Here is a 58,685-nt window from a genome sequence, read left to right as displayed (position 1 = left end):
CTCATATTTCCACACAGGTAGGTGATGTTGATACATTATGATTGTTTTTAAAAGCCAGCTGTCCTTTTTTGAAATGTTGGGAGCAGAGATGCAAATAAAAGTCCAGGTAGGAAACCAATGGTACAATCCAAAACATTAGTATACTATTCTAAGCCTACTGAAATCAAAGAAGATGTCACTTTAACAGGGCATTCCTGACTTCTGAGGATGAAAGTCCTCAAGAGGCCAGGAAGGGGCTGCACCAGCATTGGGGCCCTCCATGCCAGCTTCCAGGCTACTTATGCCGCTGTAAATGGCCCCAATGCCAGCAGGGAGGCCCGGAAGTCCCACCGGCATAAAAGTCCACGCCAGCATTCCTGGGGGTGTCCCGGCATCCCAGGGGGCGTTCCGGGGCGGGGCTGCCTGTAGGGAGCCTCCTGTCCCTTTTTGTTCCAGGTACGCCGGCGGGGAGAAGAGTGAGGCTGCACTTTCTTTTTAGCAGGCACAGCCTCGCTATTATCAATGGGGCAAAAAGCCCCATTTTAAAAGAAAAAAGCCGCAAAAAGGCTTTTCTTTAAGGTTTCGGTGGGCAGGGAACGGTTTAGGAGGCGCTCAGGAATGCACTATAACAGGATCATCTTAAGCAAAGTTACATCCTTCTAAGCCAGCATGATGTAGTGGTTAAGATGTCAGACTAGGATCTGAGAAACCCAGGTTCAAATGCCCACTCATGCCATGGAAGCTCGCTGGGTGACCAGTCACACACTCTCAGCCCTGACCCTGGCTAGTATTTGGATGGGATACCTCCAAGGAATACCAGGGTTGTAAAGCAGAAGCTGGCAATGGCAAACTACCTCCAATGTCTCTTGCCTTGAAAACCCTAGGGAGTTGCCATAAATCAGCTGTAACTTGAAGGCCAAAAACAAAGCCTATTGACTTCAATTGACTTAGAAGAGTATACGTCTCCAGGAAGCATACTTTCTGAAACCCAAGAGAGGTATGTTTTGATAATGGAAACACAGATTTTGTTCCAGATCTGGACATGTCCAATATCCAATAATAAGGTTGGCACAAGTATATCCTATGCTGCTTTGCTATGCCTGAAGTGGTGGATAACAAGTTAATAGATAGCTGGGATACTCTGGAAAATAGAATGTTTACAGACAGAAAAAAGATGTAATATTTTGGTATGCATGGACCAGAAAATGTTCCATGATGTCTTAACATGTTACAGTTGCTGATTGTTCATGAGATTGGAACAAGTACATATTTAGTTTTGCAGCTTCTATGCAGAAAGGACAGATCCTGATGAGCAGAGTTGCTTGAAACGTACTATCATATTTTGCAAACAGAGATCCAGGTAGAAGATTCTGCCATGTAGCAATTTCTCACAAACTATTCCTTCTCTACTGTTGCAATGTTAAGAGCCAGCGTGGTATAGTGGCCGTGGACTCTAATCTGAGGAACCAGGTTCTATTCCCCACATGAAGCCTGCAGGGTGACCATGGGCCAGCCACAGTTCTCTCAAAAGTCTCCCAGCCCACGCAGAGGTAGGCAATGGCAAACCACCTCTGAACGCCTCTTGCCTTGAAAACCCTACTTGATGGCATTTTCTACCACCACTGTTGCTATCCCTGGTCTAGGAAATGAGGGTCTTCAAGCAGGAAATCCTGACAAGTAGTATTTCATAAAAAGCAGCCATCATGGTGTTATGAGTTTTTCTTGTCTTGATTATTTGAATTGATTGAGCACTATGGTTTTGCCTAAATTGTTACCTGACAGAAATCAGAAACTCGATGAAAGAATGCCAGTACTTCTTAATTAGCATGGATGTTTTCCTTAATGGCTTGGAATCCAGTCTTCAAAGCTAGAAGGAAGGGCATGGAGACAGCCACAGGGAGTTTTGCATTTTGAATTAGAAGAGACAAACAGAGATGAAGAAAGAGTTGTACATTGACAGAAGCCAAAGCATCCTTAGGGTGCCGCTCTAGGGATTTGCAGCCTGATGGAAGAGTGCCTATTTGCTTCTACTATTATAAAGGCACCGTACATTTCCAGTATTAAGAGTAACATTGTAGTGTTGCCTCTTGGAACTGGGGGGCACATAACTAATATTTTGCTGCCCCAAGATCAGAGATGAAATCAGTGTTCTAGGGAAAAATACTGCCTGACCAAAAGCTATGAAAGCCCCTGAAATGGGCACGGGACCTGCCTAACTTGCTCTATTTAATTTTGAACTTGGACACAAGCCCATCCATTTGTTTAATTTTTAAAATTATTCGAATCGATTATTAAATGTAAAATGTTTGGGGTGAATACTGCTTTGAACAGTAGGGGCCAACTTCCTGGTGGCAAGGAAATTTAACTTGCAGTGGCCCAAATGTTATTTTAGAATGCAATTTTTTTTAAAGTTAATTATTTGTATAAGATTTTCTAGTGTATGAGTTGGAGTGCTTTGCGGCAAACAAAATTTTGGCCTGGCACACTGCAAGGGCAGCTCACAGATGAGCGTCCTAGTAACATAGATGTTTGATCGAAAACTTATGCCGGGTGCAGAACTGTTAAAATCCTTGTCCCATCTGCATACGCTACTGGGTTGAACGAAGAGCCATCTTCAACCCGCTGGAGACGAAGGGCGAAAACGCACGGTCGCTTGAGCCTCCTTTCTTCCCTGTTCCAGCCAGGATTCAGCCAGGATCGTTCGTGCGTTCGATCCTGGCTGAATCCTGGCTGGAACAGGGAAGAAAGGAGGCTCAAGCGCCCGTGCGTTTTCGCCCCTAGCTTGACTAGTGCAAGATGGGTGCGGTGAGAGCAAGCGAGAGCGAAAACGAGCCAGGCGGCTGTATTGAGTATGGGGAAAAGAACTGAAACAACCCTGGAGTCACAAGTGACAGGAAACGGCAGCTGGCATTTCAGATGCGCCAGACCTGAAGGTTACAAAGGCTTGATTTAAGCCGCCCGGTCACTGGGTTCATAAAACGGAGAATAAAACGCTGGACTGTTTTTCTTTCGAGCCTGTCAAGAAGGCCCACAACTCCTGGCAAACCTTTCCCTTTCCAGCAGAGCGTGGAGGGCGTGGGCCTTTGGTTTTCAACGCCCACCTAAGGAGGCTGAACTCCAAAAGAACTGCCTGCCCGGGGTCCCGGGGGCGCGTCGGCCGCTCCCCCGGTGGGGACAGTGGAGGGAAATGACACCCCTTCTCCGGCCTGGGCCTGAACGCACGAGCCGTCCAGGGAGGCTGAAGGGCAGAGCTGGCCCTCAAACGAGGAGCTGGCCCTCAGACGAAAAGGTCCCGCCTGGGAGTGAAGGGGCCGGGCGCGCTCCGGGCTGCGCTGCGCCAGCGGCCCGGCCCGGCCCTCTCTTGGCAGGGGCAACGGCCCGCCGCCGCCTCTGCTTCCCTCCTCCTTGACTCCTCCCCGCTCTCCCTGGGACGCGTCCTTCGGGCGCCCCCCTTCGTTGCGCGGAAGGGACGGGACAAGAGGCAGCGCCGCCTTCCAGCCCAGAGGGGTGCGGGAGGCGGAGGGTCGGAGCCGAGGAGCGCCCCGGCATGGGAGAGGGAGTCGCCCCGGCGGCGGGTAGGTGCTGCGCGCTGCCGCCCCCGGCCGCCTGAGGCGCTGTTTGCTCCCCCTTGCCCGCGAGGCGCTGGCGCGAAGGAGGAGGCGGAGGCGGCCCCCTCCCCCTTTCCCCCCTCTCCCCCCCGGCCCTTCTCGCGGGCTGATTGGGACCACGCTGCGTCTTGGGCTCGGGCGGGGGGCGGAGAGACACGGGGGGGGGGAGAGGGGAGCGGCCGGGGTCGAAACGACGGGCGCCTCAAGAACGTTGGCCTCCTTCGGGGGGACTTGGGCGAGTCAGCCGTCCCCACTGAGGCGGCAGCCGAGGCGCAGGAAGGGAAAGAGTGCGTCTTTTGGGAAGGAGGGACGCGGGGGGGGAGGGGCGGGGAGGAGGGGGATTCGTTCCTCGGGCTGCGTATTTCTGGGTTCAGCCACCCAGGATGACCGTTGCCCGCAACTTCACCTCAGCGCTGCGCGGCGTTACGAGCAGTTGCTGAAATCAAGATGCGTTCAAACACACCGTCTCTCTCTCTCTCTTCCCCCCCCCCGCCGCCACCACGGGTGCCACCCTCCCGAGCCGCTCGCAGCACTTCACTCCTCGTTGCGTGGCGCTGCTTTAATGAGGCGGTGGCAACTTTTTGAACGCGTTGATTGGAATAAGCCATTCAGACCCTGCCGTCGTCCAGGCCGACCCTCTTGCTGGGGTGGTTCTTCTGGTTGCCTTGGTTTTCAGGCCTCGGGTAATGGGTACTGACAAAATGCGGCTGATAGGAGGGAAGGATGCTCGGCGCTGTACAACGCGCAGGATTCTGGAAGGCTTCTCCTCCTATATTGGATTAGCTAGCTAAATTGGTCACGTCATGAGACGACAGAGTCACTGGAAAAGACCGTCATGATAGGAAAAGTTGAGGGCAGCAGGAAAAGAGGAAGACCCAACAAGAGATGGATTGACTCAATAAAGGAAGCCACAGCCTTCAATTTGCAAGATCTGAGCAAGGCTGTCAAAGATAGGACATTTTGGAGGACTTTCATTCATACGGTCGCCATGAGTCGGAAGCGACTTGACGGCACTTAACACACACACAGCTAAAATGGAGTAGAAAGGTGACTGATAAAAAAAAGAGTTAGGACCCTGACCTTGATGGCCCAGGCTAGCCTGATCTCGTCAGATCTCAGAAGCGAAGCAAGGTCCGGCCCTGGTTAGTATTTGGATGGGAGACCACCAAGGAAGTCCAGGGTTGCTGTGCAGAGTAAGGCACTGGCAGACCACCTCTGTCTAGTCTCTTGCCATGAAAACCCCAAAAGGGGGTCGCCATAAGTCGGCTGCGACTTGAAGGCACTTTACACACACAGGACAAGGGTCCCCAGCCTGGTGTCCATAGGTGCCATGGTGCCCACCAACACCTTTTCTGGCACCCCCCAAGTGTTTTAGGAAGTGGGTTGGGCCAAGTAGGGCTTTTGGCCAGCAAGGCTTCTGATTGACTATTGGAGATTTGATTGGCTGTGCCAATTTTTGAAAATGTTGCTTTGGCAGCAGCTGCTACCACAAGGCTTTGCGCTGTGTTACTGAGGTTAATTGTGGTGATCATTTTGTGGCGGGGTCTACCTCCTGTGGCAGCCATTTTGTTGCTGTGCCCACCCTGCCATGTTGGAATTCCGAATGTGCCTGCAGGCTCAAAAAGGTTGGGGACCTGAGTTTGGAGGTGTATACAGCAAACTCAAGTAGAGGCACTAAAGTCTAGATCTAGCTCAGGATCCAAAGTTGAGTGTCTTCCATGAAGTTATTCTTAGGCCTTGGACAAGTAACTATTTGTCAGGTTCTACTTCCCATCTGTAAAACAGGAATAATGATAACCCACCTGTTATGAGGCATTATGATACAAATTATAAATTATAGATTACAAGTGAAACACAGTCTATTAATAAGTATTAGTAGCAAAAAGTAATATCAATAATTCTGGTGCTAGAGACATTTATCTACTTGGTAAGGAGTTGGTGCAGCACATATGTTTGCAGTCAGAGTGTTCCAAAAGTGGGAAGTATTAATCCACCACGCATTTCAAATTAAAGCATCAGTTCACAAGATACGTTTCATTTTAAGGTCTCCCGTGCAGTTGCCAACTGCATTTCTTTTGGCAATGGCTTTTGTCAAAACAGTGACCATCTTACTAAACTTTAGAGTGGGTCAGATAATACTAGTAGACAAACACAGCTGACTGGCAATTTAAGTCCTACCACTTAGTATTTTATTCTGTGAAATGTTTGTTTTTGGATGTAGACTGAAATATGGCTGGAATTCTAGGGTAGAAAACAGGTAGCTTTGCCAGCTTCATGCAAGTATTATATGAGTGTAGGTTTATAAAGCCTGTAATGTGTTTTGCACCAATTAATTATTGATTTCAAAATATTTAATTAAATCGATGCAGTTCTGTAGAGGGAGTGAAACGTGATGGTTTTTCTTCTAAGTTAACATTAATAAAATGTGAAACCCAGTATGGCATTTCAAAAATTGTAATTTGAGATTCTAGGAAGAACAGTATGGTAGCATCACAGAAGTGAAAATATCCTGGGCAGGTGTATAACAGCTGTTTCCAGTCCTGACAGCCTTTTATGAATGCTTAGGTGAAGTTGAAGGGAGTGGACTTAAATTAACCTGATTCAGAATGTTTACATCAATTTTAAAAACATTTGGTTAAGCTGATAAGACTTTTATTTATTATATTTACAGCCTGCTGTATCTCATGGGCTATTTTGTGAAGAATGTTGTGGAATTACATGCAGTGAAAACAGTTCTCAGCCTAGCGCCCTCTTCATAAACTTGAGAGCATGTAGTAGAAATAAGTGGTGTGCTTTTCAGGACTAATAAAATGTTGGTTGAGACGCATACATTTTATAAAAGAACTCTTATTTTGTTACAGTATAGATAAAATAAGGAAGGAATGGCATTTCTGAAAGCATGTATTTCTCCCGTACACTGCAGCAAGCCCTCTGCAGACACAGCGTTCCTGATCTTAGGAAGGAGCCTATGTGTGTACATTTGTACATGCATAGGGGCTTGTTGCAGATGTTCGGCTTAACATGTTGGCCAGTGGGTGTGAATCTACTCCATTCAACGCATGTTCGGTAAAAAGCAGATGAATCTCTGAAAAGGGTATACAGTGGTGGAATTATGGTGAAGAAGCATGGTCATCAAAATGTCCAAACCCTACAAAATGAATCCTTCATACTATTGCTAGCATATTGTGCCTTTATTTGCAACTGTCACATCCCACAAAATACATCTGATCATTTGGAAAGTAGTACAGGAACAGAATATTGTTTATAGATTCCAGAATTTGAAATAAGTTATAAAAATCTACAAGAAAATGTAACACGGGGTCCCTAACCTTTTTGAGCCTGCGGGCACCTTTGGAATTCTGACACAGGATGGTGGGCACAGCCACATAATGGCTGCTGCAGAAGGCAGAGCCAAGCACAAAAGGTCAGGCAGTGAGACTGTATAACTCGTTTAGTAACTTCAACATTAGAAACAGTCTGTTGAACAGGATGCCTTTTAATCTGTACAGCCAGTCAGAAACCCTGCTGGGCACAAGCCCTATCTGCCCCTGCCCACTTTCTAAAAATACTTGGTGGGTACCAGAAAAAGTATTGGCAGGCACCATAGAGGCTGCGGGCAGCATGTTGTGGTCCCCTAAGGCAACATCTCTCAAAATGAAAGTAATAGCAGTGGCCCTCTTGTATGAAGCCAGCTAGCATTTGGGGGGCATTCACATTTCCCCTCCCTTGTGCACTCCAATTCAGTTAGTTACTTCCTGTTTAGCACAAACTGTAGTTTGCTGCTTCATCTGAACCAGCAAACCATGCTTGATTCTTGCTCTCCAAATTAGGATTGCAAATCAGTTTAAACCATGTTTTGCAATCCAGGGTTGGAGGGCAAGTATAAACCATAATTTTCCAGTTGAGATGTAATCCTAAATAAGATGTTATTGAAGGAGAGTGCACAGAGGGAGAAGGATTGACGGAGACAACTGAGTGATTGTACCAGAGTGCCATTATTTGCCATTCCACTATGGCTGATTTTTATTGGTTTTTATCCTGCTTGTTTTTAAAAAACTGCACTCAGTTGAATAGCTTTGTGCCATGGTATGTATTTGATCAGTAGATTTGTATATTTCTGGTTTACTTATTTCCTTTATGAATACCCTGATGCTATGTACAGATGTATTCTTCTTTGTAACTTCTTATGACTGTCCTTTTGTTGAAAGTAACAAAAGATGAAACTAAAAAGCCAACTGAGCAGGGAGCTTCTTTCTACACATAATTTTCCATATCTGTTAAGGCATAGTTTTGTATCCCATAATTTCTGCTTACAAGCTCAATGTAAGTAATGTAGGAATTTAAGTAATGTAGGAAATAAAGTGTTGGAGTTTCAGAAAATACTAAAATTAAAGCTGCCCATAAATCTTTAATTCTGGTTTCTTATCCTAGTGAAGTTTTAGAATTGCTTTCTTTTTCTCTTGAAGTTGTGCCTCAGCTAATTGTAATTTAAGAAAGCAGGAAGAGTGATGTTAGGGAGTTCATTAAAGGTTTTGCATTTGATCTAGCAGCTCTCTCTCAAGAATTTGTACTTTGTTTCGTTCAGAAACTGGAAGATATGAAACAAATTCAAGAGGTGTAGTAAAAGAAAAGATGATGTCTGGGTTCAGGTCAAGAAGAATAAGTCATTTGTTTTGAGTCTGGAAAGAAGTGCCTGAGTCAGGCTAGGAAACTAGTCGTATCACAGCTAGGAAACAAGCCAAGGATCCACAGTGGTTTTAAAACTGTACTTCTAGAATCTCTAGGGGGGTTTAGAAGCTTTTTGGGTTCCTTGACAAGAAGATTGTGGACAGCAGACAAGTAACACAAAAGATAGTTTTATTGCCTTCCCCCCTGAATTGTTGCACAGGCATTTATGGCACACTGTAAAAAATGTTAAAGTGTAATACACATCGACACATTAAACTGCTTTATACTGAATCAGACCCTTGGTCCATTGCCATCAGTATTGTTTACTGAGGCGAGCAGCAGCTCTCCAAGGTCTCAGGTACAAGCCTTTGACATCACCTACTAAGGAGGGGCCATGGCTCAGTGGAAGAGCATCTGCTTGGCATGCAGAAAGTCCAAGGTTCAATTTCCAGCCTGTCCAGTTAAAAGGATAAAATAAAAGGTGATGTGAAAGACCTGTGCTTGAGACCTTGGTAAACCGCTGCCAGTCTGAGTAGACAGTACTAACCTTGATGGACCAATGGTCTGATTCAGTATAAGGCAGTTTATCGTGTACTACTTCATCCTTTTAAACTGGAGATGCCAGGGATTGAACCTGGGACCTTCTGCATGCCAAGCATATGTTCTACCAATGAGCCATGGTCACTAATAGCTAGGCAAAGTGTGTATATCCTAGAATACACCCCTGAATCTTTTCCAAGGTCTAGGGATTCTGTGGCAAAAAAACAGATGTGGAACTAATTTCCTAAAGATTGGAAGGTTGACATTTACTCACAGAGAAGATAGAATCATTCAGCTACCACAGTGAGCCAACTCTTGCTTATGAAGCTTGCAATGACCAATAGAATAAGTGTGGTGCCCCTGCTATAGCTAGTGCTTATATGCCCATTTATGTACTCCATAATAACCTCCATAATAACTCCATAATATTGCTTTGACAATATGGAAAAGCAATTTGCAGTAAGTTTGTGGTACTTCTGAATGAAGGTTGCTCTTCAGATTACTTGCCGTGGAAGTCAAATATGCCTTATTCCTTTAAAAAAGAAGAAGAAGAAGTGTTAAAGACCCAGGAATATCCTTTGTGGTCATTTGGTGGAAGTCTAGAAGTAAGACTGCCCTGGTGTACTTAGTAGTGCCATAAATTCATTTCAGACCATTAAATACAGTGGTGAGGGGAATAGTTGCCAATCCAGCAGAACAATAGTTAGTCAAATGGGGAAAAACCTAATGATTAAATCAGGAAGGTTCTTCTATAGACACTCCCCTCCCTTTCAAGAACAGTTACGGCAAGAACAGCAGTTAATGTTGGCCGTGAATTTAATGCAGTCATTTGTTAGGGTACTTCTGATAGTTATAGCAGCTTGTGGAAATTTATCTCCCAGGTAGATCAAATGATCTATATATCCTAAAATATAAACTTGCAGTCCTGCCTAGGACTTTAGGATGGGGTTTAGTAAACACTACCAACTAAATATCATGAAAATGAAGAGTTCATGTCAGTTTACATCTATCTTTCTGGGCAAGGGATAGCAATGCCACTTCTTCTTCCTAGTCAGTTTGCCCAGGGGGGGAAATCGCTTATCTGAAGCTGCCTAAAGCAAAAAGGAGATCGTTACATACTAATGGCTATATTGAGGGGTAGATAGGCTTAATGGGTAATCTAGGTTGACAGGACAATCACTATAGACTTAGTGTATCCAGTCTCAGAATTTGCACATCGCATACAACGATGTAACACTGTGTGTTTCCATCTCAGTTTCCCTTTCTTTGGCCCTTTTCTGTGGTTCATATTTAACTTGGCAAAAAGTGTCGTGAATTAAGAAATGGTGGAAGAGGCATCATGCTCTCCAGAACCACTGCCAAAGAGGCATCACATTGAACTTCTAACAAAGATATGTAATATGTCCCTTCAATCAGCCTCTGTACCAGAGGACTGGAGAATGGCCAATGTAACACCCATTTATAAAACAGGTTCCAGGGGGGACCCAAGAAATTACAGGCCAGTTAGCTTAATGTTTGTTCCGGGTAAATTAGTGGAAAGCATTATTAAAGATAGAATTGTCAAGCATATAGAAGGGCAAGGTCTGCTGGGCAAAACCCAACATGGCTTCTGTAAGGGTAGGTCCTGTTTCACTAACCTATTAGAGTTTTTTGAAAGCGTCAATAAGCATGTGGACAGGAATGAGCCTGTGGATATTGTGTATTTGGATTTCCAAAAAGCTTTTGACAAAGTCCCCCACCAAAGACTGCTCAGCAAACTTCATAGTCACAGGATAAGAGGACAAGTCCTCTTATGGATTGAGAGCTGGCTGAAGCAGAGAGTAGGAATCAATGGTCAGTTCTCACAATGGCGGGATGTGAGCAGTGGGGTGCCTCAGGGATCTGTGTTGGGACTGGTGCTTTTCAACCTGTTCATCAATGACCTGGAGTTGGGGTTAAACAGTGAAGTAGCCAAGTTTGCAGATGACACCAAATTATTTAGGGTGGTTAAAACAAAACCAGACTGTGAAGAGCTCCAGAAGGATCTCTGCGTACTGGAAGAATGGGCATTAAAATGGCAAATGAGATTCAGTGTGAGCAAGTGTAAAGTGATGCATATTGGGGCAAAAAATCCCAACTTCACATATACACTGATGGGATCTGTGCTGGTAGTGACAGACCAAGAAAGAGATCTTGGGGTGGTAGTGGATAGCTCAATGAAGATGTCAACCCAGTGTGCGGCTGCTGTAAAAAAGGAAAATTCCATGCTGGCCATAATTAGACGAGGAACAGAGAATAAAACTGCTGATATCATACTGCCCTTGTACAAATCTATGGTGAGACCACACTTGGAATACTGTGTACAGTTCTGGTCACCACACCTAAAAAAGGATATTACAGAGCTTGAGAAGGTGCAGAAAAGAACAACCAAAATGATTAAGGGACTAGAGCAACTGCCCTATGGGGAGTGGTTAGGACGCTTAGGGCTGTTTAGCTTGGAAAGAAGGTGGCTAAGGGGAGACATGATAGAGGTCTGTAAAATTATGCATGGTTTGGAGAGAGTGGACAGGGAGAAGTTTTTCTCCCTCTCCCAAAATACTAGAACACGGGGTCATCTGCTAAAGCTGGAGAGCGAGAGATTCAAAACAGATAAAAGGAAATATTTTTTCACACAACGCATAGTTAAATTGTGGAACTCCCTGCCCCAGGATGTGGTGATGGCGGCCAGGTTGGAGGGCTTTAAGAGGGGAGTGGACATATTCATGGAGGAGAGGGGTATTCATGGCTATTAGTTAGAATGGATGCTGGTCATGCTGCATACCTATTCTCACTAGTATCAGAGGAGCATGCCTATTATTTTGGGTGCGGTGGAATACGGGCAGGATGGTGCTGCTGCAGTCATCTTGTTTGTGGCTTCCTAAAGGCACCTGGTTGGCCACTATGTGAACAGACTGCTGGACTTGATGGGCCTTGGTCTGATCCAGCAGGGCCTTTCTTACGTTCTTATGTTCTTAATGCCTGTGTGGCCTGGACTGGGAGGGGTTCCTCCTTCCTGCCTATGATCACCATTCCAAAATGTTCCTCCTCATTTTTATCCCATCACTACCACTTGCATCTAACCTAACTTTGTTCCTTCTCTATCACTCTATCTACAGCCCTTGCTTTCACCCTTTTTTCTTTGCCATCAGGGTCTATATTATTTATTATTAGTAGTATTATTCCTACGTAAACCAATTTATATACATAAAATCAAGTTCCAGATATAACAAAATGCAACAATTAGTGAGTCCTTTTTATATTATTGGGAAAACAAAGTTCCTGTCCAATTTAAGAAAATCTGTTTGCATATTCCAGTAATTTATAAATAGAGTCCATTTCTGAATGTAAGAGTCCCATATACTTCTTCCCAATCTTGTATTAGTCTCATCAGGGCCTATTTTGTTACCTTCTTCAATGTCCAATATAAGGGTTGCCAACATTAGATGGGGCCTGGGGATCTCCCAGAATTACAACTGATCTCCAGAATGTAGAGATCGGTTCCGCTGGAGAAAATGTCAGCTGAAGGGTGATGGTATTATACACTGATGAAGTCCCCCCCCCCAAACCCTGCCCACCCAGGCTGCATTCAGAAATCTCCAGGAATTACCCAAACCACAGTTGGCCACTCTAATTAAAATGCATATCCTTTGTATCTGGCATTGCTGCTTCATCTAATTACCAGCCATTTTGCTGAGTGGGGATTGCAATATGAGGAGAATATGCATGTGGAGAGGGTAAGACCAGATCTTAGCCTAGGCATTCCTATGTACTGTAGAAAAAGTTTGGAACAATCGATGTAGGCAGCCACAAGCCAAAGAGGTATTTCCCACAAAACCCTGTGAAACTGCTCCATTCATTCCATGGGGCTACACCACCATTTTTGATGGTGTAACTTGACACCGGAAAAAATGAGCATTCCCCAGGGTGAAATGGCTTAGGGAGCTGACTAAAGTCAGCCCCGCCCCTGGGAACGCCCCTTTTGGTGCCAGCACAAGTCCTTGTGCCGAAGAAATGCTGCTGCCGAGGCTGCGCCTTGTGCTGTCACATGGCTCCCTGGCACCGGCATAAGTAGCCCTGCAGCAGCATTGGTTCCCATTTGGAAAATGCAAGTGGCACCCACACTGCCTTCAAACCCCTTTCGGCTTCCACCCTCCAGGATTACACTGTTAGTCTATTTTTTTAATCCCAGAATAGTTACAATATACTTTTATTAGGAGCAGTTAAAAATCACAAACCAATGAGTAAAATGTTGACTTTAACTGATTTTCACTGATCTTTTGCTCAGGGTAGATGTTAGGCAAAAAAAGGGGGAAGTGAGGAGACCAAAAAATGGCATTACCCCAGTTATGTTACATAGATGGTGATTTGGGGAAGCTCTTTATAGATTTGAGGGGTAGATAGGCTTTGATTCTGCCTAGTACAAACTTTCAGAGGTTATTTGTGACTGAAACAAAGAAGTAATGGCTTCTGAAATAGATATTTTACAAATTCAGTGGGTGGGTCAGCCCTACTTCCAGAAGCGGGCCTCCCTCTTTCTCTTATGGAGAAACACACTAGGTAGGACCCTGAAATGACATGTTGGTGAGAGAGAGAGAAAATATGTACTGGACTTGGAAGAAATGTTAAATTTTTGACATGGTAGCAGCTGGCTGGAGATTGATTACTTTGCTTGTGTTCTGTTTCATATTATATTCCAATAGCCTCTGCATCCCTTTTCACAACCAACCAGTATTCAGGTGGATACTACATTTAAACAGTGGCCAGCAACCCTGTAGCACCACTGCAGCTTTCTTATCTCGGGGAGCAGGATTTTGAGAGTAGCACACAGATCCTCCTTAGTGGCTTAATTTTAAAAGCATTCTTTGCATTTATTTGGTACACATGAGATATAAGCAAACTAAATTGAGGCTGATGTCTTTTACACAAACAGCCTGAATCAGTAATGTTTCAGTTACCTGTGAACTACAGTAATTAAGTGTACGGAACTCTTGCATCCTTTGAAGACAACTATCCACATAATTATGTTCTGGAACTGTTTTCTTCCTTCAAATATGATTCATATTTTATGACAAATGGAAAAGATGGGATGTATTATACAAGTTCACAAAAGAACCCTGTTCATTTGCTGTTCATTCTGTGAAACCAATTCCCTGCCCTTAAGGTTGGAACTAGTTGCATGGCAGCAGTTAAAACAAAGTCCATATAAAGTTACTTACAATCGTTCATGCTTCCGCAAGCCCAACTGAAAAACAACTGCAGGCTTAAAGGAATAAAAGATGTTTTCTTCTTACCAGTCTTTTATTTCTGGTCGGAATTGATGACCCTCAAACATTTATTTTCATGAAAAGCCTATTCAAGCATAATTTGAATTAGGTTGCCATATCTAATGAAACAGGAATATCTGCTGCATTTGGAACATACATTTAACATTATTTTAGGGGTGTTTTTTTTGGTGGAAGGGGGTAGTGTATCTAGCACTGTCTAATGTAAAGTTTTGAGAAATAGAAGCCCAGTGCTTCTATTTCAGTGCAGATATACTGTCCTGCCCAGTAAAAAAGACTCAAAGATATGACATATAAGACTGGGTCCTGCATGAATTAATGTGCCCTGTACCATCTTACCACCCACTGATGACCATACTGGCTAACTGCTCTCAGATCACACAGTCTGGCCTTATATCATGCACAACTGGACAGAGTCAATCTGAACTGATAATGGGGCTGGTGGTGAAAAGTATGCTTCTGCCTTTATCGTTTGTAATAGTCTCCATTTAAAGATTTCATTACTTTTGATGTAGACAAAATATAAATCCAGGGAGGTAGCTGGGTTAATCTGTTGCTGCAGAATAAACAAAACTCCTGTTTTACTGAAGGGTGCAGTCACTTAGCAACAGTAAATGTTTTCAGATGATTTAATGGAGACGCAATGGTTATCAGGGAAACCAGTCAATCTGAGTGGTCAGATAAATGTGTACTACTTTATTATTTTGTGTCTACTACTTTATTATTTTGTGTCTAAGAAACTAACACTGTACTAATACATATGTCAACTACCTTTGTTTTTGCTGTTTTAATGTCAAGGACTAAAGGAAAAGGACAAAATCTGTGTTAATTACAATGTAGCAGTCAGATTACCTGCGGCACATTCCAGCCCCTATTTCAGCACACTTGACTGCCTTATATATGCATAACTGTAGTAGTATATAGGAAACCTGCACTCTTGTTTCTATTGAATCTGGCTGGCTGTCTTAGTTGCCCCATATTACGCCTCCCTCCTGTACATGTGCTTTGGGAAGGAATGTCTTTGCACTGTGTTGTAGACATTTTGCCCTCTACTGGTCATGTGCTGCAATTTACCACCAGTTCATCCAAGGTTTTATCAGTATGATTTATCCAAACTATTTGTTAGTAAGAGTGATAAAATGAAGTCTGTATTGAAGCAAACATTGCACGGGGATGTCCCATGAGTCCATTGTTGCACAGTTGATGAAAATAATACCATCATTGTTTTTTAAAAGTATAAATAAGAATAAAATATCTTTTGTTTTGTTTTGTTTAGATCATTAAAACAACTGTTAAATAATTTAAAAGTAAGCAAACGTATGAAGTCATGAACACAGGAATCTGCCTTATACTGAATCAAACCCTTGGTTCATCAAGGTCATTACTATCTATTCAGACTGGCAGCAGCTCTCCAGAGGCTCAGGCAGACGTCTTTACCATCACCTACTGCTTGGCCCTTTTAACAAGAGATTCTGTTTTTTTCCCCAAAACTTGGAGGAGCTGCTGTTGGAAAATTAATGGACATGAAATTAAACAAGTAAAACAATGTAGATATCTGTGACTGAACTTCCAATATAATAACAACTGGACAGTCCACAGAAACTATACTTTGCCTCTAGCCAAATGCAGTATTGAGGCTGTAACCCACTTTTTCTACTTTCATGGCGGTCAAATAGTTACATCTCGGCTTTGCTCTCAGACTCCTATATAAGTTAGTGGTCGAAGTTAATTAATAGGAAAATAACATCCATTGGTATTTCTTTCAACTCTCTTTTGCTGCTTGGCAAAGAATAGGCCTTTAGATTGCTGCATCAGTACTTGCTAGATATAGAAATGCAAACTTTATTTTCTTTAGCAAACAGACATTGTTCTCCCATGTTTCATGGTGTTGTTCTGGATTATGGAACTGTAGCTGCTTACTTATCTCATTTGGAATCACTTGATGTCCGCAGAGGATTTATGCTTGCCAGGTTTAATATTCTTCCATCAGCCATTTTATATAGTAGATATAAGATAATTTCTCTCAGCAACAGGTGTTGCCCATGCATGGTTGGGGTACCTGAACACTTAATTCATGTCTTACTGCAATGTAAGTTTTACTTGAGGCTGAGGAATGCTTATATCAGACCTTTGTTGTCGAGTGCTCAGAGTTTCTCAGACTAGCAGTTGGTGGTGTATCTTTTATCTGACAGAAATTCTTTTATTACTCAACAAGTAGTAAGATACTGCTAGGTGTATCAAGGATATGTATACACTCCCAGATAATGTTACTAGCAATATTATTTTAATGCTTCTGTAGACTATTTAGTTTTTGTAATCTTGTTTTATAACTATGGTGTGATAAATGCCTAATAAAGCTGCTGCTGCTGCTGAATTATGTGAGTTAAAAGTATCTTAGGCAATATATATAAAACTATACCAAGGACAGAATAAAGACTTAACTGTGGCGATTTTAAAAAGACTGCATAAAATATGAAGGAATGGCTTGATTTTTAGCTGCACTTGAACATTCTGCTTACTGATAGTATTTGTAATTGCAGGTATCTCCCTCATCAATGGTCCAGTTTGATCATTCAAGTGTATGACATCCTTTTTACTTCTAAGTGGTACCTGAAACTCAAAGCAGCAAGCTAGGAAAAAGTACTCAAGAGACTACTAGTCCTTCCTTTTTTTCCAAATTGACTGAAGTTCAACAGTTCTACCTCTGACATTTATTTGGACTAAGAGAAGTGGAATAGTCTTTCATGAGAACACTACTCTGGATGAGAATATAGCTTTTCAACATTCGATTAATCAACAAATTGTAACCAGTGTGCCTTAATTCAGCTTTGCACATTATACCTTTTTAACAGGTATCTTCTGCCTTAGCCCTCTTAACTGTGGAGTTTTGACAATGAATTGCTTTTTCAAAATTTCAGATTATTTTCATAGTTAATGGAATTACCCTGGAATTTACATATATAAAAATTATTAAATATCAGAGCAAGCTGTTTGAAGGAGAGGTAATGGCATTGATATCTTAGTTCATAGTGCAACCAATTAGAATTCACATTATGGCAGCAACCTATAGGCGTGTAGTAACAACAGCAAATTGTTACAGCAGTGTTGTGATAGATCGGAGACTCCAGCAAGCTGTGCATTACTGCACTGGGGCATGTCAGGTATTCAAGCAAGGTGTTATGTGCATAGTGGCCCACCACAGTGTTTGTGCAGAGCTATTGAAGGTTCCTACTCCAGACCTCAGATGTTCAGATCTGACCCGTCGGTTTTCAATGCCTGAAAATTCCCTTTCCTTGGCTGGAGATGAAGATTATCACCAAATTCTCCCTAGTAATCCAAGACTCAAAAAGGGGACTTCAGTTCAAAGCACTGGAAGCCTGAAGAACATCACCGGAGAAGCTATAAATCTTGCTAGTGGAAAAATAAAAGAATTCTCATTTGAAAAGTTAAGAAGTTCTTCCAATCATGTGACCTACAGAAAGGGAAGAAAAGTTAAGTCAGACCCATTCAACAGAAGATCACTGGATTTTGACTTGATCTATGGACATTTCAGCAATGATGAAAATTCCCCCCCTCCCTTTGGCCTGTCGCAGATGTCTTCACCTGAGGAGAAATGGCAGGTCAGCAGGACCTCATTAGAGGGAAATGTGAATTCTACTTTCCCTGTGCCTTTACAAACTTTATCTGAGGACAGCTTTATCACACAGATCTTGGAAAAGCACAAGCTGGATGGTTCTTCCAGTGGGGATATTAAAATGTGCTTGGACATCTTGCTCAAATGCTCAGAGGACTTGAAGAAGTGTACTGATATAATAAAGCAGTGCATCAGGAAGAAATCTTCAGGTAGCGTCAGTGGAGGAAACAGTAATGATCCCTTAGTCAATTCTGACATTATCTATATGAATTTAATGACAAGGTTTTCTTCTTACCTTAAAAAACTTCCTTTTGAACTTAGACAGCCTGGACTCACTGAGCCGGGTGACATGGTAGAACTGATTAACAGTTTATCTGCTTTGCAACAGGCTCATTTCCCTCCAATATTTGGCAATGAGCAGCCACCTAGATATGAGGATGTTGTACGCTCTCCATCCTCCATAACAAGGCAGTCTCTCACTACAGACTTGCGAGGTAGCCAGAACACCCCTGATACAATTGGCTTGTCAAAACCTACCCAAATCCTCAATGTAGATTTTTCCTTAACTGATTTACATGACAACAACCAACAGGATAACTTAGTATCTAAAAATAATGCTTGTTCACTACCTCAGTTACTACCTGTAAACCCGTCAAGCTGCATATCTTCCACGGAAACTCTGTACATTGTGGAAGAATCAGACAGGGAAAAAGAGTTAGGCAGTGTATCAACTGCTAAGACTGGAGGAAGTTGGGAGAATTCAGAGAGCAGTCAGCAGAGAGCTGACAGGGATGTCCCTGCTGTGGTCTCTACTAAAAAATTGCCTACTGTAGGACAATCTGTACCACTGCCCCAAATTTCCACCCAAGCAGCCTCTGTCAATAGCCATGATGCTACTGCTCAGAATTCTAAAGAAGAATGTAGAAAGAACAACCAAGAAGAGATAGACAAACTTCTGTTGGACTTGGAGCATTTTTCACAGAAAATGGAAACTACCCTGGGAGGAACTTCCAATAAGGATACTGATTCTGCATGTTTGAGGGATATTGATCTATCTCGGACTCTTGAAAACAACAGTAAAGCCTGCCCAGTCATAGACAAAAGTGCTTCTCCCTCTTTATCAAAACTCATAGAAACCAATGGTCATAAAATGGAAGAAGACGACAAAAACCTTTTATTGCGTATCCTGGAGAGTATTGAAGACTTTGCTCAGGAACTGGTAGAATTTCGAATGGGCAAGGGAAGCTTATCAAAAGAAAAGGAAGTGATGTACATTCTTCAGGAAACTTTGGCCACTCCCTCTGTTACAGCTGTCCAGCAGAGCCACCCAGGTGCGGTAGCCAAAGAACCTACTGCAGCACTCATTCAACAGACATCAGAGGTTATCAAGGTAAGAGTGCAAATCTTTTCACTGTACTTTCAAGGGTTTTTCCTCATACAATGAATTTCTTAGATGATTATCATTACTGTATAGAAAACCAAATATCCCATAGATAGCGTTTTGTGGCACTTTCAGACTAACACTTATGTGTATTTCCTATGTGTATAAATAAATATTTGTAACTTTTACTTCATGTATGCACCAGCTGGGGCTTCCCACTAGGTTCACATGGCAAAGCAAGCATTTGTCACCTGTGAAAGCATACTTAGAAGCTGTCTGTAGATAATGGTTTTCAGAGACTTGGAGGTTTTATTGTAGAGCTATCATTCCCTCATGATAAAAATGTTACTGTTTTGTGCTCTGCCATAGTCTCCAGTCAAGCCAATTTTGCATGTTTTTGTAGCACTTTAAGCTGTACCCTTGCAAATTCAAAAGCAGCTCCCTGAATTATGACTAGCACAGCTGCAGCTGATATGTGTACAGTTTGGTGTGAATGTTGCACACACCGTCTGGATAATGCTCATTGATGAGCCCCTTCCTCTTGATCATTTTTGGAACTGTTTATAATACCAATTTTAATGCATGAAAAGGCAAGTAAATTTTAAAAGAAAACTAATATAGTTTCAGTAACAGTTGAAATTGTCTAAATCTAGAAGTTGTTTGCCGGCTTGTAATGTAATTGTTGTCATTTAGATTGTCTGGAATTAGAAACACAGAGTAAACAATTTTTCTCCCTAGTAAGGTTTCCCTCCCCCACTCCATCCATGACAATTTCCTATATGGAAGTAATATCAGATTTTGAGAAATAATATGACACAGTTACAAAGTGATGTTTCAGAAATACACAAAATGAAATCGGCATATGTGAAAACTGAATCCTTAAAAGCTGTAGCTTTTAAATAATATTTTTTAAATGGTATTGCTCAAGTACAGGCAATCCTGCTGGGTAGCCTTTTAAGGTGCCCATACTATTGGTTTTACCAGTTGCAGTTCAGCTAAACATGTATGTGGAAGAAGAGAAAATTCTGCTTGAATCCAGTTTTGATTTTTTAAAAATAGTTTTAATGCAGTTTTAATATGAAACTTTAAAAATAAACAGAAGTCCAACGGCACCTAAGCCTAAACTTTCACGAGTCAGAGTTCACTTCGTCCACCTCATAATTTCCCCCTCTTTTAGACAAGGTTTTGCTGGTGGTATCAGAATTTCCACTATTTCTAGATTTCTGTGTTTAACTGGGGGGGGGGGGATTCACACTGCCAAACATAGCATTTAGGATTTCCAGGTAAGCACTGTGGTGCAGTAGTTGGTCTAGGACTGGGGAGACTTAAATTCAAATCACTACCCAGTCTTGAAGCTCACTGAATGATATTGGGCCAGTCGCTCTTTCTCAGTTTAACTTACCTCACCAGGTTATTGTGAGGATAAAATGTGGGAAGGAAAGGACCGTATATGCTACCCTGAACTTTTGTGGATTATGGGCTGGATAGATATGTAATAGATTCTTAAAATCTGCTCTTTGCCAGTCTTGTAAGAAGGTAAACAAACTCCTTAAGGAGATAGATTTCCCCCCCTAATAATGAAGAAAAACAAACAAAAGAGCCCCCTCAATATTTTAGTACATAGTTCAAGCTAGGAAATTAGAGGCATGTTCTTAGAGGCATCTCCAAGCAGTTTTCATACGGAACTGAACTACAGCATATGTTTAACTTCCTGCAGCGGCTGATGACTATTAAGTTTGCACCTCAGATTTCACCTCTGAAGCTCATAAAATAAGAACTATCTGTGAAGGTGATATATTTAGCTACTTCTGCAGTATATCTAACTTTAGCACCACTGGTAGTAGTTGAGGGTGCTTCCTTTCCCACAATACCTCTGCTCTATTACAAGCCAAGGACAGATTGTCTGACTGTCATGTAGCCAGCAGGGACATAGATTCTGGTGTAGATCATGCCTCTTGATAAAGAATTGCAAAGAGGTATCCAGAGATACACATGCTCAGGGATTATTTGAATGTCAGAAAAAACGTTCTCTGGCCCTGGGGGTGAGATATAGTGATTGAACATTATTGCTGTGCATGAGAAGACGACAAGGTATGTTTCACTTAGAACTTCTTGACTGTAAAAAAACAAAACCAAGAAAATAGTGGCTGAAGTGATCTCCCAGAAGGACTTTATATCTCTGCTGGGAAGATAAGACGCGTGCTCAGGAACTAGCCAAGATGATGATCAAGGAAACATCTCTGCGAAGGGACCCAGATTTACGAGGAGAGTTAGCTTTCCTTGCAAAAGGCTGTGACTTTGTTCTTCCATCCAGATTCAAGAAGAGGTTAAAATCATTCCAGCAGGCCCAGGTTTGAATGTGCTTTTTCTTTTTCTACCACTTTGTAGCTTTTTATTGGGCCAGGGGTTGGAACTGTTCCCCCCCTCAGGCTTTTCTATTTGCAGAAAGTTATTTGCACCAGATACCAATAGGTTTAAAAATAGGCTTTCCAGGCTTAGCACACAAAATGTCCTATTGGTAAACAAGGGGAAAGAGCTGAAAGGATAAGACTAATAACATTGACCTCTTCAGGATAATAATGTTAATAAAGACTATTAATTGAAAATTATTACTGCTCTTTCCTGAAGAAAAGAAATGCTTGTGTGTTTCTCTTGATTGATGTATTTCATCCTGCATTCTTTAATCGGTGACCCTAAATGTCAGCTTCATTGGGGAAGCTTTGTTCTACTCCACTGCTGAAAATATGCTTTAAGTAGCCGCAGGAGGGGGCTTGTGTGATTGCCATTTAATATTCCCCACATTGTCACTGTGGCCAAAGTGCCTTCTGTTAGTAAGTGGAAGAAAAATGCCTTCTGATTTGTGCTCAGGGTGTATTCAACTGGGAAACTGCAAGGATGGTTTAACAAGGCCATTGTAATGATGCATTCACACCTGCACATTTTGACTAGCCTTTTGCTGAAATTCATGCAAGTTCTACATCCTATAGCCAATTAATATTTGCATATGATTTCCTTATTTTCTCGAAACATTGCTCTAAACTGGTCTCTCAATTTGTCCTTCTTCCTGGCAATTATTCTACCTTTCCTGGCGATTATTCTACCCTTCCTTGTTTGATGTCAGCACCTTTTGGAAGGAACAAATTTGCATCACTGTATAAACTTACCTGCCTAATTTAATCTGGTAGTGGAAACCAAACCTCAGCTTCTTAATGAATTGGAACACAGCTGCTTTATAATCCTAGAATTTGGCTTCCAGTTTCTTTTCCTATCAGTCTATATAAAAATAACGGACAATCAAGTTATTTGTGAACATGTTACCACATTGGCTTTAGTTTCAGGCACCATAAAAGTAAACAAGTGTTGGGACACATTGGGCACAACATGGTCTTCACAACCATCAAAGGCTCCCAAATTCTCTGATACTGCAATTAACTGTACTGAAATTAGGATATGTGATTTTAATTATGAAGGACATATGGAGAATTCCAAAGAGAGTGAGGGACCAAATTCTGACCATTAGAAAAAATATTTGGGAGCAACAGCACCAAGGAGACTGAAGCCAATATTCTGTCATGAGAATAACAGAAAGAGGCTCTCAGTGGGGACAAAAACCAGTCAAAGCAACTGTCAAGGGGAAAAAGTATATACTGCCCATTGTTAGGTGTTCAGCATTACGGTAAAGGTGATAGGAAGGATAAAACAGGGACAGAGACAGGAAACAGCTTAGACATGGTTCTTGTAAGCAGACTCCAGCCTAGCTAAAGAGTGAGGAGGGTGGAGTTCTGAAGAGGAGGGGGCAATTCAGCATCTAAATGATGGCTTGATACATTCTCCCATCAGTTGACTGCTGGAATCCAGTAGCACCAACAACATTACTGTTCCCTTAGAGAGCTTTTCTGTTATGAATGAAGTGCCATTTTTCTTACATTTTTTACATTCTTTATTAGCAAGATAATTAATGTCATGCATTATTTTTCTAGGTCCAAAATAAACAAGAGAAAAAACCTGTGACTCCATCCCCTGCTCCTGCAAATGCAACCATCAACCCACCATCTCTTCTGCCTGCAAATAAAGTCATTGGTGCCCCTTTGTCCATAAACATTCCACGTTTCTACTTCCCCAACGGACTCCCTAATGTCTGCAGCAATCATGAGGAGATCATTGCCAAGACTGAGGCAGCCTTTTCAGAGTTTGAAGATGAGAGAGCCACCATTAACGAAATGGGGAAAATTGCAAAGGTAAATGCTGTTATTGGCCAGATTTCAGCACTACTCAAAGCTGAAGTTCTGCTACAAAATAAATGATTCTGTACAATGACACAGCTCACATTCAGAGAGGTAGGGTTTAAACAGATAGCTAACTAGATGAAGATGGAAAACTTTCCCAAGCCATACCAATCTCATTCATAACCATCTTACAGTAAGCAAATTCTTGATGGGTGTCACAGACATGAGTGTATTCCACACAGGGACAGGAATTTGTGGTTTCCCTGTTGCTGTGACTGCAGATTAAGTGCAGCAGCCATGGGACTTCCATGTGACAGGCTTCCCCACAGGTTCCCTGTCCCAGTCCCCCAAGAGTGCCCCCCCCAGGCATCTATCTGCAAGTTCTAAAAACCTGATACAAGCACATTTAAAACTGCCTTTCTATCTTCCACACATACACACTGGCACCAGGATAGAGGCTCAAAGGCAGTTTGACAGCACATAAAACATGGATTTTACTAGGGAATAAGACCTATTAAAATTGATGGTATTTGCTCCAAATTAAATATTATGTAGAACTGAACTAAGCATGTATTAGGTTATCGCTTTTCTGTTAATTACATTTTGTCCTGTATTGTTCCCAGATTTGCTGCTGTCCTCTGTACTGGAAAGCTCCCATGTTCATTGCATCAGGAGGAGAGACAACAGGATTTGTATCTGTACATTCATTTGTGGCTATGTGGAGGAAGTGAGTATACACTGTAAAAATACACTTTTTGAAACATGTTACCTAGCACCACAACACCTTTCCTTTGATTCCACCCCCCCCACACACACACTGCCTTTCCATGGGGCCTTTAAATTCCATTTATCTGTTTTTACTATTTTCAGTTTTCTTCCTTTTAATGTATTCAGCATTTTCATGTTCGTTAATATGGTAAACCTTGAATTCACAAGATGCTTGTGAATTCATAATTTTTATGGTCAGAAAGACCCACTGTGGTACAGTTAGAGCATTACATAAAAGAGGTTGCAAACTTTTAACTAACAAATTTCTGCACTTGACATTAAAAGTATTGGGTGACATACAGAGTTCTTGAAAGTAGCAAAGGCTGTGTCACTGAGTTCCATAGGATACGGATTGTTCTTATTTAAACCAGTAGCAATCCACCAGTAACTAACAATAGGATGCCTTCAGACTTTAATAGCTTTTACAGTATAGTGAGGATCAGTTTGAGATTTGTGTATATGATTGATGATTGCATACCAAAAAGAAAATCAGCCCTGAAGAATTAATAATACATAAAAATTACAAGGGGGCAATCCTAAATTAGTCTACATAAGTCCCATTTTATTTAGTAGGGTTTACTCCCAGAAAAGTATGTTTGGGGTTGCAACCTAAGAGTTGAGGGGAAGATACAAGGGTAAGAAGGGCTATGAATATGAAGCATGCAGTTACAGCTGCTTACACTTGGCTAGGGTAGGGAGGGAAGGTGCAGCTAAATCAAAGGCATGCAAAAAAAAAAGCATTTCCTAAGCAGGTCTGCTCAGAAGTCTACTCAGTTCTATTCAGTGGGGCTTACTCCAGGAAAGTCTTCTTAGGATTGCCCTGTAAATAGTGTTCTTTGGCAACTCAGGTTGCAAGGAGTTCTTTTACACTCTTGTGTGTTTGGTTTTTCATGTAGGAAAGTACAAAACTGCCACGATGATGCGTCCAAGTTTATTTGTCTTCTAGCAAAACCCAACTGTAACTTTTTGGAACAGGAAGATTTCATCCCATTACTGCAGGTATGTGAGACTAGCTAATGAGTTTTATAGGTTTTTAAACATAATAATAAAATAATAATAATATTTATTATTTGTGAAGCACCTAAGAACATGGTTGCTTTACATACAATCAAGAGCAATAAAATAAATTGCCATGTCTGCAGGTTTTAATTCTAATGTATACATTTCAGTCTGCTTGTTAGAAGCACCATCAAGCAGGACCTTGGAGCAAAAGTCCAGAGCTCCAGCTAAGCAGGGGACCCCCCAAATGCAGCAGATTGTAATTAGCATATGGTGGTAGCCATTGGCCACGTCTCCACACATACAGTGTATTGTGCCTGCATGCTGCCTGAGGAGCTTGGCTATGCACGTTTTGTGTGGTGAAACAAGGCCAGTACAGCTTAGGCCTGTAGCTATGAGGGGCAATACCCCACCCAGAAATATGTCGTGCCCCACCACTGAATTCTCAGCTTTCCTTAAAAAAGAAGAAGTAAATGTAGCCTTTTTATTGCAGAGATATAAGGGGAAATGTGCAAGCCCCCTGTTGGCAAATAGACTGAATGTCTATGACTTTTTAATACTTCTTTCTTATTGAATAATTGTTTGCCCAATGTATTGGAGATGGTGAATAGTTTTTAAAGTTTGCTATAAAAGTCCGCCAATTAGTTAATTAGATGGCAGTATCAATTAACAGCACTACTCGATATAATTGTGTTTTAACCATTATGTAAAGGCTACACTTTAATATTTCCATTCCTTTTTGTAACCTTCTGTACTGGGACTTTATGCCAGTAAAGGAATTATGATGAACCTAGTCATGTGAGAATGTACTATTAATACAACAATTTAATGCAACATCACCAAGCTCTACCTTTGTGTAATAGTGGGGAGACTTCCACTGATTCCCCTTTCTACTTTGCTGCATCTGACGCTCCTCCCAACTGTCGGGAACAGTTTTTTAGGAGACATAGGAGCTGTTGTGGGAAGACAAAGATTCCCCACTCCTCCACATGACACTAATCTGGTGAACTGGGTTGGTTTCCCCACTCCTACACATGAAGCCAGCTGGGTGACCTTGGGCTAGTCTCAGCTCTCCTAGATCTCTCAGCCCCATGCTCCTCACAGGGTGTCTGTTGTGAGGAGGAGAAGGGAAGGTGATTGTAAGCTGGTTTGGTTCTTCCTTAAATGGTAGAGAAAGTCGGCATATAAAGACCAACTCTTCTTCTTCTAAAGATCTGTTCTGTCAGTGGAGCAAGGATTTGGATTGAACTCTTAAAAATAAACTATATTTCTTTTATACCAGTATAAAAATGGACAGTGGGGAATGAGGAAATGCTTTGAGGAGAAAACATGCCTGTAGACTTTACCTGAATATATTTATTTAAAATATGGATGTTTTTGCCTGCTTACTAAGTTTCCTCCTTTATTTTTCTGTCTTTAAAAGTAAATTAAAAAGGTCCAGTAGTGCTTTCAAAAGGTTTAATTAAATGAGATAGTGGCTTTTATAATGCTAGAGCTGCCTGCCAAAACTACAGCATAGTAATTGTAAACTCCTTAACTTTTGTACATTAAACAAGTGGGTTATGTCTTTCAGGATATAGTAGAAACTCACCCTGGCCTGACATTTCTAAAGGATGCTCCAGAATTCCATTCCCGCTACATTACTACGGTAGGCTGGCTGCAATTTCAATATGGCAGCATTCCTGTAAGCTAAAGCTTCATCATCCATTTTGAGCCATGGCCAATATTATAAGGAGAACAAATTTGGAAGTTGTCTAATAGTATTGTGATTATTTGCATTGCCATTCCATTCTCTGTAAATGTTAGCATCCTGTTCACTTGTCTGCAATGTCTACTCGTTCACAGTGATGGCCAACTAAGAGTTAATTTCTGAGATGGTTTACAGGATGGATCATGGCCAAACTTGTGAACAGTTCCAGGGTCATACGTGACTTGTACGTTGTCCTTAGTTCCTGTGCAGGCAGTTTCTGCATGTAGAAGGAGCTTCAGCTTTTCCCCTCAGGCTGTTATCCCAACCAGACATAATCTTGGAGAAGGACCTATTTGGCCTGTTGTGGAAGACCATGTGACTAGGGTTTGTAACCTCCAGATGGGGCCTGGAGATCTCCTGCTATTACAATTGCTCTCCAGGCAATAGAGATCAGTTCCCCTGGAGAAAATGGCTGCTTTGGAGGGTAGACTCTATGACATTGTACCCTGCTGAAGTCCCTCCCCTCCCCAAATCCCACCCTCCCCAGGCTCTACCCCCAAAATCTCCATGTATTTCCCCACCCAGAACTGGCAACCCTACATGTCACATTAAATCCTTGGACCGTTTCCAGTCAGAGTAACAGTGCGAGGTGGGGGAGGGAGGTTGAAGTCCTTCTGCAATCCTGAAGTAGGAACCTCACATGTGAGAACTGAGGAGAACAAGCAAGTCACGTATGATTTTGACTTTTCTCATGTTGGGTGTGTGGGCCTGACCCTGTGTGCGCCATCTGATGGAAATTGTACTGGTATTTCAGATTCCTTGTAACACTGTGTGTTTCTTTAGTTGTTCCTCACACATTAGTTTGCTTTATTCATTTTAAATATTGGTATTGGTTAAAATTGGTATTGTCAGGAATACAGTGCAAGACATCTGCGACTTGGAGCTTTAAAAAAAATTCACTGTAGAATTTCCCTTTTAAGAATGATGTTTCATGTTTCTAGGTTATTCAAAGAATATTTTACACAGTCAATAGATCCTGGTCTGGGAAAATCACTCTAACAGAGTTAAGGAAAAGTAACTTCCTGCAAGTAAGTTAATTTGTTGGATTCTCATGGGCAACATATATTTTAAAAATATTTTACGCTTATATCCTATTTAGAGATTTCAGTTTTGAAGTTTAGATTTAGCAGGAATTAAAAGCACAATAGCAGTGAAGATGCTTGGCAAATTTGTGGAGCAGCAAATTGAAAGACTATAGCCAGGCCTCGATGCAGTTTGCATTGGCTACACAAGCACCAGTGGCAAAAATAACCAGAGTTATGCTTTACTTTGGCTAAAAAGTCCATATCTGTTGGTTTTCTTAGTCCTTTTGTGTTTTTATAGGACAGAACAAGTTAACTGAGTTGAGAACTTCTAGATTAGACAGAAGGTCCCTAAAAAAGAGAGGTATAAATTGATGATGTCCCATAGTAATGTGTTTCAGGTAAACAACTGCAGTACATTTTCAGCAAACCATTTTTTTTCCTGCAGGGGAGACCATTCATTGTGTATCCATTCCTAATAAAATACTTGTACAGAAGCAAGTGAACATCCAAGTAGTTCAGAATATTATATAGAGGCATCACAATAAGACATATAGATATGATGAATGGTTATGGAGATTTTTTGAAATCCCCAAGTGTACTTTTAGGCATTATGCAGTTATTCTGTAGGTTAAAATGTGTTGTGTATTATTACTTGTAAAAATAATAAAACTTTGTAATAAGAGTGGGCATATCAAAAGACTGACAATAGAAGTCATCATTCTGTTGTGCATACTTGGTAATTATTCAACAACTTCTATGCAGAATTAACTAATTCCTACCTTTTCAGACCCTAGCCCTCTTAGAGGAAGAGGAAGACATAAATCAGATCACTGATTATTTTTCCTATGAACATTTCTATGTCATTTACTGTAAATTCTGGGAACTGGATACTGACCATGACCTCTACATCAACCAGAAAGATTTGGCTAGATACAATGATCAAGGTAAGTAGAGTCAAGAGTACGAGTACCACTGATAGTTGTTACTATCAATATAAATTCAGTATTGTTGGGAGATGGAAGCAGAATCCATATAAGGTGTTAATGTAGCACAGCCGAGCTATGCAATGGTGATAAGAACTAGATCAGCAGCATCAGTGGCTCCTGTGTTGCTGTTTGAGCTGATCACAGCGATGGTGCAAGGGTGCTTAGCTATGCTCTTCACTTAATCCTACAAAAATTCTTGTGCCGTTGAGTCAGGCTGTAAATAGATATAGGAATAACATTGCAGTCAAAGAGGACATGGGAGAAATGTATATTAAATTGCAATTATATGCAAAAGCACCTATATGATCTGACATCTGCATATTTTTCCAAGCATTAGGGTAAAGGGTATGTCCAACTACACTGCATACGGTGAGTTGCAGACTTGTGCTTTGTTAGGGTGATCTTCTGAATCCCTTTAATAACACCTGCAGGGGACTTAGTAGTTAATAAAACTAGTGCACAGGCTGCCTCTAGAAAATGCAAGCTCAGACAGAGAAAGTTTTTGAAAGGGCACTAAAATATCTGTAACATACTGATTATTTGAAGAGCTCTGGAGATTGATCTGTGAATATTCCATAGTACCGTATGCAATGTGAGGTGAGATATAAAGAAGATGATAAAGAATACCTCTTTCTTAGCAGCTGCTAGTTCTCCCTACCCCCTACAAATCTACCCATGTTTTATTTGTTTATTTACAATATTTATACTCTACCTAATAATCTATAGCGTTCTCAAAGCAGCATACAATTTCTTAAACACAGTAAATGCAAAATAAATAATATTTAATTAATAAATAACACTCAGAAAACAGTAAAAATGCCAAGAAACATTCATAAAACAACAGCAAAAACCTATCAGCAGAACACCCATCATCAAAATTGCTCAAGGAGCAGTAGAAGACAAACTTAAAATACTGGACTGTATTATCTAGCTCCATATTTATGTTTGTCTTCTACTTTTCCTTGATAAACTTTCTGCCTGGCACCTAAAACCTACCTAGGGAAGTGATGTGGGGAGAGAATTTTGTAGGAGAAAGTGCCACAACTACTTTACTTCCAAAGATAGGAACCTGCAGACCAGTACTGGCAGTAAATAGTCACAAATTTAACCATAAAATCAATTTATGTAATACTGGCAGTAAGGTAAACAAATGAAAGGCAGAAAGGTGGAGGTAAGGAAAACCAGCAAAGACAGGGGATTATGACATAATACAGAAGTATGAAAATACTTTATTTCTTCTTACAAACAAATGTTTTTACAATGAAGCTGTGGACTTCACCAAGTTTTATCAAGTACTCAAGGAAAGCTAAGTTTTGAATCATTCATAGTGTTAATGTTTTGGGGCAGTTTTGTTTTATTTTGTTGCTGCGTTGCCACAATTCCAACTGCCTAGTATAGAAGTTTGGTTTGGATGTAAAGGACTGCAAGTGCAGTTCTGCTTATAGATCTTTCCTGACTCCCCCTTTCCACTGAAGTTTTTTCTCTTTCTCTGAAATTCTGTTTCTGGAGATTGGGGTGATCTGCAGTGGGAAGGGGGAAATGGCAAAAAAAATGACTTTTCCCTTTGCACAGACGGAAGTGGAAGAAACGTATGGATCCATACTTTTGTGGCGTATGCAGAATCGAATTCTCAGCTCAGATTTTAAATACAAAGTACATTTCTAAACTCCAGCTATTCTACTGTTTCCAGCTTTCAGAATTGACCACAGATTCCCAGCTGTTTTGTACAAAATTAAACTATTTTGCAGATGTAATAAATTAGTAAGCTGTAATAAGGCATGTAAAAATTCCCAAATTATACCAAAATTCTGAATTCTTTAATATAACAAGAAAATATTATTACTATGGTATGATGAAACTCCTCGTTTTAACAATTTTTTAAATTTAATTCTCACTCACCAACCCTCATTATCTTTGTTCAGATAACTTCTTATGTCACCATTGCCACTAATTATGACAGATCCCTTATTTTCTATAAAAGGTCAGAAATATATGGCACTTGAGAGGCTTTTTGAAGTACAACTTTAAAAGTGTTTGATTTTTCAAGGGGGATTTAAAAGTCAGGTTAGCAAAGCTTCATAACAGGAATGTGGTTTGTAACAGAATAACAGAATTGAAGAACTTGAGATGGTTGTGTTCAAGTGATATATTGTAATTCTAAATGTATCAAGGTGGTTGACATTCAAGTGTTAAAACTTTTAATTTCTACTGAGTGATTTCTCTTGACTGTCACTGGTTTGTTTCTTAAGCTTCTTTTACACAGTGGTTCATTTAGTTGGAGGAGTTAGGAACATTAACACACTTTCCCAGTTTCTCCTTTAAACTGGCCTGGGATCACTCCTTTCACCAGAGCTATTTCCCATTCAACTCTTATGGATCACTCTATCAACCTTAGAGTTATTTCCCTAGATCACTGCTTATGGATCCTTCCTGATCCAAAAGCCAAAATGTGTTCTTTTTCACTCCCAAGGAGAATCCTCCACCAGACAGTTTACAGCACACACCACTGTTTCCAAGCTCTGTCTGTTAACTTCTCTTTCAGTCAATTGTCAGTTCTCAACTGTCAGAACTCTCCAACTGCCGTTCATACAATTCTGTTTGAACTCCCTGTCAATCAAGGGATTCTGTGACCAGGACAACTCTCAGAATACAGTTGTCTGTGACATATGGTAACAAGGAAACAGTAGTATATTCTCACCTAACCATACCAATGCATTCATCATATAGGATTAAAGAGTGGAGTAGTAGGGAGACTTTGATAAGCAGCAAAACAGTACAAATAGTAATGCAAATTAAAACTGAGGTGGCTTTTCTCTAATTAGACTGCAGTGGACAAAGACACTTGCTTATAGCTCAAGGCAATATCTGTTATATAGGAATCTTTCAAGAGAAGACACGTGAAAACATAAACCATGTACAGGAACCAAATCGAAACCATTCCTTTGCCACCTTGAAAATTGCTAGCCCATTTTTGCTCAATTCTATGCTTGACTGAAGCATACAGATTTCATACTTATAATTAACTAAAAGCCATTTCCTTCTGCTTTGATATATATAGTATATTGCACATGCCATACAGACCTTGCCACATAATCAGAATAGCTCTTATGGGTTTTAAGGAGTCTTAAGGAACCAGTAGAATGACTAGATGAAATGTATTCAAAATTGCTGTTGCATGTCAATAAACTGGATATATAGAAAAGCCACATTCAGTGAGGGGAAAGAGCTTTCTTGTTGGCCTTCACACAACTCAAAGCCACTTTCCATATGGAGATTTTTCTACATCACTTTTTATTATTATTAATTTGATTTTTAATTCACCTTTCTTACTGAGATGGAGGATGGGTTGCAAAATATGAAAAGCAAAGGCCTCCAATAAACAATGCAGTAGGACTAGGATTACAGAACTGGAAACAAAGGCATAACATACCATAATTAGGGCATGGTGTTACAGAGAAGACATTTAAGTTAAAAACACCTTTTGCTTTGAAAAAAAATCAATTTGTAACAGAACTATAGTATACTATGCTAGTCAAGAGACTAACTATTCCTAATTCCTGTTTCTTCATCTACAGCTCTGTCAAGCAGAATTATAGAGAGAATATTCACTGGAGCTGTGCTTAGGTAAGGAAGTAGGAAACAAGTAGTAGGAAAGAAAGGAAGTAGAAGCAAAATATCAATTTTAGGGACAGGTCTGGAATGTGGTTCAGAAAGGTTATTGCTGGATGTGATTCCCTCTGCAACCTAAGAGTATTTTTATACATAGTGTTTGAGTTGGCTTTGTTGACTCCTAGTACAAATGTAATTGATTTCTAATGCAAATGTAAAATGTGCTTTGGCTATAGTACACGTTCAATTTCAGATTTTTCTGTTCTCCCTTGTGAATGACATAAAAACCATGAAAGAGGCTCAAATTAGGACTATGCAAATACATTTGTTTTCATTTTTATTAAACATTTTAATTGGTTTCATTATTTTAACGTTACCCCCATTCCTTTTCATTTTTATTGTTTTCATTCCCATTGGTTTCCATTTCTTTTTGTTTGTGTTGTGTTTTCAGTTTCCACTTAGAGGAAATTCTTTGGAATTGTACCATCATCACAGCCTTCCTGCCAAATTTACAGCTTTGAGAAAAGATTCTCATTTGATAGGCTGTTAAAATTCTGGCTTGCCAAGAGGTAGTGTGAGAAACTTGGCATGTGAGTTTTTCCCCTTGTCAGGATCCTCAAGCAAGGAGTAGAAGAATCTATGCTTATTACAAAACTAGAACACGTGCCATTAGGAGCTAAAACTGTCCCCTCTCTTTGCCACACTGCTCAGTTGTTTGTAGCCTTTTTCTCCCAGCCAGGCTGACTTCCACTGTTGGAGGCAGGCTGAGAAAAATGCTAAAACCAGTCAAGTGAAGCAAGAAAAGTTGTGGGGAAAATCTGGTTTTAGGGTTTAGCTTCTCTCATTTGCTCATTCAACTCTTGTTAAAAAATAGACCCTTCCTCCCTGCTTTCTTTACACGTGAGTTGGAGGACATGAGAACAAATGTGCATGAATTGCCATATTTGGCCCTCATCTAAAAATACTTGCCTTTCTTTCCTTCATCCCTGCCTTAGTGCCAAAGCCCTCATCTGCTTTTACATAAAATTAAATAAAGAGCTGTCAGAAGCGTATTCCTTATCTCTTCTCTATTAAAAAGATAAAGGTCCCCTGTGCAAGCACCAGGTCATTCCTGACCCTTGGGGTGATTTCACATCCCGACGTTTCCTAGGCAGACTTTTTGTATGGGGTGGTTTGCCAGTGCCTTACCACATAACTTTCTCAGCATAGATCTTTTGTATGTCATTTGGTTTGGCCATGCATTTCATGGGCGGGGAGTGTTTATTTCCATTACCCATCCCTCTAGTCTGCTCTGCAGCAGCCTGCCTGCCTTCCAGATTGTACAAGCAACATGTTTGCCTTTCTCCCCTGCAGGTGTACTGCCTGCCATGGGGAGGGGGATATGGTTTCTCCACCTCTGTCCTTTCCCCACCATTTGCCGCTGCCTGCCTTAAAGGGAGTATAAGCTAAGTGTTTGTCCCTGTATCTGCCTAGCAGATGAGCACTAGTGAATAGAATGGCAAACTAACAAGATCCAGGTTGTAGTGATGGCTGCCAACTTGGAAGGCTTTAAGAGGGAAGCTGAGATGTTCTTGGAGGAGAGGGCTATTCATGGCTACTAGTAAAAATGGATACTGGTCATGATGCATACCTATTCTCTCTAGAATCTGAGAAGCATGCCTATTATATTAGGTGCTTTGAAACACAGGCAGGATAATGCTGCTGCAGATGTCTTGTTTTTGGGCTTCCTAGAGGCACCTGGTTGGCCACTGTGTGAACAGACTGCTGGACTTGATGGATCTTGGTCTGATCCAGCATGGCCTTTCTTATGTTCTTAACAGTGTTCCTCAAAGAATCAGGGAGAGAGTGATAAGCACTAAACATCCCCAACTTCTTTAAGGAACTGAAATTGAGTCTCTGACATGTATTGAAATATGGGGAGGGGCAGTGGTTCAGTGGTAGAGCATCTGCTTGGCATGCAGAAGGTCCCAGGTTCAATCCCCGGCAACACCAGTTAAAGGGACTAGTCAAATAGGTGATGTGAAAGACCTCTACCTGAGACCCTGGAGAGCTGCTGCTGGTCTTAGACAATACTGAATTTGATGGACCAAGTGTCTGATTCAGTATAAGGCAGCTTCATGTGTCTAAATATTTTTCTCCCTGTGAACTTCAGGACATCTTTGAGGCCTGTTTTTGTTTATATGTCTGACAAGTTAGGATTTCATTACTGTCTATAATACTTGGGTGTACCCAGAAGTGTGAGCCCTTGGGGGCTCTTGGCCCTTTGGCTCTTAGCCCATGGCTTACAGCTGCTTCGTCTTGATGAGCCAGCTACAGTATTTCAGACCAGCCCAAGATAGCTTGTTGATTTGTTTTTGTTTGGTTGTTGGGTTTTTAAAAATATTCAATATCTGTTATTATTGTTGTAAACCACTTTGGGTCCCTTCTGGGAGAAAAGCAGGATATAAATATTTTAATTAATACATTTTTGTCTTACAGAGGAAATCAAGTACACAAAGAAAACCAGATGAGCTATGCAGATTTTGTATGGCTTTTGATTTCTGAAGAAGACAAAAGAAGTCCCACAAGGTAGGACTTTCAAAATGTTTAGATGAAGTAAAGGAATGTTTCTCTAAATGCAACAGGACCATATTATAATGGAACAGTTCAGGCGGGAATGAGACTGGAAACTATACCACTTTGTGTAGCACATATTATCTGCTTGCTAGATGTGTTCTTCCTACTCCCAATGCCTTGTTTTTATACCTATGTAATACATTTTCTGCATTGTTTTAACATATTATGACTAATATTTTATGCTTTATCTCAGATTGCTGTAATCTGAATTATGTCTCGTCCTATTGACTGTATTGATTTACACTGTAATCCACCTTCAGTCTCAATGAGAAAGGCAGACTATAAATAATGTAAATTAAAAACTTATATCAATATACATCTTTGCAACTGTCATGTATAGCTCACATTATATACCAAAGGCCTAGAAACTATAGAGTTCCTCAGCAGCACTTTGCATTTGTCATTGTAATTCTTTGAAACATTTGATGAACTAAAAGCAGATTTTGGCCTTCTGGGAAGAGGCTGAAAACAGCAGCCTCTTCTGTAAATGTAAAAACCAGTGGTTAATCAAATGTCTAGCATCTGAAAGCTGGCAAACAAAACCACGTTAATCACTTCTTCTCTTACTACATACACATAGATGCTTGCAGCCACTTTCAGACATCATTGTGGCATGGGAGCTGTTGGAGTGCTGAATGTGTAGAAATTGCGGATTCCTCCTGGAAGCTGGGCAGAGGAGTCACAGTGTGGACGGTTCTCCTATGTCCTGGGGCTTCTGTCATTACCTTCACAGTGCTGGAAGCAGCCATACTGCTGTGGCTCCCATGCCATTGATGAAACATGAGAATGGCCTCTAAGTGGTGCAGAGATTTCCTAGGCAAACAAGATTGTTCCAACTGTTAGTTTTCCTCACTGCTGCAAACTCACTTATACTTTAAGTCTGAATACTGCTATATAATGGACTACATTTATCTCCTAAATATAAAACTTTTCCCCATCAGCAATGTCCCCTTAGAACTACATAAGACTGAAAGGAATTTTTTGGTTGGAGAGAGTTTGATCTACTAAACAAGTGAGGGTATTTTCTGTTTCAGCTCATGCTCTGAATTTCTAGATAGCACTTTCCAGTATAAGGCATTATACAGAAAGGCTTCCAGACAAAGCCGCCCTGTGTGCTTGAGAACGATCTCAATAAAGGTTCTTTGTTAGAAAATATTTCATGTCCCAAACTACAAACAAGGCTACAAACAAGCCTGACTTATTTCTCTCTCTCTTCCTAGTATTGAATACTGGTTCAGATGCATGGATTTGGATGGGGATGGCATGCTGTCCATGTATGAACTGGAGTATTTTTATGAGGAACAGTGTGAGAGGATGGAATCCATGGGCATTGAGCCATTGCCATTCCATGATTTACTGTGCCAGATGCTTGATCTAGTAAAGCCAGAATGTGATGGTAAGGCCAATGTTTACAACAGTTTACTTCCTCTACCACTATGTGAAATATTATGTGATCTCTGTGATGCTTTTTAATTCTGTATCCAATCACTTTTTGTGTTGGTGGCAGCCAGTTCACAAAAACAGTTAATCACATGCGCATTTGATCTCAGTAGACAAAAGTATCTCCATGTGAGGGAGACCAGGGATCAAACAGGGGTCTTTACAACATTTCAGACTTTGCATTCTCAAGTAGTATTTATTTTAAAGAGCACAAAAATTATAGCTATTAATTCTTGCATCCCAAAAATAGGCTTTGCTTTTTAGACCTCTGGGCAGTTGGGAGGCATTTAGTTTTCTCAATGTAAAGTATCGGTTTACCAGTCATGCCTAAAGCATGGATCATCATTTAAGCATAGATAGGTACAGAGATTCAATGCCACATTTTTGAATTCCATAAAAAAATGTTTACTGCTAGAAAATCAGCTCGTGGAATTCAAAATGTAAGCAACAACATTTATCTAAAAGTTGTTTAAAAGTTAATGTAGTGGTTAGATATATACTTGAATAGTTTCAGGGATGAAAATCTTGAAAATTAAAATCTGGACTCCAAGGACCTTCATGAGGTCTTGAGTATGTGATATCCCAGAAAATGAAGAAAATGGAACAGGAACTTTTTCCTGTTAGAGCAGGCTCTCTTTTTTTAAGACAACTAAATCTGAATTTGATTTTCACAGGCATTAATGGTCTACTGTAAATAGGAAATTCTGCAGGTTTGGGCAAAAGAATGTCCACCCCCACTTGGAACATGAATCAATCAATATCTTATAAGACTGTGATAGGAAGGGCTTGTGAAAAGACAATTAGAACAGGGCAAAGCATGAATAATATCATGCATACCTGCCTGGTAATGAAAGTGTTATTATTTTTCCTGGAACTTCTCATTAAAATTCTATTTCAACCTGATACCTTTCTTCATAGCCTGACCAGTTTCTTACATTCTTTGCAAGGTGACAGAAATGTTGTCTGTCTCTTAAAATTGAGTTGTTGTTGTTTTTGAATGAAAGCTAGTCATGCCAACTTGGCCAAACCATAACCATTAGGGCCAACATAGGCAAATTAAGTAACAAACTTAATTTGTTGTATCTAAATGATCCTGTAGAGACCTGAAAATAAAGCTGATATCCAGTTCCCAGGAATCATCTGACATTGCAAACAGACACTTAAAGCAACAAAAACTTTGCTTTAAGTTTGCTCTGTTTGCAATGTTTTTTGCAATGTATAGAAAAACAAGAATGTTCACACATTCAGGTTTGTGTCTCCTAGAGTAGGCAAACAAATCAGCAACTGTGAAGGAAATGACAGTATACTTTGCAAAAGTCCTGGCAGGGCTGATTTGTTGATTCCATCCAGGTTTCAATTCCTAGCTCATGATGAAATAACTGTCTGATCAGATTCCAAGACTGTTGCTCACCATACATTTAGCACATTGCTTTAAAGCTTCCAAAAATGAGTTGAATAGTAGTATCTATCCCTTGAATTGTTTTACAAACCACATTCTGGGTTCAAATGAAGTCATCAAATAGTTACTCACCGTAGACCTGAGCTACAGGGCAAATTAAGACAACACACATCTGAACACACTAAAAGAAGTTGTGGGAAAACCTATTTCATAAATACAGAGTTGTAATTCAAAATATTTTGGCCTTTTTATCAGTTCCTTTGAATCAACCCTTTTGATTAGTCTTGCAGATATATCTTCTGAGTACTCGGGGTGATAGTGTCTGTTATGGTAGAGCCAGTGCATGCAGTAACTCTGCACATTGTGAACTACACGCTAAGGAGGCTCCTTGCTTGTAGCAACTACAGGTCACCTGACTTGCTTGCATTGGTGAGCCCACATAGAAAGAGCTTGTGGCAAACATTTACATGACCAGTTGTCACACACACATTCCAACTGAGCTGACAAGGGAAGAATGTGGGAATCTGAAGTGAAAGACACCCCTTGCCCTCTATGTCATGGAGTGCTAATTGCCATGTACTATGTGAGCCAGAGGTTTCATCCATATTGATAACTGCTAGTATCACAATATGTGTTTGTTCCACAGGTAGAGTTACTCTGCGAGACTTGAAGAGATGCAGAATGGCTCATGTTTTTTACAATACCTTCTTTAACCTTGAGAAGTACCTTGACAATGAACAACGGGATCCCTTTGCTGTGCAAAAGGTACACTATAGTGATTGCTCTGAAGGAAAATACAGTTTTACAGTAAAAAGGTGAAAAACTTTATGAAACTCTCCTTGAAGTTTCAAGTGAAAGATGAACAGGTATTAGAAACCTAATAAAAACAGCTCTTTCCATAGATATATCCCAGATCATTCTCTAAGAGATAAGGGGGGAAAGTAAAGGATAGCTTAAATCAGGATGGTGTCTGCTGGCAAGGAACATCAGTATGTTGTAGTACACATTTTATTCTGCTCCCCAGGACAAGGGACAGTTGACCAGCTTGCTAGAGCTTTGGCCGAACATTTCTTTATTCTGTGCAGAGTTTAAATAATTATAACCTTGCCAGTTTGGTATCCTTACTCTGTTGCACTTTCCGCTTTCTTAGCTCTTAAAATGGCATTGGTAAATGAACCACTAGAGTGACATAGGGGACTGGTGTCATCAACCTCCCATATGGCCTTTTCCATTTATCCAATCCAGTTAAAAGTATTAACTGAAATGTATAGTTTATACATTATAGTTTATACAGTATAGTTTATACAAATGTATAGTTTATACATGCCTGGGGAAGGCACTGGCAAACCACCCCGTAAACAAAGTCTGCCTAGTAAACGTCGAGATGTGACATCACCCCATGGGTCAGGAATGACCCGGTACTTGCACAGGGGACCTTTACCTATAGTTTATATACATTTAGGACAATCAAGTAAAATCTTCTGAACTTAAACATCTATCCTTCAAAATATTGTGTGAACTGAAAGAGACATTGTTACCATGTATTTTCAGTTGGTGAAGCAAGTACCTGTTGCTAAGGGGAGGTTAAACGGTCACTAAAGAAGAGTTTTCAAATTCAGGATAGGATTTCAAATAAGAGGGATGCTCTGAGGGAGCTCCTAAAGCTTGGATTCCAGAGCCAGAAAGAACAAGTCTTGACCAAGTGTGAACAGCTGATTGGATTGAATGATTGGAGGAAGGTAGAGAAGGGGCTGTTGAGAGGAACAGCGTGGGGGTGGGAAGGCAGCAGAGAAGCAGTTGGAAGGCAGAAGGTCTTCAGGAAGAAGGTTACCAGCCGATGCCTACTAAGAGCTACATGAGTGAGAGACTGAAGGCAGAGAGGGTTCGCCATCAAGGAGAGAGCAGAAGAAAAAGCACAGATAGCCTAGGAAGAGGCTGGAAGATCTGTGGCTGAGTCTGCCTGACAAAATGGGGGAAATGCCTCAGTGGTACCAGAGGGAAGACTACAAAGTAGGCTGAGGCAGTCCTATTCCAGCATCAACAGGAAGCTGCCAGGCCAGTCAGGATATTCTCCAGCAGTAAGCCCAAGTAGTACTGGCCTGGGTGGAGGAATAGGGAAATTTGGCCTTTTTTTAATAAGGAGAGTGACTATTAGAGCTTCATCTTGGTAACAGTCCTTTAGTGAGGGACAGAGTGGCATAAACATTTGGTCTGCAGTGTAAAGAAATATATGTTTTCTATTTAAGACTTAAGTCTTTATTTCCCCGGGGACCTGACTGACAACCTAATGAGGCTTGTAAACCTTTGGGGTCAACACAGAGGTCAACTGCCAGAAAAGTTTATAACTTACTCTGAGGCTAAAATCCTATAAATATAAAGCACCCCAGACAGTGCAAATATGGATGCACACCTGTTTAAATCACAGTTTCGATACAGGACGGCTTTGGTCTTATCGGTTACTTTCTTGTATATTTGTTTAGGATGTTGAGAATGATGGCCCCGAGCCTTCTGACTGGGATAGATATGCTGCTGAGGAGTATGAAATTCTTGTTGCTGAAGAGTCTGGCAATGAACATTTACAAGGGTGGGTGCTGATAAACTGCAAAACCAGATTGTTATCACTAGTCGCGGAAATGTCAAAATTCATGTGTGAAGTTATTTTGAACACAATCCAAGATCAACAGAGCACTATTGTTTAACAATAAGAATTTGACAATTTACTGAATAACCCAACTAACTATAGAATCCTAATTAGACTCATACCATTCTAAGTCCACTATAGTCAGCGGGTTTAGGAGGGTGAAGTTCATTTTAGAATTACACTGATAAGAGAACAGAATATAAGTGAAAGTAACAGTCTCCATGCACACATTGACTGGCAACAAGTCATCCCGGATGTTGATACTTAAGCATCTTCATTTGGTTTGAACCAAAGACTCCTGTTTGAGCAGTGTGTGAAAAATTCATATTGTTGACTGCATGGTGATGAAGACTTCCATGGAACATTGAAAATGGAAACTTGGATACCCACTGTGGGGGTTCCTTCTGTTCTGAGGTTAGGAGGGTGTCTTGATATGGGTGATTTCCACCAACTGCTCAGGGAGGCAGGACCAGTTTCTCCCAGGTGGGAGTTACTACAGCTTAGTTTGGTTACTTCATGAGCTAATGAATCGGAGGACAGGAAGGAACAGAACAGAGATAAAATAACAACCAGAACAGGTAAGTCACTGTTAGAAGCAAAATAATTGATAACCAGAGGAGTGCTATGAGCAGGGCTTAGGAAGGGTTAGAGCAAACAAGCATCTTCCCCCTGCAACTTGATCATGTAGGATTGATCAGACTCAGAATTCTGCTTTTTGTAAATGTGATGCCCTCCTAACCAGACAGCAGAAGGAATCCTCACACTGAGTATTCAAGGTTCTGTTCTCGCTCTGAGGAGAAGGGCATCTTGCTATGGGACTTTCAATAGCAGTGTCCCAAGTGACAGGTGGGAATTAACTATCATCCACCACATGCTGCAGCACTCTACATCCAAAGGCGGCATCGGTCAAGGAGAAGGAGTTAAGTTTGTAGTGTCTAATGAATGTTGAGACTGAAGACCATGTGGCTGTCTTGCATATTTCCTCCACTGAGGCTTTATGATAGAAGTCTGCAGTATAGTGACTGCCTTGGCTGAAATATTGTCCATCCTGATAAATATGTGCCAGCTTTTGACATTTGTCTGGAAGTAGGTGAGCACTTTCCTAATGGGTCTGAGTGCCAATATGTTAATACTCATTGTCTTTTTCGTTGATGTCCATGTGCCTTGGGCAGGGCGGCTGAGCAGCAACACACCCTTTATAGACTTGCGTCTATAAAGAGTTGCAAGATGTGCTCTGAGAGGTAGGGTTGGCCCCACCAGACCATGCTTTGTCTCAGAGACAGCGTTAGGCTCAGGGTTTTATTGCTTTTTGCAATCTCTAGTACATAGGGCTGGAGATCCACACAGTCACTGAAGTGGTCTGGTGTGGAGTCAGGCCCATGAAACTGTCCTTATGTAGGAGATCATTAGGCCCTGAAGGCATGCCAGAGACATCAGGTGGGTGGTCTTGGCTTTGACCATATCTTTGGCTAAGCTCGATATCCTGGAGGCCTTGTCATCAGGGAGAAACAACATATTCTTGTTCATGTCTATGATCATAATGAAGTATTGTAGCCTCTGTGACAGGGTAAGACTGCTCTTCTCCTTGTTTAGTACAGCCATGGATCTCCAGGAGCTGAATGGTTCTGAGGGTATCACTGGATGTTTGCTACCAAATAGGAGAGTAGATCAGGATCCATCCAAAAAGGATGGATTTGTATTCCTTGCAGACAGATCAGAACCTCCAGTGCTATGAGGACCTTGGAAAACACACAAGGAGCCAATGCCAGGCCAAAGGGGAGAGCTCTGAACTGGAAATGCTGGCCATTGTAGGCAAACTGGAGAAACCTGCAATGCCCTTGAAATATGGGAATGTGTAAATAGGCTTCCATGAGGTCGATGGAGGTCCTGAAGGCCTTGGGGCATAAAGCTTCCATGATAGATCTTATGGTTGTCATGCGGAAGTGCTTGTGGACCACATACCTGTTCACATACTTCAGATCAAGAGGCTATGTGGGATGCCTTGGTGGGCCACTGAGAGCAAGGGTCTCAACAGGGTGAAGCATGCCCCTCCCTGTGCTTGGACCTTACCTTGGGGGCAGGCGAGGGTGACTTTGGGTTGGAGTGCTTAGACCCCCAAGATGGGGTGGGAGAGGAGCACTCTCACATTTCTTCCAGCTCTTCCCTCAAAGCTCTCCTTAGAAAATCCAAAAGCTTAGCTGTGCAAGGATTTTGCCTGCCCATTGCGGGGGGAACTGTACATTGTCCCCTTGAAAATCTGCTCCAGTGGTCAGAGAGTCCATCCTCTAGGTTGGAGGAGCCTGGCATGACATTGTATCCCCCAGAGGCCAAACTGGCAGTGCAGTCAAGAGAGTCATTTGCACTAAGTAGCCGTTTTTGCACTTTTTTCATGGCATGTTTTTAAGCACTCGTATTTGAGCCACGGCAGTCTTCCTAGTTTGTGCTGGGCTAGACTCATCAGGAGAGCTCTCTCCACAAGAAACAAATGGTAGGAGAAGAGGGTCCCCATCATTCATGGAGAGGAATTAATTTCTTCCATGTCCCTCCAGAGCCTCTAAGGCTTGTCGCAGGGTCATTAAGAGAAAGGAAGAGGCAGGAGGGGGGAGTGGAAAAAACTGTGAAGACAAAAGAAGCAGAAGAGCCAAGAGGAGGTGTGAAGAGGAAGATACACAGGCTGGGACAGATTAGAAGACTCTCTCTGGTCTGAAATTGCTCTAGGAGAAAGGTGAGTAGAAAAGGCAAGAAACTCACTCAGATGCTGCACTCCCTGTCGAGGCAGGAAGCAAACTGAGCCAGAGCAACTTCCATCTAAGACGCAGGAAGTTGTTAAAATTGGTCCTTCCTCCCTGAGCAATTGGCGAGAATCACCCATATCAAGATGCCCTTTTCCTCAGAGCAAGAACCTCCTAACCTGATGCTCTATAAGAATTCAGTCTTGGAAGAAGATGGAGAAAAGCCTTGGTTTTCTTACAGTTTACTCAGCCAGGTTTTGAGCTGGAAAAATAATTCCCATTTAAGTTAAGGAAGACAGTTTTTGCATTGTGACAACTTAATGTTGACTTCCTACTTAAATGAAACTACTCATTTGACCCAATGGCCTTGAGCAGTATCACACTGATGAACTTAAAAACAATCTTAATAGCCCATCTCCAGTCTTCCATGCAGATTTGATAAGCAAGATTGAGAGACTGCTTTGGATAAGCAAGATCAGTGAGACTACTTTGGAAGCACACTCACTGTGCTCCAGCCAAACAAAGGTTTTCTCTCTGGGTCATGAGCTTGAATAGTTCTGCAAGTTTGAAAGTTGGATTCAGGACTTCTGGTAGGGTTGCTGACCAAAGCACTGTGTCTTCCCGGGAGCCCCCGGCGGAGAACCAAGAAACGTCTATAACCAGGATCCTGTGCCCCCCCCCCCCGATTCCTAAATAGTGGAACGGGTGACAGGATTGCTCCTGCTGCCGACGAAGAGCGGTTTGACTCCTGAATTCTCCGAGAGTGCTTTTTTAAGATGCTGTCCCTCCGGGCTGAGGGGATTTACACTGCCAAAGACCTCTCTTCGGATTAAGGCTTCGCTCTCCCCTACCCAATACCATCCAAGCAACAACATCTAAGGAACGAAAGCCTCACCCTCCGAAATCTGAGTGAGTGCCAAGAATCCCTTTGTTTATCTCTGAAAATAAATAAACGGAACTAAAGCAACAAACTGATTTGGATTCCTTGTCTCCCACCCTAAAACATAATAATATTGGACTTTGTCAAAACAACTGAATAAAACGACAGGAAGCTTATCAACATCATCTGGACATAGACTAAACAAACGAACTTTTGAAATGACACACCAACCTCCAATAAAACGCTGGGATATCAGGGGAAGAAGGAGGAAGTGTAAGAAGTCCCACCTCCAATTAATGGCCTCCAAGGCAAAGACTTTCGGATACGTTGCAAGATAGAGGCACCCTGCAATTGGCGGGGACAGAGAAAAACCGGCTGCAAAGCGACACCGTAGGACCGGAAGTGCTTTCCCCTGTGTAACAGGTAAAATCATCCTGCCTGATCATAGAAAGGAGATGACAGAAAGTCCGCGGTCTTCCTATTTCCTGTCCTAGAAGCCGACCTAGAGTGTCCTTATTCTCTGTGGTGCCTTAATATCTAAGATCTGCTTTTTACTTTAAATTGGAAGGCCAAAATATAAGAAAATATGGCGAATTAGCTGGGAGACTTTATTAGAACTAGCATATTTAAGGAATAAAAGATTGGAGACCTGCCTATTTACTGAGATTACTGCAAGATTATATGTCTGCTCCACGGCAACGTTCTGGTTCACTGCATAGCCCTGCAATACCAAAACCTTCTACAGATACTACAATGGAGAAACAAGATAAAAAGATGCAAGATCTTTTAGCCAAACAAACTGATATCTTTACCAAACAAATGGAACAAATGTCTAAACAACAAGAAAAGCAAATGTTCCAGCTAACAGAAATGTTAGCTGGAAAACTGGATACTGTTACCAAAGAAGGGATGGAGGTGAAGACACAGGTTACTTCACTGCAGACTGATATGAAGACAATAGATGCCTCTGTAAAAAAAAATTACTGAAGATCATAAAGAAGTGAAGAAAAAAGTGGAAGGACATGAAAAACAACTGGAAAAACTTCAAACACAAGAGGAAACCACGAAAGACCAACTTGCTATGATGGACTTGAAAGTCAGAGAATCTAACCTACGCCTGAGAAATCTACTTGAAGATTGTGGTGCAACGAGAGAATCACTGGTGAAGACATTAGCTGACCTACTCCACATTGAAGAATAAGAATTAGACCATGCAATCAATAAAATTTACAGAATGCCTTTGCCTCTTAAATTGAAGAGAGCAAAGGCAAGAGATGTCATGATATCCTTTTATGATGTCAGGATGAAAGATATAATAATGCAACAACACTACAAAGATCCAATTGTTCTGGAAGGTAATGCATTAATACTACTCAAGGACATACCAAGACATCTGATGACAAAAAGGAACATGTTTAAAGACTTCACAGCATCTTTGAGGAAAAGTGGAATAAGATACAGATGGCTGTTACCACAAGGATTAACATTCACCACAATGGAAGATGTTGGGAAATTTCTGAGGAAATATCGAAAAGAACTTACAGGCCTTACACCAGACCAGAAACAAGACTCAAGTCAAGAAGATGATGATGATTCAGAGAAAGGAGCAGTGGGCGGACTATAAAATTTATATTTTAACACTCTGACAGTATGGCTAAAGTTATTTCGTGGAATGTAAATGGTCTAAATGAAAAGGTGAAAAGAGGACGGATTTTTAAATTTTTACAAAAACAAAAATACTCTTTAATATGCTTGCAAGAAACTCACATTGCCAGGAAAGATAAGAAGTACCTAGAACGAAATTCTCTGGGGCAAATCTTCATCTCTTCATCAAATACAAAAACTAAAGGAGTAGCTATTTATGCACATGCTTCATTTGTCCCAGAACTTGTATATAAAGATGAAGAAGGCAGAATACTTATAATCAGAGCTAAAATATTAGGCCAAAAAACATTGGTGGTAGGGATCTACGCACCTAATGAAGGTAAAGCACAATTCTATAAGCAGCTTCATGACATTCTGTTGCAACATGCTGAAGAACAAATACTATTAATGGGTGATTTTAATGGAGTTATAGATTGTGTGATGGACAAAAAATCAAAGGCCAAAGATGACAAGGAAGGCTGCCTTCCTAAGACTTTTTTTCAACTTATTAAGGAATTTAAAATACAAGACATTTGGAGAACAATGAACATGTCATCGAAAGAATATACCTTCTATTCTGCAAGACATGATTCACATTCCCACATTGATATGATATGGGCAAGTAGAACTATATTTACACAATTATGTAAGGTGCAAGTAGTACCTAGAACTTTCTCAGATCATAATCCGGTTTCCTTTGAATGGAACAATAGACAAGCATTCAGATGGAGATTAAATGATAAACTTTTACAAGAGGATAATATAAAAATATTTTAAAAATCCATACTCTTATTTAGGACTTTTTTGAGATTTATGTGAATGGAGAAACCAGCTTAAATATAATTTGGGATGCTTTTAAAGCTGTGTTGAGAGGATTTATGATTCAGAAGAATTCTGCATGGAGGAAAAAACAACTACAACAAACAAATGACATACTTTGGGAATTACAAAATCTAGAACAACAACTTATTTTGGACTCTAAAGAAGATAAAAGGAAAGATATTTTGACAAAAATTAAGGTTGTTAAGCATCAACTTAACTTGGTGGTTATGGAAGAAATGAACAAAAATATGAAGTATGTGAAGCAAAGATACTTTGAACATGCAAACCGCCCAGGTAAACTCTTGGCCAGTCAACTGAGAGACTCCAAGCAGAAGAAGATAATCAGCAAAATACAGACTGACAAAGGACCGGTTTACACTACAACAGACATAAAGAAAGAATTTGTATCATTTTATACTAGACTGTACCATAAAGATCTCATCTCAGAAAAAAAAGGATAAATATTTGAAAATGGTAAATGTCAACAAGTGTGAGCACTTGTCCCGTGGTAGTCCCACAAACAGCAGCCAGAGACAAATAGTCCAAAAGATTTAATGGAAAACACACAGGTATTGCAGAGCTTACAGGTACATTGGCACGAATGGCAATTGGGAGCACGGGGTAGGCCTATAAGGGAAAGTATTAGTCAAGGCGGCCCCCCTTCTACTGAGGAGTTGTTCCCATGGGAGATAGCACTGGAACAGGAATGCAGCAGCTAGCAGTTTGGCCTTGAGAGGCACCTGGTAGAATCGAAACTATAACGGTCAGAGTCTGACAGGCTGCTTAGAGCTGTGGAAAGCAGGCCTGACAACAAGTTATCCTCCGAACAACATAAAGCTATGGATACCCCAATTACAACAACAGAAATAGAGGAAGCAATATCTAAACAAAAGATAGATAAAACACCTGGCCGATGGAATTACAGCTTTGTTTTTTAAGTTGTTTAAAGATGACTTAAAGAATCCCTTCTTGAAGGTATGTAATACGATTTTAGATATGGGACTTTCTCCCGAGACGTGGTCTCATGCTTTCATATCTTTAATCCATAAATCTTGGAAAGACCCGGAAAAAGTAACCAGTTATAGACCAATTTCTTTACTGAATGTGGATTACAAAATATATGCTTCTATATTATCGAATCGTTTAAAGCAAATCATCACAACTTTGATTTATGAAGACCATGCGGGCTTTGTTCCTGGAAGACAGATTAAAGACAACATGAGGATCCTATTAGATGCAATGGAATATTATGAACAAAATAATCAATATAAAGCTGCTTTTATTTTTTTGGATGCTGAGAAAGCTTTTGACATGGTCTCTTGGGATTATATGAAAAAAGTTTTGGAAAAAATGAATTTTGGTGTATGATTTCAGTTAGGTATTGATGCTATTTATAGTAAGCAAAAAACTAAAATATTAGTGAATGAATCCATATCAGATAATTGTGAAATACAAAAAGGAACTAGACAAGGATGCCCGCTTTCTCCTTTGCTTTTTATTCTGACTCTGGAAACTATGTTGTATGATATGTGATACAGATGCAATCCACGGTCTTAAAGTAAACAAACAAGAATTTAAAATGAGAGCTTTTGCAGATGATTTATTACTTATCTTGAATGATCCGAATCAATCTATAAAGGATTTGTTAGATGTATCAAAGCAATATGGTGAAGTCGCTGGATTCAAGATTAACCAGGATAAGACTCAGATACTGTTTAAGAATCTTTCAAAAGAACAACAAAATTACTTTATAAATATTTCAAGATGGGAGAAAACAAATAAAGTGAAATATCTAGGTATTTGGTTACAAATAAAGTAAAGATCTCTTAGTTAACAATTATGTTAAGTTATGGGAATTAGTTAAAAAAGATTTGATATCATGGTCCAATAAAAGTATTTTTTTATGGGTCGTATTTCAGTAATACAAATAAATATTTTACCAAGACTGTTGTTTTTGTTTCAGAATATACCAATAGTTATACAAACAAAATATTTTGATGTGTGGAGGAAAGACTTGTTGAATTTTATATGGCAAGGGAAAAAACCTAGAATAGCCTATAAATATCTGGTTGACTCCAAAGAGGAGGATTTGCTCTTCCTAATTTTAAACTGTATGCGGAAGCATCGGCTTTGGTATGGCTAAAGGACTGGATACAACTAAAGAACACACGTTTATTGGATTTAGAAGGTTTTGATAATAGATTTGGGTGGCACGGTTACTTATGGTATGATAAACTCAAAAACAATATGGCTTTCCAACATCATATTGTAAAATCTGCTTTGATAAAAACTTGGTTAAGGTACAAGCATCTTTTAGAAACCAGAACACCTCTATGGATCTCTACACAAGAAATGTTAACGTTACAGCCATTGAGACCATCCCAGTTTGTAACATACCGAGAACTTTTGACATGGCAAGACAATAAATGTGCCCTGAAAGAACATGATGATTTAAAAGAACATTTGACTTGGTTTCAATATCATCAAATAAAATCTGTATATCTACAGGACATGAAAGTAGGTTTTAATAAAGATAAATCAACTTAACAACAAATGTTATTGGAGAATAACAAACATTTAATTTCAAAGATGTACAAGGTGCTGTTGATATTATATACAGAGCAAGAACAAATAAAACCTACAATGATAATGGGCACAGACATTGGGATACAATATTCCTTTGAATAGATGGGAAAGACTTTGGTCAAGAGATGAAAAATATACTCTCACAATCATTAAGAGAAAATATTTACAAGATGATCTACAGGTGGTATTTGACTCCTAAAAATTAGCTAAGATGCATAGAACAATGTCACCAAACTGTTGGAAATGTCAAGATGAGATTGGTTCCTTTCATCGTGCTTGGTGGCTCTGTGAAAAAGCCAAGAACTTTTGGGATATGATTTATAATGAATTACGACTGATATTACAACAAAACATCCCTAAAACATCGGAAATGATGTTGTTAAGTATTATACCAGACTCTATTATAATTCAGAGATCTTTTTTGATATATGCTACCACTGCCGCAAGATTGGTTTATGCAGCAAAATGGAAACTACCTGAGATACTGGATAAGACTGACTGGATTAATAAAATGTTGGAACTAGCAGAAATGGCCAAACTCACTGCATTAATTAATCAAAAGGAGAATGCGGAATTTGTGGGAGAATGGGAGGCATGGACAACATATTGTGTTAATGAATTTAACTTTGGGTATGTTAAAGGCTATGCTTTGATCTAATTCAATCGACCAAAGTAGAAGTAATACTAATGTTAGAACCTAGATGGGATATGTGATTAAATGTACATATGAATTACTATAATGAATTAGAAATTAGATACAAAGGGAGGACAGAGATATTAAATGGATAGAGGAGGGGAGAGGGGGAGTCGAATAGATAGAATATTCACATTGATTAGATATATATCATATGTATTGTATAATTACATTAAATGAATGAGGGAAATATATGTGATTAAATTAGAAAACAAAAAAAATTAAAAAAAGAAAGTTGGATTCAGACTAGATTTTTCATCAGTGGAACAGAACTTTCCTGCCTCCCCCCTCCTACTGCACTCATCTCCACAAAATGCTACTCTTGGCAGATAGCAAAGCCTGAGTAACAACATGAGGGGGGCTGCATCAGTGGAAACGACCATTTCAGTTCAGCACAGTGCAGCAGCAGAAATTTACTGTGTATGGACCATGATGTCATCAAGAGATCTCCTGTCATCCAAATCCCCAGAGCAGTTCTGCTTTTTAAAGTTGACTTTCCCCCTACTAAATCTGACCCAAGCATGTGGGCATGCTGCATACCTAAATGGGAACAGAGGAAAAACTAAAATGTGTCCTGTGTCACTCACCTGTGAGGAACACAGGAAAATACCAACTGTCCCAACCCCAAACACTGGCCCTATCAAGGAGCTGAAAATGAATACTTTACTATGCCACTGGGGAATATCTTTCAAAAGAGCACAGCACACAGGCACTAATTTTGGTCAGGGAAAAGGGGAATGAACTTAGTACAGATCAGCCAATGTAATTAAGCTCAAAGACTGGGTCCTCTTTGGTGCACTGTCCTGAACCCAAAATTCCTCACCCAAACACTCATCTCAGAAGCAAAGGGATACTGGGCCCTTCTTTCCCCATTGAAGCAACTGCATGGCAGTTAAGGAAGAAATTGGTCTCTGAGCCAGCATGCTTTGAGCCCAAGAACCTCCCCACAATGATCTCATCGGAGGCAAAGTGAGGTTGAGCCCTCTGTTTCCTTCCATAATGACAGTTGTGGAAAGCAGTTGCCCCCATACATTTAATGAAGTGGGTGCATTAATTAAAATCTGGTGATAGAGGTATATGCAATGCTTTTTTTTAGAAAAGGGTTGCTAACCCACCTGAATTATGAGTCAAGGGCCAAGACTGTTGGCTGATTCGTTTGTTTTAATGTCAGTCATTTCAGGTTCCAGTCTGGGAGAACAGAACTGGAACAGAACTGCTTTGAATTTTAGATATATTTCATCTGTTTTCACTCACTACATAATAAGCCTAACTGGTAAAAATGTAACCTGTCGATATTTGTAATTAACTCCATTGTAAACCATCTGCATCTGTGTTCATTTTTTGCAGATCCTTTGATGATGACTATGAAGCAGATGAATTCTTACCTCTACCTGAAATTGAAGAAAAGTCAGACAAATTAGTTATCTCAGATCTTTCGACATAAAAATACTGAATACTAATAGATCACTGGGGTCTGTTAGTATTAATTGGAAGAGTCCTCAGTTGTTCCATTTCAAGAATTAATTTTTTTTCTTGAAGCAACAACCAACATTGGATACAATAACACTGTTTTTAATGAATGGCGTGCTTCTGCATTATGGTAACTTCCAAAAACATGGTGGTTAAGCGTGATGATGTTTTATAAACTGTAAATATACAAGATGGGCTGCACCCCACAAAGCAGTACTGAAGTAGAAGGGGTGGGCAAGGCATGGGTGCAGGAAAACAAAGAATTAAAAACAAGTTCAATAAGTTCTTTATTTTCCCTCACTGTAGATTTTATTCCCCTTTTTATATTTAGAAGCTGTACTTTGTTTCCTTATTACATAATGATGCAGTAACTCACAAATTTTAATGCATATAAAAACCATGTGTTATTTCCAGCAATATTTCCAGATTACTTCAGCACCCTATAAGCATTGTTAGATAAACAATTACAGGAGGACTCTCAAATGAACGACATTGAGTTCAGTTAAATCCCATTTCAATTACTTGGTTTTAAAAATAGTTTTTTTCCCTAGAAAAAGGTAGTTCATTTGTTATTCACTGTTGTTTTTTTATGGTGGGAGCTTTCTTTTCACTTAGTGCTTTTCTGCACAATTCAAAAAAGGGAGCCTCTAGTGCATATGTAGTCTAAGTGAAATGAAACTCCAACCAGTCTCTTTAGAAAAGCAGCAGCACTATATCCTGACCTATCATAATCAAGCAGCACTGACCCAACATAATCAAGCAGCTGCAGCAAGAGAATGTCACCAGATACAACTGCAAATTGTAGCACAACTATTCCTCACTTCTCCCTTTTTATTTTGGCAAAAGGCTGGATAAATATTTTAGCGTTGTGTATGTGTGCAGCCTTTGTAACTTTCCTCCCACAAAAGCCCATGGAGCAGGAAAATGGACTAGATATGCTCAGAAGACTGCAGTAAAATTGTCCTTGCATGCGGTCTTTTACTTTTTAAAATATGAGGTGGTAGTGGTAAATCAGTGTCTTCATTTGTACAGCAGAATTTAAGATGCCCAAGATATTAAGCATACATTTTAAAAATAGCACAGGTATAAGGGAGGGGAGCGTTCTAATTATACAGCATGATTCACAACCTGGGCAATATCCCGCAGATACACTTGCACAAAAGCATTCCAGATCATGATCACAAAACTAATGTACAGTTTCCCCAGGGAAGAAGTAAATTTTCCCAGTGATGACATATTGCAGTTTGAATGATAGGAAAATGTGCCATCTCCACAACAAAGCACAATGTTGAGGAAAGACATGTGGACTGTGTGCTACAAATGTGACTTGTGTATAAGCAAATGGTTGTATGAAAAATCCTTCTCGTATAGGACTGCTGCTTAATGGATAACTGTTACAAAGGCATCTGTGATTCTACTGCTGAATACTTAATACTAGTGTGCATGACCTACATGCTGTACGCACAGCACCCAGGGCATCATCGTGTTCTGATGCCCCTACTGGTATGCTACTCCCCATCCTGAGCACTTATGCACTGGCAAAGCAGTTGTTAAGTCTAGACTACACAGTGCCTTCCTTTGAAAGCCCGAGACTTGTATTTTTCAGTTCAAGCCTGTTTAACAGAAATGCAGGATGAAAGGCGATCATACGCAAGGTTACCCCAGTGTAAACCTACTGATTTCAGACTGGAGTAGCTTAGTATTAGATTCCACTATAAGCTCTGTAACCTTAGTCCAGCTTGCTTTGGGAAGTGTCCACCCTATCTCTCACTGAATTGTCAGAAGCACACTACAGAAATCTGTTGTTTCCACTTAGTTTTATCTAAGTTAAAACTTAGCAATACCAGCATGCCAAAAGTAACTTGTTCTGTTACAGGCTTAATTTGTGCCAGGGTTCAGTTCCAGAATTTATTTTCAGCGCCAAGGCTTAACTAACCATAGTTGATGAAACTGTAACAATAAGGAGAGGTACATCTGAGTCCTTGCCAACTGTCTTTCCCCCACAAAGTATGCCTAGGAAATCTCTGTACTGGAAGAAAAGATTTCTGGCAGAAGCAGTGACTTTCAGGCATGTTTACTCCCCAGTATCTCTCCTCAGAAATAAAATACTGCCCTCTTGTGATGTTCTCTGTACTTATACTTAAATTCATGTTCACAAGTGCACTTTATAAAATTGTTTGCCTCTAGTAGTTGCATAAAAAAATAGTTACATAAATCTAAATAAGAGTTAATCATGCATAACAGACTTGAAAGTAGAAAACTCTTGCAGGTTTAAAAATTATTTCAGTTGTATTTAATTCCAGGGCAGGTATTATAAGTACAAGTGTTGTAGAATGCGATGGAAATGTGTTTGCTGTAATGGTAAACATTTTTTTCCTGTAAGTGTATGCAAAAACATTAAGCATTCTCATCTCCATCTAAGGGCTGGCAGATAAAAGTGAAAGAATCAGAGGCTAAAAACAACTGACCACCACAAAGATGTTGCATATAATGGATTTTATATAAACATAGTCTAGGAAATAGTGCCATGATCAATAATCCTTTATTAAAGTATGAATCCTTTTAAAAGAGGCTGTTACTGATAGTCAGCCAAGATTTAACAAAAAATACTTTGGTTCATATCATCAATACCCTTTCACCATTTAAAAAGACTTTATTCATGTGGATTGTCTGCATTTCTGTGATCTTCCTCAAAGGAACTTGTATACATTTGTGATTTTAGGAGTCTTGGGCTCCCATAGCATATTCCTGAGCTGTTAGGAAAATGATTATGTCATAATTTTGCCACTATATTGGCTTTTATGTCAGAGCACATGTGGCAGTTTTTCAGTTCTCTACCAAGGACTTTGAAGATGTTATTGCTAAAATTGACTCTGTCAGTTTATCAATGGTGCATTGTGTATGTAAAGTGCTGTCAAGTCACAGCTGACTTATGATGACCCTATAGGGTTTTCAAGTCAAGAGACTACAGAGGTCGTTTGCCATTGCCTTCCTCTGCATAGCAACCCTGGAATTCCTTGGTGGTCTCCCATCCAAATACTAACCAGAGCCAACCCTGCTTAGCTTCCAAGATCTGATGAGATTGGGCTATCCAGGGTAGGGCAGTGGTGTATTAGTAGGCATTATTTGATTAGTTTGCTTGTTCATTATAGAACAGACACGTTGATGGAGTACAAAATAAGCTGTATTTTTAATGACACCAACCATAAATTTTGTGAACCAAATCACATTTCGTCAGCTGCAACACTATACAACCAGATTCTTTGCAGTTTTTGTTGCAATTGACTAACATACATTTAATAATCCATCAGGTTACCACTTATATGCCCACTGCATCTGGCTAGGAAAAATATAATAGCAAGTTACTTGTATATGACTTTATATTCAAAACACTGAGAAAATAGGATGAGTTTTCTGTATTGTAAAAATGCTAATATGGGTATTTTTGCCTCACTTGATCACAATTGGAGCCATAATCCCTACATTTTATTTCCAGTCCTGTAGTACACCTGCTATTAGTACAGCTTGATGAATTTGTTTTTGCAAAATACATTTTTAACTTTAGATGATAATCTGTAAAGATGTTTTAACCACATTTTGAAAATTTAATTTTTATCTGCTTTTAATGCTGTATATCAGTTTTCTTGCCTGAAGAGTGGAAATAATACCACCTACCTCATAAGAAAGGGGGTTAAGATAATACAAGTAATACTGTAAAATTCCTTGCAATATAGAGCTCAAGCAAAACCTTATTTGTAATGCATGTCCTTTTGTGCCTGGTTGGGACAAAATCTGTCTTACATTGGGTAAAGTAGGATGAAAGAAGGACATTGCTAGGAAAAATATATACTAGAATTGGTATCAAATGTATACCAGTATTGTTTTTGAAGGCATAATGAGCCACAATAGATTGATCTGGACTGCCACTAAGAGGCAGTATTGTGCAAAAGACAAAACAGCTGGGCTGAATTCCAACCAGTATCAGGTTTATTGATAAGAGTAATTTTTATAGAATTTGACAGAACATAATTGTCTGGAATAAACATCAAAGCTATTCCAAGAGAGCTCCAAGAGCACCTTGTGTTTTAGCTTAAAATATATAACCTTAAAAAGACCAAAAAGACCACACACAATGCCAAAATGGCTCTCAGAAAATCTTTTGAAGTCACAGCAAGTCTATGCAAAAATGAGTTAATAAAGAGCACAAGAGACTATAAAAACTAAAAAAAAATTGGAGCAATGCTTGTAATTAAAGTTTACTCATGTATTTTAACTTGCTTTGTTATATTATGTATTAAGGTTGGGAGAAATTATGAGATGTAAAAAACGTGGAATATGACTGAAACAGTTATTCAGTGATGTGCTGGGCATGGCTTTGCCTTAGCTATTTTACTTTGTAATTCTTTTTTTCCCTTTTTTTTTGCAATTAAATTTTTTTCAAAGTGTTGAGTTGTACTACAGATCTCATTAATTTTTTCCTTCACTCAAGGTTTTGTATCTCAGAAATAGCAATATTTTTTTAAAACGTATGAAGTTATATACTCTGGATATAACAGTGATTTTGGAAACTTTTTGCTACCCATTTCAACTAAAAATGATCCACAGAATTTGACAGTAGTAGACAGTCTAATCTGAACAGTACTAAATCCAGGAGACTTCTCAGAGACTAGACATTAGGAGGACACTCTAGTCTTGGCCACTGGGAGGCTGTACCCCCTTTCTCCTGGGAAGGGTGCTATTTCAAGGGGAAGACCAGCCTGGACCCATCCATCAGCATGAGAATGAGTATCCTTGGTCAACTTGCTTCTTCCCTCTCTGCCAGAAACAACTCAGCTCTGCCATTTGCCAGGGATAGCAGAAAGAAGAGGAAGGACACTGTTCAAGAGCCATGGGGAGATTTTATTACCTCTTTTCCAGGAAGATCATCAAGAGAAGACTGGCTTGCCCTAACTAAATACACTTTGACAGCATCAGACTGATCTCCCTCTTCCACTTTTTCCTTTTAACTATCCTTGTGTGACTTCTTTTTTTAAGCTGTAAACCCAAGTGTGTCTATTTTTTGGTAGATACGAGTTACTTTGGGAGACAATTGTCTGAAAAGCATAACATAAATATAATTAATATTTCGACGATTGGATAGGAGAGATTTACCTTATATGGTTTTGTCAGATTTTATTTTAGTACAATTAAAGGAGGAGGTTTGCTGACCTTTACCTAATGTTGTGATGAACAACAGGTCATTTACTTGAATGCTACTTCATTTCCTATTCATATAACCATTTTCATCATTACCTTCCACAGAACAGATTACATATTAACACAACTAACTGAATGACATGGAGAAAGTTTCAAGCAGCACGGTAACAGTGTCTACTACAGGGTTTTGAAAAGGTACAATTATATTCAGTTTTCTGCAGCATCAGGCACAAATCTAAGCTATGTTTAATGCACAGAGATAAATCTGGAATCCGAAGTTGCATGTATTTGGGTAAATTCTGGTATATCAAGTATTTCTGTATAGACTTCCTAAAGAGTGCTCTCTATTACAAGAAATGTTTTAAGCATTTGCATCCTGTGCTCTCAGCAAGAAAGCCTGAGGCAGCTAACAATGAAATAAGTTAACAAAACAACTGGAATTAAAAAAAATCACTTTTATTTTTTGGGGAACGCTTCTGGCATTAAGAGCTCAGGAGATTTAACACTGCACCCTGTGAAGTTTCCTGGGTTTTCTCTTTGCCATAAGTAATTTTAAACAGGGGCATCCATTTTTGAAGAAAGGAGTGTGACAGATAACATGTTAAAAAAAAACTGGAGTCACATGTTGCAGATTATAGTTAAAGGTGGGTTTGTGGTCTGAAGCTTAATCACTACTGCTGTATACTGTTTAATTCTTAAAACAAACCTGTGCGTGTTATGTGCCATTAAGTTGCTTCAGACTTATGGCCACCCTATGAGGTAATGATCTAAACATCCTATCATTAACAGCCTTACTCAGGTCCTGCAAACTAGAGGTCTATACCACAGTTTAGATCAGTCAGTGGCTTAATTGTGCTTTTCTAGTAAGTTATGGATGAAACACAGCAAAGAATGTGCTGGACTGTCAAATATCAGAGTCCTGTGGTATACCAGCCCAGGATTCTTATGAATTAAGTTTCCAGAATACTTACATTGCTGCTTCTCAGCGATTCTGCAAGACTTCATGTTGCTTTCCTAGCTGACCTTTTGGGCAACTGACATTATTACTCCTATGTGTCCGGGCCTCATTACCAAATATACTATTTAAGATAAATAGTAAGCACTGAAGTGCCAGTACAGAAAACATGGGTCAAATTGAATGGAGACTATGACTATCCTGTGCTTTCCAGTTGAGCTGTTTTGATGTTAAGAAAGCTGTTAGGACTTTTTCACCACAATGTATTATATAACAGGTATTGTTTGTAGCTGCCCTGAGAGCAAACATGCTAAGAGCACAGGATATAAATATCTTGAATATTTAAAAAATAACATCAGTCTAATCTACAGACCTGGATGTCAGTGAGCTGGGGGTGAACAGCAAGGTGGCCAAGTATGCAGATGGCACTATTATTTAGGATGGTTAAAACAAAATTAGACTGTGAAGAGCTCCAAACTGGAATGGGCAATAAATTGGCATTAAAATGGCAGATGAGATTCAATGTGAGCAAGTGTAAAGTGATGCATATTGGGGCAAAAATCCCAACTTCACATATACACGGATGGGATTGGTGCTGGCAGCGACAGACCAAGAAAGGGATCTTGGGGTGGTAGTGGATAGCTCAATTAAGATGTCAACCCAGTGTGCAAATGCTGTGAAAAAGGCAAATTCCATGCTGGCCATAATTATATGAGGAATAGAGAATAAAACTGCTGCTGTCATACTGCCCTTGTACAAATCTATGGTGAGACCACACTTGGAATACTTTGTACAGTTCTTATCACCTAAAAAAGAATATTGCAGAGCTTGAGAAGGTGCAGAAAAGAGCAATCAAAATGATCAGGGGACTAGAGCAACTGCCCTATGAGGAGCGGTTAAAACGCTTAGGGTTATTTAGCTTGGAAAGAAGGCGGTTAATGATAGAGGTCTATAAAATTATGCATGGTATGGAGAGAGTGGACAGGGAGAAGCTTTTTCCCCTCATAATACTAGAATGTGGGGTCATCTGCTGAGGCTTGAAATTGATTCAAAGCAGATAAACGGAAGTATTTCTTCACACAATGCATAGTTAAATTGTGGAACTCCCTGCCCCAGGGTGTGGTGATGGCTGCCAAC

General features: G+C 40.2%; 1 protein-coding gene across 2 annotated transcripts; it reads left to right on the top strand.

Moving 5' to 3' along the window:
- The first annotated feature begins 17,072 nt into the window (after positions 1–17,072).
- On the top strand, positions 17,073–51,593 carry PPP2R3A (protein phosphatase 2 regulatory subunit B''alpha). 2 transcript variants are annotated; one of them, XM_056850069.1, is made up of 13 exons: positions 17,073–19,119; positions 23,091–23,348; positions 23,960–24,063; positions 25,001–25,103; positions 26,677–26,751; positions 27,795–27,881; positions 28,666–28,822; positions 32,440–32,488; positions 34,952–35,041; positions 36,310–36,485; positions 38,575–38,693; positions 40,409–40,512; positions 51,275–51,593. In XM_056850069.1, exons 1-13 carry the CDS (start codon positions 17,149–17,151, stop codon positions 51,369–51,371), a joined length of 3,390 nt encoding a protein of 1,129 aa, XP_056706047.1. In that variant the 5' UTR covers positions 17,073–17,148; the 3' UTR covers positions 51,372–51,593. The 2 variants fall into 2 exon arrangements, with proteins under 2 accessions (XP_056706047.1, XP_056706048.1); XM_056850070.1 differs by lacking the exon at positions 17,073–19,119 and adding an exon at positions 21,043–21,461.
- Positions 51,594–58,685: the final 7,092 nt, after the last annotated feature.

Source organism: Euleptes europaea, chromosome 5 (assembly GCF_029931775.1).
Source record: "Euleptes europaea isolate rEulEur1 chromosome 5, rEulEur1.hap1, whole genome shotgun sequence".
In the NCBI taxonomy this organism is placed as follows: Eukaryota; Metazoa; Chordata; class Lepidosauria; order Squamata; family Sphaerodactylidae; genus Euleptes; species Euleptes europaea.
Note: the sequence above shows the minus strand (reverse complement) of the source record. Positions and strands in the feature narration are given on the sequence as shown.

What these genes read in the sequence shown, in the direction of transcription:
- PPP2R3A (XM_056850069.1), top strand. Translation starts at nt 17,149, where the DNA reads ATGGCAGCAACCTATAGGCGTGTAGTAACAACAGCAAATTGTTACAGC. An exon ending in AGACATCAGAGGTTATCAAG is followed by an intron (nt 19,120 to 23,090) that starts GTAAGAGTGCAA and finishes TTATTTTTCTAG; the next exon opens with GTCCAAAATAAACAAGAGAA. An exon ending in ATTCCCGCTACATTACTACG is followed by an intron (nt 26,752 to 27,794) that starts GTAGGCTGGCTG and finishes TCATGTTTCTAG; the next exon opens with GTTATTCAAAGAATATTTTA.